The 72,089-nt window shown below is 37.2% G+C and overlaps 3 protein-coding genes and 1 non-coding gene across 8 annotated transcripts; 3 read left to right on the top strand and 1 right to left on the bottom strand.

Annotated features, from left to right (window-relative positions):
• Positions 1-13,827: 13,827 nt before the first annotated feature.
• LOC130460278 (small nucleolar RNA R71) lies at positions 13,828-13,934 on the top strand. Its single transcript, XR_008920200.1, has one exon. It is a non-coding gene; the product is annotated as a small nucleolar RNA R71 (small nucleolar RNA).
• Positions 13,935-20,747: 6,813 nt separating this feature from the next.
• LOC110794936 (uncharacterized) lies at positions 20,748-39,223 on the top strand. 5 transcript variants are annotated; one of them, XR_008932917.1, is made up of 8 exons: positions 20,750-21,232; positions 23,668-23,935; positions 24,039-24,135; positions 27,339-27,522; positions 27,668-27,749; positions 37,466-37,517; positions 37,603-38,094; positions 39,037-39,223. XR_008932917.1 is itself a non-coding variant. In XM_056843680.1 (8 exons), exons 1-7 carry the CDS (start codon positions 20,875-20,877, stop codon positions 37,672-37,674), a joined length of 1,113 nt encoding a protein of 370 aa, XP_056699658.1. In that variant the 5' UTR covers positions 20,750-20,874; the 3' UTR covers positions 37,675-37,688; positions 37,778-38,172. The 5 variants fall into 5 exon arrangements, 4 of the variants coding, with proteins under 4 accessions (XP_056699659.1, XP_056699658.1, XP_056699657.1 ...); XM_056843680.1 differs by lacking the exon at positions 39,037-39,223 and having other exon boundaries at positions 37,603-37,688; positions 37,778-38,172; XM_056843681.1 differs by lacking the exon at positions 39,037-39,223 and having other exon boundaries at positions 20,748-21,232; positions 27,668-27,837; positions 37,603-38,172.
• Positions 39,224-45,642: 6,419 nt separating this feature from the next.
• Positions 45,643-46,413, top strand: LOC110794939 (signaling peptide TAXIMIN 1). Its single transcript, XM_021999903.2, has 2 exons — positions 45,643-45,989; positions 46,099-46,413. Exons 1-2 carry the CDS (start codon positions 45,880-45,882, stop codon positions 46,220-46,222), a joined length of 234 nt encoding a protein of 77 aa, XP_021855595.1. The 5' UTR covers positions 45,643-45,879; the 3' UTR covers positions 46,223-46,413.
• A 1,983-nt stretch (positions 46,414-48,396) lies between these two features.
• LOC110794938 (seed biotin-containing protein SBP65) lies at positions 48,397-50,984 on the bottom strand. The gene is made up of 4 exons (XM_056827140.1): positions 50,587-50,984; positions 49,940-50,268; positions 48,909-49,587; positions 48,397-48,770 (listed from the first exon to the last, which is right to left on the bottom strand). Exons 1-4 carry the CDS (start codon positions 50,869-50,871, stop codon positions 48,471-48,473), a joined length of 1,593 nt encoding a protein of 530 aa, XP_056683118.1. The 5' UTR covers positions 50,872-50,984; the 3' UTR covers positions 48,397-48,470.
• Between the last annotated feature and the right edge of the window lie 21,105 nt (positions 50,985-72,089).

Here is a 72,089-nt window from a genome sequence, read left to right on the forward strand (position 1 = left end):
AAATAATGGAAGCTAGGATACACTAATGACCTACAAGTGGGAAATGAAGCATGGCAATGCTACATTAGTTGTAGGGTCATCTAGTTTGTTTTAAGTCCTTTCAAAGGCTGGAACTTAATGGCTATTTTGTTCCATAATCAGCATACCTAAATTTCTGCTTCAAACACAGAAAGACTCACATTCAGAAGAACAAAAACAATGCTTGTTTGTTTGTTTATTTGAATGAAATGGTCAATTACAGGTTGAGTCAATATGCTTGATTAAAACAAACAACTCTTTAAAGAACTTTACTAGGTTCAAATCAACCCCTTGATTTGAGTTCCACTAATCTTTGGCATTGTTGCTTAGACCATATCAACAAGTTAACATTCATAAGCTCTATTTTAATGGACTTTTGAAAGTTGATTGATTTCTAGATCATTTTAAGACAACCAGTCTTACTTGTTGAAAGTAACAAAGAATATGAACTATTGTTAGAACGCCTAGACGATAGAGTTCAAAGCTAAAGAAAGGTTTTATAACTTTATTATTTCACATGGATTTGAGTGAATATAGGTTTATTTACTCAAATGTGATATAAGTTGAATCTGTTTGGCTAGTTCAAAGATTCAGAAGTATAAAATCCACTCGGCAAGAAATCATAAAGATCTAGGTTAGATCATGTTGATGATTACTTGAGACCAAATATGATCATCAATGATTGTGTGTTGTAATTTCACAATCTAGCTCCATAAGATATGGCATATCTACGTTGGAGTGATCGAAGTCAATTAGTACTTGATTCGATCAATGATGGATCATAAAGACTTTTCCTATAATTTCTAAAACAAAATGCTCAACTACCACCAAACTAAACCAAATTCGTCAAAGCTATTGAAAAGTAATTTCAGGATATCTTTTCAATTATATATATCTAAAGAGTTGCTAAACTCAGTGGGAGCTTAGTGTTTGTTATTCAACAAACTAAGGCCCAAGTCTAGATATATGTTTCATTGTGATTTATTCAAATGAGACACAAGGGTATTGTTTCTACCACGAATTTTTGAGAACATAATGTTTGTTTGCTCGAAATAATGTCCTTTTGGAGATTCGTTTCCAAAATGACAAGTGGGAGAAAATAGACCTCGAAAGTCTTCGAGGCGAACAACAAACATAAACGGACATTCCGGAGGCTTTTCGAAGTGCTTCAGAAAATCCGAACTAATTCTTTAAGAACTTTAGAAGTGGTTTTAAAGAATAGACATCTCTTAGAAGACTTTACAAGTGCTTCAAGGAGAATAGAATATTCAAAGGACTCTCAAAGTGCCTGTTGATATTCTATTGTTTGATGTTCTATACCCAAGTAGGCATAGAATTCAAGTCACTGAAACTATGAGATTCTTCTATTAGATAGTGAAGAAACATAGAGATCAGGTCAATGAAACTATGAGATTCTTCTATTAAATAGTGAAGAAACCTACAACTTGCAGTCAAACTATTATCATATAGATTAATGAGTTTGTGACTTGTAAGAAAGCTATGACGAAACTCAGATTCCCTAAAATGGTTAGAGGCCATATATAGACTCAAAGTTGTTAAATGGTTAGAGGCCATAAAACATACTCAATGTTTTGATGACAAAATTGAAATTTTGTTGATTTGCAAGAATAGTTTCACACCTATTGGTTGCAAGTTTGTTTTAAGGATAAAAACCATCAAACATGGAATTGTGTTCACACACAAAGCTAGATTAGTTGCTAAAGGTTACAAGCAAATTCATGGTGTAAATTGTGTTGAAACCTCATGCATAATCGTAATGCTCAAGTCTATAATTCAAGCAATGATTGCATATTGGTACATATAGCAATTGGATGACAAAACGTATTCCTCAATCAAATGTTGGAATAAACTATGTACATGGTATATCATAGGATTTGTGGATCCAAAAAGAGAAAGCTAGCTTATAAAATCTAAGTACAGATTTAAGCAAGCAATTGGGAATTAGAACTGTATTTTAGTGAAGCTAATAAGTATTTTAGTTTCATAAAATATACATGATTCTTATAGATATATAAGAAGTTTAGTGGGAGTACATAAAACTTAATTGGTCCTATGTGTATCACACACATATCTCTCTATTGTGAAATAACATTCAAATGCTAATGACTTAGATTTGAAATTATTCATCAATGATGGACCATGGCGAAACTTAGTACATACTGGGTATTAAGATCTATTTACAAAGATCTTATGATATTGTTTTGGATTAAGTAATGGCATTTACTAAATCAAACACGAAAGACTCCTTTGGAGATATTCGACCCATGTGAATAAATCTAAGTAAAGGATGTTTGAACTATGTATAAGCATTTACTAAGTTAAACATCAAAGAGCCTAAATGAGATTCTTAACCTATATTATATGTCAAAGAATTTAGCTGGATTCAGTATCTGCTGAAATTGAATAAGCTAAAGTTACATGAATAGAATTCAATTAGGAATTATTCTGCAAAAGAATTTATCATGTATGATATAATATGAGGATCGCCAAAAACGTATCGTATGACTTTAGGCATGACGAACATATACCAATCTCTATTGATCTAAGTGAAGATCAACTAGATTGAGATCAAGAATACTTATGGTACTTGAAAAGGTACATAGGAATAGTTCTTGATTCAAGGAAATAAAGATACGCTAAATATTGATGCTACACGCATAAACACTGGCAAAGGATCAAGCAAGACCCTTTGGAGTTAACCATTGATAAAGACGAGCTATAGAGCATCGTGTTTTGAAATGGCAACATGGATTGGAGACCATGAGTTGTTGCGTGGGAAATTAAAATATTAATTTCTATGTTCTAAGATATAGTTGGAGAGTCTACCACATATCTATGAACTGCTTGGATAGGTAAATCCAAACAAAGCATCACTAGCAACCTATACAGTTGAAGTAAAAGTAATTATTGCCTAAGAAGCAATAAAACAGGGTTGTTTAAAGTTCTTCACTGAACTTGGGTAGATCACCTATCTGCTGGCTTGATGGTTCTTCATTGAAAAATGCGTGGAACCACTCTTGAAGCAAGAAAAACGTCTGCTAACTTAATGGTTCTTCATTGCAAAATGCGTAGAACCACTAATGTAGTAAGAAAGACTAGATCACATAATAAACAAACTCGAAAAGATCTTATCATCATATCTCGAAGAACATTCGATGAAAAGGATATTAAGATTGGCAAAGCATGATAACTAAACCTATGCAACAAGTGAGAAGCAACACTCACATTGTCGCACTGGAAATTAAGCATAGCTTTGAATTCCATGAATTGTTTTAGAAAATGGGTTTGAGGCCCATGGTTGTAAAACATTGGGGTTGAACATTTATCATATATGAAATGTATTTTCATATTCCATTTAATCTTGGTTTAGTATTAAATGATGAGTCCCTTCAAATTTGACGATATATTCAAGATAGACTGTCAGGACCAGTCCTGTGACTAAGAAATGTCTATCAAGTGAACTTGAATGTCAAAGGTTGAAAATGGTCCCTAATTGGAGTTTTCTATAAAATTGGACGCATAGAAAACGTTAGACGATTAGAGTGCAAGATGACTAGTAGTTCTGTTTCTTGAACTATGTGGACATGGCAATGTCATAATCATTTGCATAGATACTTACTTTGGGAAGACTAGTATCGGACAAGACCTATGAAACTTTACTGTAAGAGATGAAAGTCTGTCATAAGTAAATTTCATTAAATTATTAGACACTAAATCCTCAATACCTGAGTGATTTGAGATTACTTGTTTGAGAACTGGTTGCTTTGACGTTGACCAACCGTCGCACCGTAAAAGGAGGCTATAAAGGCAACGCTCAGGTAATCACCTATCAAACGGAGTCTAATCTCAAGATCGCAAGATTGGGATTGTCCTCCCATAAATCGGGATGAGATGCTTAAAAGTTGTACAAGGCCACTCGGAGAGCTAGAAACTGTGAAATGCATGGCCGTGCTCGGATGAATCATAGGCTATGATTATCTGTTTATTTGATCAGTTGAACTCTGAAACCGAGGAACACCTCTGGACATAATAAGGATGACAACTCTTACCTTATGTTCAAGAGCAAGCATCGAGCGACAAAGGAATTAGGAAATGCACACTTGTCCCTAAGGACAAGTGGGAGACTGAAGGAAATAATGCCCTTGGTCCAAGTATGCATTCTATGTTAAGTCTAATAAATGCGGTTCAGTATTAATTAACAAGTTAATAATTCAGTGAGATCAAGTGAGCTGAATGCCTAGCTAGAGGCCGCTTCAGTTCAAGTGGAATTAATGATATTAATCCACAGCTTACTCTTGACTGAACCCGTAGGGTCACACAAATAGTACGTAAACGGATCAAGTATTTAATGGCATTAAATACTCCATCTATGAATATTCGGAACCGACGGATCTTGGTTTCAGTGGGAGCTAAGATCGTCACAGGCAAGAAATGAATACTCCGGAAACGATGATATTGCCGGAAACGGAAATATGGATCGTATCGGAAATATGAATATTATCCAAGTCGTAGATGTTGCCGGAAACGGAAACATGGTACGTATCGGAAAATATTATTGGAAATGGAAATATTACCAGAATCGGAAATATTACCGGAAACGGAAATATTGTCAGAATCGGAAATATTGCCGGAATCGGAAAATAATTCCGGAAACGGAAATATTAAATATTTGTTCGAAACGGAAATTAATTCCGGAATCGGAAATATTAAATATTGTTCGTATCGGAAATAGATTCCGGAAATGGAAATTTAATCGGAAGCGTATCGTACGAATTAGCATCGGACGAGGCTTGCCGGACGAAGGCCCAGCACGAAGCCGGGGCCATCGCCCAGCAAGCATGCGCGCCACAAGCCCAGCCAAGGCAGCGGCCAGGCCTACCGCAAGGCAGGCCCAGCGCGCGCCAAGGGCCACGGCTGCGTGGGCCGTGCTGCGCGGGCTGCTGCTCGCACGCGCATGGGCAGCCCTTGTGGCTGCCGTGTGTGTGTGAGTTTGTGCTCATGCGTGATTCCTGAATCTACAAGAGTCAGTGTATGATTAAATTTCTATTCCTAATTGGATAAATTAATTAAATAGAATTCATGTAGGATTCTAATTCCAATTAATTCGCATCCTACTAGGATTACGATTCCTTTTCCATAACTCTATAAATAAAGGCCTAGGGGTCATAATTTATACAAAAGTTTCAAAGTATTCAAAAAGTGAGTTTTTTGAGAGAAAATTAAAACACACATCTTGCTCATAAAGTGCCGAAATTTTCTAGTACCTTAAGGGCGATTCTAGTTGGTCAATCTTGAGGCGGATCCGGACGTGCTGTGGACTATCTACGGAGGGACGACACTTGGAGTCCTAAAGACTTGTTCTTGTTCGGTTCGGGCGCAGCTAGGGAGGGCACGCAACAAAGAGTATGCATCTAAATTATGCTATATGATTATGTGTAAATAATATGTTGTCCTGGGTTAATGGTTGTTTCCGCATGATCTATGTAATGTCATATGTATCATAACCTAACAAAACCTGCTTTATTGAAAATCTACTCCCCAACAACGCAAATGCAATTGATGGATCATCATAGGGTCATTAAGGCAAAGGCCATGACCAGAAGACATGAAGAACGAAGTCAGCAAAAGCTGAGTACGAACAAGCTAGAATAACATTCTATCCTAACATGCTTCACTCGACAGATTAAAATAATCCACATGCAAAAGCCATATAATAAACGAATAGACAAACAAACATGGAGACAAGACTCGACACTTGACACGACTCTTGACTCACAAATTAATAAAAAGTAGCTTCGAACGGGTAAAGTATCCTCAAAAGGAAAAGAAAAAGGGGTGATGGGAGCCAACCATACACCAAAATAAGTCGGGCTACTACCGACAGTCGGGCCATACCGACAGGAAATCCAATGCACAACGGCATAAAAGAGAATGAAACAACGTCTTGTATCATTCTAGGAGTACAAGTTTCCAGCAAGACTCCCCCCATTGTTCATACTTAAGGTATATACGTTCCAAGAGTTTTGAAGCTCTTTTGGGTTACACTTTACGTTAATTAATATGTTATGTTCAAGGAGACTCAAGACTCTACACAAGACACAACATTCAAACAATTAAACAATTAAATGATTCAATAATGACACTTCATTTTTACTTCTTTAGGACTTGTGATCAAACATAGACTCAAGTGAAATTACTCCCATTGTTCCTTCTCAAAAACACTGTTTGAGATAACCCGACATTGCTTATTAACAAGCGGGGTGTGCCCTTAGCACGAATTGTCCTTAATTCAATTCACATAGACTCTTCAACATCTTCAACCCCTTGGTAGAATATATATTGCTCACTGGCAATATTCGACTGGCTCAATAATTATGCTAGACATCCTGTACTACAGCATAATAACAATAACAACTTGCATGCGCACTACTCATACATGCAAACCAACTTGAACAACATGCTTGACATAATTCAACGATTATAAAAGTCCATAACATGATAGTTCAATAGAATCTATAAAGCATAATTCACTTAATAACATGCTCGTTCACATAGATTCAATAATAATAATCACATGCTCGTTCTCAATATCAAACATGAATTCACAATAACATATTCATTCCCAATCATCAAACATGAATTCATAACAACATATAAGTTCACATGATTCGCATTCAATACACTTCACAAAGTCCTAAAGGGATGGGTGGTCACCCTAGTCTTGTACGTACCTTGAATACCAAAGTACGGGGGCCACTGTGCGAATCACGACTCACTAGAAATCAACTCCTATAAACAAAATAAGAGAACTAAATTATTATCCATATTTATTAAATTTCCAGCAACTATTTAAGATTCTAAAAGTCTTAGTTTAATTAGAAATTAATCATTAATCTTTAATTTAATAGTCTCAAATAGTCAACTCAAGCCCTAACATAAAAACATTGACTTTTTAGCTTTAAACCCATTAAAAACCAACTTTTTAAAGCTTATAAACAATCTGAAAATTTTAGTTGATTCCCATAATTTAAATTGTCATTAAATTATGTGAATCAATCACTTAATTAATTTGAAACCAAAACCCTAACAATAGTTTATTCCAAAAACATGTTTTGACTTCAATAACCAACACTTTATAAATTCATTAAATCTGAAATTTATAAATTCAATCATCAAAATCAATCTCTTCAATCAAAACACAATACTAACCCAATGCGGTGTTCAAAACCGTTCTAATTAATTTAAACAACGACCCAAATATTTAAACTAATCACAACAATTAAATCAATTTTAAACTGAAATTAATATTTTTGAAAATAAAATTTGATTATCCCAATTAACAACACACACACAACAATTAATTGTGTTGTGTGTGTGTGTGCGTCGAGCAAAAAATGCAACACCAACAACAACACATCAACGCAGCACGCACCGCAACACGCAGCGCGCGCAAAGGGGCGACGAGGTACGAGGGCTGTGGGGCAGGGCGAGGCACACGCGACACACACAGCAGCAGCAAGGGTGCTGCGCTGCGGGACGAGGCAACGAGAGAGGGCAGCAAGGGGCGCAAGGCCACACAGCACGCAGGCACTCGTGTGCTATGCTGTGGCTGCGAGGCAAGGCAAGGCTTGGCGGGGCTTGCGTGCACGGCTGGGCACGACGCGTGCCTTGGGCTGTAAGCAAAGGGATCAGACAGAGGTGAGGGTGAGGGTGCTGCAAGGAGAGAGAAAGAGAGGAGAGAGAGGGAGTGCTGAAATTTTTGTGAGGGTTTAATGAGAGGGTCTATTTATAGTTTTTCTCTCCCATGTGGGCTAGGTTATGGTAGTTTGAGTTGGGCTTATTTCCGGGCTCAATTCATTAAACTCCTTGCAACCTTTGTTGGGTTTGATCATGGAAAATCAACTGGCTTTAATTAAATTAAATTCGTTTTCGAAATACGACCCAACAAATCCCGATTAAATAAATTCATTGAATTTATTTAATAAAAATACGGTTGTCGAGATAATTAATATTTAAATTAATTGAAAATAAAAAGCATTTAATTCTCATTAAATAGAATTAATTTATAAAAATACTTAATAAATACGACGAAATGCTTTATAAATATAATAAAATATATTTATAATTATAGAAAAATACGAGGTATTACAAGATTGAGGAAGAAGATGAGTTTGTGTGAACTCGTAGAACTGCTGCTGTTCCGATAATGGGTCGAAGTTTTTCTCGAAAACCGGCCGGTTTTGACAAACCTGCCGGTTTTCGCGAAACGATTAAACTACTGCTTTGTTCGAAACCGGCGGGTTTTGCGAAACCTGCCCCCCAGATTTTCGCTGAAATTGTTCTTTGGATTACTCCATAATTCCGAAAACCGGTCGGCCAGGTTCTCACAAACCTGCCAGTTTTCGGATTTGCATTTAATTCCTGTTTCGTGCGAAACCGGCAGGTTTCTGGGAACCTGCCACCCCGGTTTTCGCTTCTTTTACTCTTCTTTTCCTTCAATATTTTCCTTGAGCGCTGATTTTTGCTTTTCATACGTAACCGGCAGGTTTGTAGGGAACTGGCCGGTTTCCCTAAATTTTTTCTTTTACGACCTTGGCTTCTTTTCAGCACCCAAAATTTTCTAAGGAATTAAATCAGCGTTAAGCTCGTAACCGGCAGGTTCCGAAGAACCGGCCGGTTTTCGCTGCCTTTAAAAACTCCCGTACTTCTCCAAATTGCTCATACTTGGTATTGAAATCTACACATTACTCAAACGACCAAGTGGTAAAATTCCACTCTCCTCACCTCTCTAAGGCTATAAAATCTAAACTAAGAACACATGAAAGCAATAATAAACAACATAAAAAGACATAAAGAAAAAAAACAAAGTAAAGTAAGCATTAAAATACGGGTTGCCTTCCGTAAAGCGCTGGTTTATTTTCAGGTCCCGCTCGACCTCATTACCTCAAATATGCAGTTCATGGGGCAGAAGGATTGAGGTGTTGAACCTCAACCACTCCTACAGTAGCCCCTTCATGGTACAACTTCAGACGTTGCCCATTCACTTTGAAGCGTTCACCATTGTTGTTTTCTACTTCAATTGACCCAAACTTGCTTACCATAGTCACGGTGAACGGCCCAGACCATCTAAACTTGAGTTTTCCAAGAAACAACTTAAGTCTAGAATTGAATAATAAAACCTTGTCGCCCACCGTGAACTCTCTATGCAAAATGCGACTATCGTGCCACCGCTTAGTCTTTTCTTTGTAGATTCGGGCACTATCATAAGCTTGTAACCGGAACTCATCTAACTCACTCAACTGAAGTAGTCGTTTCTCACCGGCTAACTTAGCATCCATGTTGAGTTGTTTGATTGCCCAATAAGCTTTATATTCCATTTCTACCGGTAAATGGCACGCCTTGCCATACACCAACCAATACGGGGAGGTACCAATAGGTGTCTTGAAGGCAGTTCTATATGCCCACAGAGTATCATCAAGCTTATCGCTCCAATCCTTCCTAGACTTTGCCACCACCTTCTCAAGTATAGATTTGATCTCCCGGTTGGAGACCTCAACTTGCCACTCGTCTGAGGGTGGTAGGCTAGTCCTGTGCGATGATAGACCCCATACTTGCGCAGGAGCGCATCCAGATGCTTCTCATGGAAGTGTGACCCTCCATCACTGATCAAAGCTCGCGGAACTCCAAATCTAGGGAAAATGACTTTCTTGAACAGAGAAATGACTGTCTTAGCATCATTAGTAGGTGAGGCAACGGCTTCCACCCACTTGGGCACATAATCTACAACAACAAGGATATACAGATTACCCTTAGACGATGGGAATGGTCCCATGTAGTCAATTCCCCACACATCAAAAACCTCGACCTCAAGAATCCCGTTCTGTGGCATCTCATACCTCCTCGAAATAATGTCGGCCCTCTGGCACACATCACAAGCCATAATGAAAGGTTGTGCACCTTTGAACATAGTAGGCCAGTAGAAACCGCGACAGCTTAGCATTGGTCTTTGACGGTCCATGGTGACCACCATAAGGTGAAGAATGACACCTATTGATAATACCCTGGACTTCCCATTCTGGAACACATCGCTTGTACAAACCTTCAGCAGTCTCACGAAACAAATAAGGGTCATCCCAAAAGTAGAACCGAACATCATGTAGGAACTTCTTCTTCTGTTGATATGTAAGATCGGTCGGAAGAATACCCCCTACAATGTAGTTTGCATAATCTGCGAACCATGGTGACTGACTGGCAAGTGCAAGCAAGTGATCATCTGGAAATGAATCATCGATCGGTGTAGACACTGTGCCATCATCGTACCTCAATCTAGACAAGTGGTCTGCAACCACATTCTCAACCCCTTTCTTGTCGCGAATCTCTAGATCGAACTCCTGTAGCAGTAGTATCCATCTAATAAGCCTGGGCTTGGCTTCTTTTTTTGAGAGCAGATACTTAAGAGCCGCATGGTCAGTATAGACTATCACCTTGGACCCAATCAGATAAGTGCGAAATTTGTCAAAGGCATAGACTATGGCTAGAAGCTCCTTCTCAGTAGTGGCATAATTAACCTGAGCTTCATCTAAGGTCTTACTTGCATAGTAGATGGCATGCAAGACCTTTTCCTTTCTCTGTCCCAAGACTGCTCCAACTGCGTAGTCACTTGCATCACACATTATCTCGAACGGAAGATCCCATTCGTGAGAACGAATGATAGGAGCCGAAATTAGTGTCTGTTTAATCCTGTCAAAAGCCTCAAGACAAGCATCAGTAAACACAAATGGGGAATCCTTGAGGAGGAGCTGGGTCAGTGGTTTAACAATTTTAGAAAAATCCTTGATAAAGCGGCGATAAAACCCCGCATGAACAAGAAAAATTCTAACACCCTTCACATTAACTAGAGGGGGCAATTTTTCAATCACTTGGACCTTAGCTCGATCAACCTGAATGCCCTTATCAGATATTAAATGCCCCAAGACTACCCCTTCAGTAACCATGAAATGACACTTTTCCCAATTCAGGACTAGATTACATTCTTCACACCTTTTCAACACTTTAGTCAAATTTATCAAACAAGAATCAAAAGAAGTACCATAGACACTAAAGTCATCCATAAAAACTTCCATGATAGACTCAATAAACTCAGAAAAGATGCTCATCATGCAACGTTGGAAAGTAGCAGGTGCATTACACAGACCAAAGGGCATCCTACGATATGCAAAGGTACCATAGGGACAGGTGAAAGTGGTATTTTCCTGGTCGTCTGGATGTATGGGAATTTGGAAAAAGCCAGAGTAACCATCCAGATAACAGAAAAACTTGTGACAGGCTAGCCTTTCTAACATTTGATCAATAAAGGGCAGGGGAAAATGGTCTTTTTTAGTAGCAACATTTAGACGCCTATAATCAATGAGCATGCGCCCACCTGTAACTACCCTAGTTGGGCTCATTCCTAACCACAGTCGTCCCCCCTTTCTTAGGCACTACCTGAACAGGACTCACCCACTTAGAATCAGACACAGCATAAACAATACCCGCATCAAGAAATTTCATAACTTCAGCTTTCACAACATCTTGCATGATGGGATTCAAACGACGATGGGGTTGAATGCATGGTTTTTGATTATCATCTAGATGTATCCTATGCATACAAAAGTCAGGGCTAATACCCTTTAAATCATCAATACTATACCCAATGGCATTTTTGTGCTTTTTCAACACAGTAAGAAGTTGGGACAACTGGTCTGCATCAAGTGCAGTATTGACGATTACAGGGCAAAGTTGTTCATCATCTAGGAACGCATATTTAAGATTAGCAGGAAGAGGCTTAAGTTCGGGTTTCTTTACCTCTTTAACAGGACAGACCGGCCGAACTAACCTTTTCAATTTGGTGCTCTCTAGTTCAGACCCCCCACCATCAAGAGCTAACTCTAGAGCATCCACTTCAGCACTCCAAGAACTTCTATCACCTGCAGAAGATTCACAACAAAGCACTGCCTCCAAAGGATCCCTTTCGAGAACTTGGGAGACGTTATCACGCATAATAAAATCAACTACATCAATTCGATAGCATTGTTCTTCCTCTAGCATGGGACTCTTTAAGGCACTATTCAGATTAAAAGTCACCTTATCATCCCCAACAGACAAGTCAATTTCCCACTTTTAACATCAATAATCGCCCCCGCCGTGTGAAGGAAGGGTCTACCTAAGATAATGGGAATTTGCGAGTCCTCTTGCATGTCTAGTACCACAAAGTCTACATGTATATAGAATTTACCTACTCTAACAAGGATGTCCTCTAAAACACCTAAGGGGTATTTAATAGAACGGTCGGCCATTTGCAGAGTGATATTGGTAACCTTAAGCTCACCCATATTCAGTTTAGTACAAACAGCCAATGACATAACAGATACACTAGCAACTAAATCACACAAAGCCTTATCAATAAACACGGTGCCAATGTTACATGGGATGGAAAAAGTCCCGGGGTCTTTAAGTTTAGGTGGAGACTTATTTTGCAAATAGGCACTACATGCTTCAGTAAAAGCTACAGTCTCTACCTCACAAAAAGCACGTTTCCTAGTCAAAATATCTTTCATAAATTTAGCATATGCAGGAACCTGTAAAATTAATTCAGTAAAAGGAACCGTTACCTGCAAGTTTTTGACCACTTCCAAGAATTTGCCAAACTGCTTGTCTAGCTTATTCTTGAGTTGCCGGTTTGGGAAGGGGAGTACAATAGGTGGCACTTGAATATCTGTCCCCTTCTTAACCTCAGTTGTAGCCTCGCTCTCACTGACTACCTTTTCAGCTTCCTTACCATCCATGACTATTTTTGGGATCTCCTCACTAACCATACCACTAGCAGACACCCCAGAATCAACCTCGACAGGCATAGAAGGACCATCATAACCGCTACCACTCCTCAATGTAATAGCATTAGCAGTTTCCCTATTTTCAGGCTGTGAAGGAAGTTGGCCGGAGGGCCTCCCTGCAAGAGTAGTAGCCATCTGTGCCAACTATGTATCAATGATCTTATTGTGAGTAGTAAGAGCATCGATTTTAGCATCCTTTTCACTTAGAGATTTCTGCATCTGTAACATCATATTTCTCATCTATACTAGCATAGGGTCAGACTGTATGGGTTGAGGTTGTGGTAGTGGAGGTGATGTGTGTTGTATAGGGAACCCATGTGGTCCACTAGACTGTTGGTTGTAGTTGTTCCGTGGTTGGTATAATTGTTGTGGTGGTGGTTGGTATGGTTGTTGTGGTGGTGGATGTTGGACTTGATGGGGGTTCTGGATATTATTGCTCCTGTAAGATAGTAGGGGATTGTTTCTACACCCCTCATTGTAAGAGTTGGAGAATGGGTTATTTTGTTTGTAGGCATGGAATGCATTACATTGTTCAATAGAGATCCTACATTCCTGTGCATAATGACCAGACATCACACAATTATCACAGACATTGGCAGTTTGAGCATTCATTGCAGCTACACTAACAGGTTGGGCAGTTTGAGCATTTGCTGCTTGCATATTATCAAACTTATAATGTAAAGCAGTCAATTGGGCAGTTAATTGTTCTATGGAATTCAAATCATGCTTACCACCCTTGTTAGATAGGCCTCTAGGATTCCCATACTGAGCATTATGAATGGCCATCTCCTCAATCACCTCCATAGCTCTAGGCACCTCAAGTTGCATTAATCTCCCACTCGCGGCTGAATTCAAAACAAGTCTAGACTCATTACCCAGGCCATTATAAAAATGATGAATCAAAAACCAGTCACTCAAACCATGGTGCGGGCACTCTCTCTGCAAATCCTTGAATCTCTCCCAAACCTCGAACAAACTCTCATCTTCTTGTTGAGTAATAGAAATTATCTGACCCCTCAGACGAGCTGTCTTCTCATGTGGGAAATATTTCACATAGAATGCAAGGGCCAGAGACTCCCAATTAGTGATTTTCATAGCTGCCCGATTCAACCCATTGATCCACAACTTTGCTTTCCCGCTCAGAGAGAACGGGAAAAGCATCTCCATAGTCTGCTCCGGAGTCAATCCCTTTTGCTTGATGGTAGAACAGTATTGGATGAAAGACTAAATGTGAAGATTCGGATCTTCACCTACTTCCCCACCGAACTGGTGCCTCTCAATCATGTTAATCAGTGTAGGCTCGATCTTGAAGGTCTCAGCCCCTGCAATAGAAGGCATGATTGCCTTGGGTAGCACAGACAGACTTGGCTTAGAATAGTCTGTAAGCCTTGGCGGTGGTGGTGGAAAAAGATCGCCAATATTATGATCAGAATCAGAGTAATTCCCACACTGTGCAATGAAAGTTCTTCGTCTACGAAAGGTTCTTTCGGGCTCAGGATCGAATGGAGTAAGATTACTAGTACCTACGGTCCTGGGCATAGACAAAGAAACTACAAAAAAGTGTGAGATCCGTTCTCAAGGAACGGGGGTTCCTTGAGAAGTAACAAACAATAATCTAGAATAAACAATCAATAACAGAAAATAAAACCGTTTCCCCGGCAACGGCGCCAAAATTTGACAGGCTAAAGTCGTATCACCTTATCAAAAATAAACCTAAGTCCACTAGCTAGGTAGCAAGGGAAGTCAGGATCGAATCCACAGGGAAACAATGTTCTTTCTACTACTAATCGTCTAATCCAGACTATTGGGAAACAAGAATTGGTTGGTTTGTATACTAAGACTACGCCAATAATTAAACAATTAAGAATTCAGATATTAAAGGATCTAGGGAATAGGTTCACCAACAAATAACAATCCAGGATGATAATCAATCGACAATAATCAATAAAGTAATTAATTAGACTAGCATGCTCTCTCGAATCGATACTAATCATAGACTTAGAATCAATTTGATCTCGCTACGTATTAATACTAATTCCACCTATTGACACAAGCCTAAACATCAAATTGCATCTCTCGAATCTTAACTTGATATTGCTAGACTATCACAATTAAACCTGCGCAAATCTAATCGCATAGTAGAATAAACCAATCAATAGGAATCAATTACAATACCAACAATCAACAATATTCAATCATCTCTTCATAATTATTCATGGATCCCCAAACCCTAGAAATTAGGTCACTCACACATATTACCAATAAACAAAACAAACATATTAATTGAAAGCATAATTGAAATTGAATAAAAGAATAAGAAACAAGATAATACCTAAACGAAGAACGAAAGAATGGCTGAAAGATTGAAGCTTTAATTAAAATAAAAGTCAAATCTTTGACAAAAATAATTTGAAGTTCTAATACTAGGATGATAATCCCAAAATCGAAGAAGAGTTACTACTAAACACTAGCTTAATATATATAGCCCCCTTTAAACCTACCGAGAAAAACTAAGTAAAGGAAAACGGACTGGGACCGAAAACCTGGCACCCCGGTTTCCAGAAACCGGCCGGTTTTTGGCCCAGTCAGGTACACCAAAGGCATCAGGTAGCGAAAACCGGGGCCACAGGGTTCCCAAAACCTGCCGGTTTCGCACCTAAAGGAACTTTTCTTCACTTCTCAAAACCTGTCGGTTTGCGAAAACCGAGGCCACAAGTTTTGAGAACATTTTGACGTATTTGCCTTGAGTTTGAAACTTGAGGCCTAGGCCCAACTCCTTTGGGTCAAGTTTGACGTTTGTGGCCCCTTTGAAGCCAGCTAGACCATCCCGCAATGCTTCGGGATCTGTGTAGTCATCCAGGAATGATAGGAAACGAGCCTCCAAAGACCAATTATCATCAAAAAGCAATCCTGCAACTAATAGACACTACACAACACACATTAGCACTAAAATAGGCTCCGAAGAGCTCAAATGAGATGAAAAGTGCATACGGGACGGGGGTGAAAACTATGTAAAATATGAGTGTATCACTAAGGAATGCACTTGTCACTTCATTCCAAGTCCTTAGTGAATTTGGCTTGACCTCCTTGTCAAGCCAATCACTTTCTCTCCCCAATAGAGAAAATCGGAATAGCTTCAACCTAACATATTCAGAAGTCACCCCATTGTGCTTAATAGTATTGCAATAATGTTCAAATTGTTTCAAGTGTTCATGCGGCGATTCACTACTTTTTCCACAAAACGGGTGACTTTGAACTAAGGTAATCAACGCGGGCCTTATCTCAAAGTTGTTGGCATTAGTGGTCGGGGCTTGTATGCCACAAGTTGCCTCAAAGGCTCCCGGTATGCCCAAGTTCTTAACCGGAAGAGCCATTCTATCAATGGTTGGACTTGATGGATCTTGATCCGGAACTTCACTCAAAGGATCAAACCGATTGTAGCTCGGTGAACGGGTTCGGATTCGTCTCAAGCTCCGCAAAGTCCTCTCTAACTCTAGGTCAAGAGGGTAGAGAGGCCTATGACGAGTTCGCCCCCGATCTTGCATACAAACTCAAACCAACCGTGAGCAATGAAAAAGAAAACTAAAGCAATAACGAAATATTTTTGGTATTTTTTATTAAACTAGACTCGATTAATACTAAACTCAAGAATAACAACCGTTCCCCGGCAACGGCGCCATTTTGATGAGGCTTTTTCCGTGTCGTAGAAAACGGAATCTACCTATCAAACAATATTTGTAAAATTCTTAAACCGGCACACTATATGAGTTATAGCGGTAAGTTCAAATTTGTCCCAAGAGAATGGTTCATTTTCGAGTTTATGGATCAAGCTAGTTTAGAAGACTAATTTCAAGAATTCGACACAACTAATGAAATCAAAAGAATTATGCAATCAATTATAAAGGATTTAGGGTATCGGGGGTCAAATCGGGTTTATCGGGGAAAAACAAGATGCTATGCAATCATGGCAGTGCAAGGACATGAAAATTAGGTAGCAACTAACGAATATGGTCCGGCACCCCTTTCGGTTAGCGAGCCTTGCCAAAACCAAGGCTAAGATACGCTTTCGCGTCACCCTAGAATTAGTATGGGAATGTAGATCGCCTAGGTACTTCAAATCCAACATAAATCCTCAATCTCTTGACAAATCCATGAAGGAAGCCCCAATTCTAAAGACTAGCCTAGCATTTGCAACTACCAAGCTATTCAAACATGGAATCCCAAAAATTGCATATCACACTTTAATTGCATCAACAATTCTACATAATACTTCTAAATTCCCCAATTAATCCCCAATTATCACCTCTAACCCTAACTAAAAATCTACTCACTACTCATTATACTAAGGAATGAAATCAAAGAATTGCATTTATTCATGGAATTGAAAACTAAATTGAAAAGCAAGCTAGCAATTGAAATTTAATAGATGAAGAGAATCAAAGGCAAAATCAATCAACAATCAACAAACAATCAAAAAATTCAAGAATTCAAAGCAAGCAATTAAGGAATCGATTAAAAGAAGTAAAAGAGATTAAGAGGAAAGGAGATTACAATGAAGCTTCAAAAATTCTGCAATTATATTCAAAATTGAATTCTACACCAAGGATTCTTGACTTTCTCTCTCTAAAATCAAAGCATAAAAGCTAAGAACTCACTTCTAAAATCTGAAAACTAACTATGAAAAACTAACTCCCAAAAAATAAAATAAGAAAATGTATTTATATGTTTCCCGAAATAGAATTTAAAAACTCGAAAAGAGCCCAGCCCGCGTCAATGTGCGGACGCATAGACCCAGGTGCGAACGAACCGGTGTGGGCGCACGGAAATCTTGTGCGAACGAGTAGAGCGACGAATCACTTCCTTCGTGTCGTGCGTACGCACAAAAAATTTGTGCCATCGCACACACCTGAGTTAGCCAATTTCTTTAAACTTTCTTCGTGTGGTAGCATGGCTTTTCTTTGTGTGCGCACAAGAATTTGGTGCGAGCGCACACAAATCCTGTGCGATCGCATGCGAAATGGAGGAGTTACTGGAACGTTTTTGCATTTTTGTGCGAACGCACTCAGCAGCAGCTCGATCGCACATCTCTGCTTGCTTTCAATATCTTCTCTTCTTCCTTGTGCGAGCACACACAAATCCTATGCGATCGCACATGGCTGCTTCATGTCCATTTCTACTCGGTTTTCCACCTTTCTTCAATATTTGCCTATAAAAGAGTGGAATAAGAACATATAAATGCCATAAAAACTACCTAAAATTGCCAAAAATCATAATAAATAACAAGAAAACCTAAGCTTAGAGCGACATAATGCCGCTCATCACACCTCCTAAACGATATTTGACCCACCTCATCATATCCCAATTCCCTCTTAATCCAATCACAAAACTCAAAATAGCATACTTCCTCAACATTTGTATGCAATGCCATCCCCGCCTTAGGATTATCACCCCTTTCATACGTTGTTTTATTATTATTCGTTACAAGCTGACCCCCGTGAAACAACCTAATTGTGACAGGCTCCATCATTTATACCAAGTGTAGTCTATGTTAAACCTGATGCACACACACAATAATGTAGGGGAATGCAGTTAAATACATATTAACATGTGCGGAACAATCCCCAAAGCCAGGAAACATGTATAAATCACAGATTAAGCAAACTTACATTCGAAGCGTGTTTTCCCTAGTTTATGATTCACGAACACGAACAAAGAACTCCAATAGTCATTCCTCTATTTGGTTCACTGACACGTTCAGATCCGTCTTGAGATTCGTAGCTTAGACAATGCTCAAGAGTGTTTTTCTTTTTGGGAAGAACAATTTAGAGCAGAGGCAAAAACTGAATGTACGTAATTTTAGAATTAGGCTAGGGTTGGAAAAACATAAGTGTGTGTTGTGACTTATAACCCTTAGGTTATAATGTGATCGGCCAAGGCAAAAGCCTCAACCGGCCACACACACTCACTCACCGAAGCCCACAGCAGCAGCCGAGCATCGCAGCCGTGGGCCTTGGGCCTCGCTGCTTTGCTCGCTGCATTGCTGCCCTTGCTGCGCGCACACGCCGAGCCTTGCGGGATGGCTGCTTGCTGCACGCGAGCTGCTGGCTCGTTGGGCCTTGCGCACATGCGCGCTTGGCTCGATGGGCCGGCAACTTCGTTGCGGCTCGTATTCGCGACCAACGCCTTACGGCTATTATTTATCGTATCGTACTTGACAAATCACCGTCGTACGATACGATTATTCGTTTCGCCTAGCTTACGAATATTCGCGATATGATATACGATTCCGATCCAACGTCATATCGTATATTATGTTTTTCCGAACTAATTCCCGAAAATCTATTAAATGAATTTCCGATTCATTTAATCTGGTGATCTGTTACATGTCATTGGTGTGACCTTATAGGTTCAGTCAAGAGTAAGCTATGAGCCTAATATAGATAGAACTCACTGATCGGAAGCATTGCTCCAGCTAGCTGTTCCGATCACTTGATCTTACTGAATTAATTGTTCGTAATTAATCTGAACCTTGGTATTAGACTAATGCACCTTGGGTGAAGGACACATTTCCTTCAAATAACACACTACTCAATAACTTGATTTTAATCCAAGCACAACCAAATTCAATCACAAATAATCCAACATTCATACACAAATTTCCAGTTTACTGTTTTAAGGTTCACACGCTAACACATTGGTTTCACAATCCGATTAAGCACTAATTATACAATAATCCTAATTAATTAATCATAAATCCCTAATTGTTTAATAAAAATAAAAAATTTAGGGTTTAAATATTGTTAATTACCTTGGTTTTTGTATGAGTCTGTAATTCCCAAACAACTCTGTCGTTTTCCTCTTCCTTTTCCTTGATGTTGATGCCTTCCGCTTTCCTTTATTCGGCGCCATTGAAGTACAAAAGAGCAAGACAAAACAGAGCCAAAAACGGAAAAAAACAGTGAGATGAGGTCATAAATTTTAACCAAAAATGGAAAAAAAAAAACATTCAATTTAAGTAGGTGAAGAAAGTGACGTTCGAAATTCATTACTTACAGCATTCAAATGATGGAAATTGATGGTTGGAGCTTCATTAATGGCGGTGCAGGAACTCCTTTGGTTTTCCAGTTTTTTTTTTTTTTTTTAGGTTATTAAGCAATTCCCTTTTATATGGGAGGAAAATGAGGGAAAAGGGTGTGAATAAGAATAAAGGAGAGCACGTGACCGACACAAGCCAAGTCAAACCGGAAAATCCGTGGTCAACGCCTGTAAACACCAAAAGGCTGTCTTTCGCATATTAATTTTACTTTAAGGTTTGATTTCACAATTTTTTTTTAAAGGTTGTTTCTCGCAAGAATATAGTTTTAAAAGATTGTTTTTGATAAATTTGCCAAATGATAAAAATAAAAAAAAAGTTGAAAATATACGTCTTAACTCTTAACATAAAAGGAAATAGGCAACTTGAAAAACACAAATTCTTATTTACAATGGGTGTACAATAAATATTGTACACCTGAGTAAAAGTTAACCCAAAATGCTTAAAAGTTAAGCATATATATGTAAAAGTTATCTATTTTTAAGTGATAAATTTTTTCATTTTAGTAAAACTTATGTCTTCAACATCACTAATAATGTATAAAATTAATAATTTAACCCTTTAAAATATTTATCTATCAATTTTTTTTACTAATATAAAAGTTAATCAAAACTAAGTTAAAGTTACAAAAAAAATGGTTAAAGTTATCTTGGTGTACAATAAATTTATTGTACACCCTGCGCGCAAGACCTTTTGCTTAAAAAAACGGGGGAAGTACAAATTGCGTTATGCAAGTGAAGGGCGGAACTCGGAAGGGAACTAAACAAAGCCGAATTTGTCCGTCTAGGGAAAAAAAAAAAAAAAAAGGTCTGTATGACCTCTTTCTCCAATGGCCTAACCGCCTAAAAGCGGCCTAAACGGAAGGGTAGAATGCTGAGCGCCATTAAAATCAAGTGCCCACACCATCTACTCCTCCCCAAATTCAAATACAAATCATTCACAACTTCATCCCTTCATAATGAATGGTCAGGTCTCCAACAATGGAGAGAGAGTTCAATAAACCAGAACCGGGTCTGGGGACCGACTGGCCCAGAACCTCCATTGAAGCCTGACCATGTCGAAATCCCAAGTGGGTCAGCTTCATCATTAGCTGAGCTTGGTGCTTTGGTTCTCTCCACAAGTGACCCCCTCGCTAAATCCCAGCTTTCCCACTTTGCTTACTCTAAATGGCGTTCGGAGAAGCTCCCAATTGGGGTTTTCGAGCCGCCTACCCGCCCCGCCCGCCCATGTAAGCCTCAGCTGGTACTTACTTCTATCCTTAATTGTATTTATTTCTTTACTTTATTTGTTGATTTTGTGAATGGTTATTTAATTTTTTTTATCCCGGGTAGTGTAATTGATGTTTGTTGATTCGGGTTGTAGGCAGCATTATGTTATTATAACTATTCATACGGTATTTGTATGTTTATATCAAGTACTTATTTGACACAGTTGACATGTTGATCATTGTTGTAGGATAGTTTTAATTACTTGTCATTCAATTATTGCGAGCTTTAGAATGAAAATTACACAAGGAAATGGTGGTGTCGATTAGGAAATGAAAGATTGCAACTTTTTACTCTATGCCTATGACTCTATGATCATAATGTGCCAGAGTTCTTCTATTTCTATGTGATTGTAAGTTGCAATAGTTTATTGTGGCTTTACTTCCATTAGATCATCTCCAACGCGGGCTTGAAAGGAGAAATATGTATTTCTTATAAAAAATGACTCACCATTTGAGGAAATATATTTTGGTATGCCATCTAAAATGCAAGAAAGAAACATTTCTAGAGGTAATTATACCATCATTGGCTTAGAAGGCAAACTGGGGAATCAGTCCATCTGCCAAAAGATGAGGCTAAATTGGCTTTAAGAAGCATTTCGGGTGCAATAATGCTACCAAAAACACGGAAAATAGGCCAGCAAGTGGTCTGGGAAGAAAAATCGGCCCACATGCGAAATAATTCATTCGTGCTAGTTCTGCTCTTTGGTTGGCGGCAATTAATAGTTATGAGTTTATCTGTATTATTGTAAGGAAAGTCCCATGCCAATATAGATGATTATGCTTGTTGACCATCAAATATCTCTTTTATAAGTAAATTTCTATTACCATCCATGGTATTGACTACATGCTCCTTTCCTTATTCTCATGTGTATTTCCTACCTCAATCTTTTACCACCCACCAAACAGTACTTTAGAGTAAATGCGTCACTGAAAGAAGCTTTGTGACAAAAAATAACTGTTGAAAAGATCTTCAAAAGTATGTTGCTGGTCTACTCTAGGTTCACAAGGTTCTAAAATCCAGCGGGCCAGCAGTAGTCGATGCTTTTTCAATTGTTGCATTCTTAATTTTCTCGTTTAAAAGCTGGTGCTTCATGAGCTTTACTGCGTTGATTATATGGTTATTTCAACAACTCCGGGATGTTTTTTTTAATTTGCTACTGGATAAAGAGCTCTGCTGAAAACTCGTTAGTCGTTATTCGTCACAGAGTCGATTTGTACAATGAAATATGTATGTTGTACTTCTGTTCTGAACGATGAGGAATATATATTTCCCTTTATCTGTTTTACCTATTTATTCCATTGTTTTTTCACCTCTCACTTGGTCTGAAAGTATTGGTCATGTTTTCCTATTCCCTGTAGTGTGCGGCGTGTGCTAGTAGGGGGGATGTTATTCACTGAAATTAAAGGGTCTCTTCTATTAGTCCCATTGAATATGGCGTTCTGTTACGCAAAGGTTGATCTATAACATATGTTTTTGCTTGCTGCTCAAAATGACATTTTGTAACTTGTGTTTTAAAATTACAGTAATATGTGTTATGTACTGTTATTTTACCGCATCAGCCTTTATTATCCGTTGTAAAGCTGGTAAACTTATTGATAAAATTCAATTTCCATCTAGAGAAGTTAACACTTATATTCAAAATCCTATAATTTTTTAGAATCACCTGTTATTTTTCCACTAAAAAAGGTATATTTCCAGGCATTCCAGCCATACTCTGAGTATCTGAAAAAGATGTTCAACTCTTGATTTACAATGGAAATTTTCCAACTTGTCAATTCACGCTCCGCCCTACAATGGTCGCAAAGTGTGACGTAGCAATGGTCGCAAAGTGTGACGTAGCAACCTGAAAGATGGTCTTTTTTATGACATTGTGATCAAAATTCAAAACCATGATCACTACTGCAGTACTGCCTCTCCACAATTTTTTAAGGTCTCTTTCACTTACAATTTATTTAAAAAAATCACCCTTCCTCTATGCCTCTCTTCATGTAGACCTGCCTCCCCGAAAACCGAGCCCATTGCATATTTGCATTCTTAGGACTCGTTTCGAAACAACAAGCTCATCGTTAATCAGAGTCAGGGCCAATAATGCATACTTAGGACTAAAGAGGCACATTTTGCATTTAGCACTACAACTACAGTCTTAGCAAAAATTTATGTTAGCAAAACGACTATATTTTAAGACATCCCAAAACATACGAAGTATGTGACTATTATTTCCTTACGAGGATGTAGTACTTTTGATAAATTTTGTAGCATGGTTGCTGCTCCTTGTTTTTTAAAAGTTCATTACTTATGAGCACCGGCCATTGCGTTTTAGTAGATTCAGTGAATGATGAATTGATGATCCGTACACCGTACCTAGTTTACCTCTAATGTCTAATCGTATATTTAGTCATATGCTCCTTTTACAAACTGAAGGTACCTCCGAAGGATATTCCAACGCCTAAGGACTCTGGCTTGCCTCTGAATGCGTATATGCTTCATAACCTAGCTCATGTAGAGCTAAACGCTATCGACTTGGCTTGGGATACTGTTGTCCGTTTTTCTCCTTACCAGGAGATCCTTGGAGAGGGGTTCTTTGCTGATTTTGCTCATGTTGCTGATGATGAAAGTCGACATTTTGCTTGGTGTTCACAGAGATTATCAGAGCTTGGCTTCCGGTAATTAATTGTCTTAAAGATTCATGCGCCTTTTCAAAATCATGGATGATGAGTGTCTCTTGTTTCCTACTGTATGATGATCTATTTGTTCTGCTATAAGCAGCTACGGGGACATGCCTGCTCATAATCTGCTATGGAGGGAGTGTTTGAAGTCACGTGACAATGTAGCTGCACGTTTGGCTGCAATCCCGCTTGTCCAGGTAACTTACTCTCTGGCACATGGTCTCACCCATCTAACATTAAGTTAGGTTGTCCATGGTCTATGGTGATTTGATAGTGATTTGTGCATAAATATTGGATGGGACCGGGTGATGCCTTGAAATTACAGTTGATAACATGGTTTTCAATTGTCCATTGAACTGGTTGATAGGCCTTATGATTGTTAAATGCCTTTTGTAGATTAAAATGCTAAAAGTGTCGGTCTTGGAATGGCTCACTTAATGCTTGATGTTTAAGCATCTTTAATTTTAGTGTTTTTTCAAAGCTTAAAAATGTATACTTATGAAACGGAAGTTATAAAATATATCACCCGCAGCAATAGGTAGTAGCACTTAAATAAAACTATAAAAGACACCTTAAATGTAAAAAAAGAAACACTAACATAATTGAAAAACTTTGAAATCAAACAAAAACCAGAAAAGACTAATAAAAGAAGATTTAGGTTATATTCTAGAATATTCACTTTATCCTCTTCTCCTTTCCCTTCTTTGCAGTTACTTTTTCTCCGAACCTCGCCCGTTGTGTCATTCTCTCTTTCACATTATCTCCTTCAATAACATGCTCTAAACGAATGCATGCCATGTCCTTTATTACTAATGGTGATTCCTCCAAAAGAGAGCTTTCAGGATTAACATCCCACTTTCATGATATCCCTTTCTTGTAGCTCTTTGTAAATCGAAGTATAAGTTGGAGATTGGAGTGAATGTAAACCTACCTATCTCCTCTTGTACTGGTTTTAGTTTAAAAAAGCACGCCTTAGTCAAGGCATGGGCCATATCACATCCCTCCGCCAAGGCGCAACACATTATAGAAGACTCCACAAGGCGAGCGTCTCAATGTGAGCGCCTTTGGTTAAATGAGTTAATAAATATATAAAAAAGACAAACTTTTTCCAAATTAACACTTACTCATTCTTTGTGATGCAAATTCGAGCAAAATCTCTCAGTTAGTTACATGAATTTACTCCATTTCAACCCCTAAATTGAAACCCTTAATTGTAAAAAACCTTAATTCTGAAATTGGGTAGCAATTATTGTTGGCCGCTCGCCGGTGCCAGTGATGATAGAGAATGTCGACGAGCAATCTTTAGTGGTTGTCGGCGTTAGATCTTCCAGTTTGGTGAAGCGTTTTCAAGTTCTTGTCCTCTTCGGTTGGTGTCCTTTGCCCTCTTCTTTTCTCCGATCTTTTCTTTCTCTCCTTTTCATGAACCACTTTTTTCATTTTTCTTTTTTACTTTTCAATTTTACATTTACTTAGAGCAACTCCAATGGTTAGCTACAAGGTGGTTTACCGAAATTTGCCACATGAAATTTCTAGCTACTATGCTTTTAAGCTACAAAGTTTCTCATTAGTTAGCCACAATACCTTGTAACTCCCTATAATATTTTATTTAATATACAATTTAATTTATTTAACTTTTCCACTATTTTTTTTTCCAGCTACCTGCTCAAAATAGCTACAATATCTTGATAGTAATTTCTGTACCAATGGTTGGCTACCCGCTTATGTATTTTAACTTTTTGCAAGCATGTCCTTTTTATGACCACTTGCTTTGCTCTTACTGATCCTAGCTTAGCTTCGCGTGCCTTTTCTCCATTCAATTTTTATTTCTTTTTGCCCTTTTAATTTATTTTGTTGTAAGTACGTACTAAGTAATCAAGTGGTCCTTCCCCTCTTTTAATAACGTTTTCTTTAAAGGTTTTAAAAGTACCATAGTTTTTTCCCCTAATAAAAAGTATAGTAGTTTTTTTATCCTCTTATTTGAACAAGTATTAGTAGAAAAAAGAGAAAAGAAAAGGTGTGCCTTGTATCCAAAAGATGCGCGCCTTCGCCCTGCACCTAGACTCCACCGTCCTTGTGTGCCTTTTAAAGCTAAGGTACCTGGTTAATCTATTCTTTTTCAGTGTCTACAAGGTCACAAGTACTCCGGTGAGCATCCTGATTATTCATCATGAGCACATGACATATTTTAATATTTACTTTCTTTCCAGGCGGTGGACCAAAAAAAAAAAAGAACAATGTATCAATTACCTAGTGTACCTTTCACTATTTCCAAATATTACTTACTATTATTAGGGTGAGTTTATCCTCAGACTTCTTTTCCAAATGACAGGTTTGGAAATCTGTAAATAGAAGCAATAATTCACAATGTGGGTTTAGTCGGTGAGACTCGTGAAAGATTGAGAAAAGGTGTTTTTGTTGTGGGATAATTGAATCAGACTATCGTGGGATGGTTTCAATACATTCTCTCGCTATACAAAGTAGCCTTTTCCCATTGATTGTTGATAATATGACACAAGGGGAGAGGTTGCAAGAAACAATAACAACAAAGAAAAAGTGAAAGGAGAAGAGGAGAAACAATTTAAGCTAAATCATACGGAGTATTTGTTTTAGCCTTTTCTGGTTTTTGTTTGATTTTAATTATGTCAGTGTTTCTTTTTTCACGTTTAAGTTATCTCTTATTTATGTGCTATTGATGTGGGTAATACATTTATCTTTGTACTCGGACCTATGTCGGCATGGGTATGCGTCCAAGTGTACGACTCAGCTGTTTTGTGAAACATTTGCATGATTCTGGTCCAAAATGAAGTGTCCAATGTCTATACGACTATACCCATGTCGAGTGTCGAGGATTTGACACGGGTACTTGAGGTAAAATGAAACTCTTGTATCTTGCATTGTTTTTCACCAGTTCAATGTTTGGATAAAGTCTGTATTTTCCTTTTCTGCGTAGTTTTAGGACTTTTTCCTCATAGCTGTGTCCTCTCTCCCATTCGCACAACTATTGAAATATTGGCCAAAGACTAAATTTTGGTTATAGTTCGTCTATGTTGGGTGCTCTGACTTTGGGGTATGCCACTGAAGGGGGAAACATTCTGGTCAACAGTTTCTTCTAGATTTGATTTCTAAGAGAACTTTTCTATGTGATACCCTGCAGGACTGAATTTTTATCTACATCATTTCTCTTTTGCTAGATGGTCATTTATATAACATATGAATATTATGATAATATTTATTTATGTAGTAAGCAAGAGGTTCAGCCATCTCCAGTTCTTGAGTTGATGAACTTTTTAAGTTATTCAAATTTTCATTTCACCTTGTTCCTGTGAATTATGTTTCGGATTTCTTACATATAGAACGACAGTCCTTATGTATTAAATTTTATTGCTCGTTATTCCATTAGGAGGCCAGGGGGCTGGATGCAGGACCACGACTTGTGAAGAAGTTGATTGGCTTTGGAGATAAACAGACTTCAAGAATAGTAGCTCGAATTGCTCATGAAGAAGTTGCGCATGTTGCTGTTGGAGTTTACTGGTTCTTCTCAGTTTGTCAAAAGCTGGGGCAAGTCCCTTGCTCCACTTTCAAAGGTATTGATATGCTTTAAAAAAAACTAACTGTAGGCTTGTACGCTACGGCAAGCAGTAAAGATCTCATCTTCAGTAGGAGTACACAGCTCCCCTCTTTTTTCTTTTTGGTATTGTTTTTGGCTGATAGTGCTGATTTGTGTTACAGACCTGTTAAAGGAGTATGATATAGAGGTAAAAGGCCCCTTCAATTATTCAGCTCGGGATGAGGCTGGCCTGCCCCGCCATTGGTTAGTTAAAGTACTTAATGTCAGTATTAGTAAATTGATTCTGCAGCAACGATCAAATACAACTGAAAAAGCTCTACATTTTTGCTTCGTAAGTGAAGTACACTTTTCTCTATGAAAATTTGAAATTACATATGCCTAAAGGATTAACCCTTCTCATCAATTCTTCGGCTCTAGATGAGGTTGGCAACTCCCGCCTTAGGTAGGTCCATTTATCGGTTCGAAAATTAGGTGACACGAATATGTGGCAATGATCGAATGCAACTGAAAACGTTTTTCTATTTTTCCTTCAAATGTGAATCACACCCACAATTTCTTTTAAACATTAAAATCAATAATGTTGTAATGGTTAGCTCTCCCCTATCAAACAGTCTCTAAGTGGCTAATCCTACTTCTGCCTTTCAGTCACCTATTACCTCGGACTTCTACTATAGTGAAGGGTATAAATATTAGGAAAACTTCACATGAATGATCTTAACTATGACCATTCTTCTCACAATAAATCCCTACTATGAGTTATTCGATTATAATCCTAATCACGGGTTATCTTCCCAAAATGAACCGGTGACCTACGTAAACATTTAACAGGTCACCAAGGCCACATGGCATTTGGTGATGGGCTCTTATGTTATTGGAAAATTTGGCAGAAACCACTTTATAAATAGGGAAGTTGTGAGAAATCACATAATTTTATTTTTGTAGAAAAACCTAGTTCATATGTTTTTTTTGTCAAAAAAGTTCCGGTGGTTGACTAAGTTTTTCGGCATTGACCACGTATGTGATCACTGACAAACCCTTTTTTCTTGATTTTTTCCCCATTTTCCTTCCACTTCTCCTTCTCTCTCCTTGTTGATCTTCATTTTTCCCCGGTTGATGGTCCAACCAGTTCAATTTCTTCAACATACCAATACCCCGACATTCATCACCCACAAAACCCATTTCTCGATGTTATAACTCACCTTTTCTCCCTCCCCAACAACAACAAATGGGGGCACCAACTTTGCTCTTGTTGATTCCTAAAAAGGGGTATTCAATCCTTTATTCTGAACTCTTCCCCTAACCCCCTTGTTATATCCATGACTTCTGTGCTCCACCAAATGGGGATTTCTAAGGGTGATGTGAGTTTGATAGATTCTCTTGCCCAATTCAATATAGGCCCTGTTTGACAATTAGTAGTTAGCGGATAGCTGTAGCAGATTGTATTGACTAATTTGACTAACAGTTTTGTATATGCTAGTTTGACTAACTGATTGTATTAAAAGTGTTAAGTAAAGGATTTTTTGCGAAAAAGGACCTTTTATAAACGTTTTTTTTTGCGAGAAATGACCTTTTATGACGAAATTGGTGAAATGGGACCTAAAACATAAATTTTTTTGTTGACTGGGACCTTTTACCGGTTTCTTGGAGTTGACCCAACATTCCGGCAACGACTTTGACACGTGGCAATCGGAGATGGCCACGTGTCCATTTAATGATTAAAAAAAAATCCCAAAAAAAAGAATTTTTTTTCTTTTTCTTTTTCTGTTCCCCTCTCTGAGATGCACTTCTCTACTTCCCTGTTCAAGTTGGCCTTCTCCTTTTCTTTATGGAGCTTAATCGATAAGATCAAGGCCTCGTGGCTTGAGCACTTCCTAGCATACCCAGGTGACGGGAATGGAAAGCCATCTTCCCCAACAATATCAATTACAACAACAACAATCAAATTAAACCCCTCTGTTTTTTTTCCCCAATTCCTCTCTAATCAACAAGGATTCCAATCGTAGAAACCCTAAAAATTAAATCGAAAGAAGACTGTAGATCCTTCTAATTGAGTTGAAGATCTGATGATAAAAGGATCTTTGGCGGGCTCCGATTAGATTGAAACCCTAGGGTTTGTTCGTCGGTCGCAGCGGCGTACAAAGAATTGAAGTGAGAGAAAGAGAAAGGCGCCTCCTCAAGGAATCTTATTATGAGAGGAGGAAAACAAATTTAAGAACCAGGGCTTTTTCAAAAAACTTCTAAGTAGTTTGATTATTGTTATTCCAGCAAATATGAGAGACCAATAGATGTGAGAGTTCGACAGAGGGAAGAGTCAAGCCAGCCGAGTTGAGGGTGGCGCCGAGTTGAATCGCCCAGGCGAGAGGGTCAATATTCTTCTCTTGAGCTGGTGAGTTCTAGGACAGTGTCCCAGAATGATGCTCCGTTTGTTGGCTGGGTTTCCGCCATTGTTGGACTCTCGAAGAAGATCCGTCGAGGTTTCTGGTGTGAGGAGAGAGAAAATGAGTAGGAGCTGGTTTTGATGGTTGTTTTAATTGAGAGGGGTCAAAAGAAAAATTGGGCAATTTTTTTTTTTAATCATTAAATGGACACGTGGCCTTCTCCGGTTGCCACGTGTCAAAGTCGTTGCCGGAATCTTGGGTCAACTCCAAGAAACCGGTAAAAGGTCCCAGTCAACAAAAAAATTTATGTTTTAGGTCCCATTTCACCAATTTCGTCATAAAAGGTCCTTTCTCGCAAAAAAACGTTTATAAAAGGTCCTTTTTCGCAAAAAATCCTTAAGTAAATAATGGATTGCAATAGCTGTTTGATTATATAAAATGACTAACAAGGACATTAAATATATTTTTTTTTGAGGGAACAAGGACATTAAATATTTTTCATGAGTAAAAATAAATTTGTTATTTGAATTTACAAAATTATGTAAATCATATACTTGTATATTATTTTCTTATTTGTTAAATGTTTTCTTGTTAATAAGATGTGAAAATACAGTGAAACTTACTCCCTCCGTCCCGGAATACTTTGAAACGGTTTGACGGGCACAGAGTTTAATGCAATGTAATTGACTTATTATTTAATTAGATGGTAGTTGATAGTGGGGTACTTTTTTTAATATAGATAATGGAAAATGTGTCAACTTTTTAAAAGGGTAGTGGGAAATGAATCGCGTTTTAATGTTTTTTTAGGGAGTAGGGATATAGGTGGGTCCATAGGTAAATATAATATTAATAAAAGTTTGCCATTTATAGAAACGATGCGAGTAATCCGAAACGGCTTTATAAAGAAAGCGGTGCGAGTATTCCGGGACGGATGGAGTAACAAATAAATAAAAATAAATCCTTAAGAGCCACATGCACAGTCCAGTCCCTATGAGCCACATACACCAATCTTTTGGAACAATTATTATTACTGTCACTATTATTACGAATGAACAATGCAAAAAGGAAACCTTAAAAGAACGATAACCACATTCCTTAAAGCCATATTCCTAGTCCAGTTCACTCTTCACTCTTCACACAAACATAAAACATCACGGCCCCTTTTATTGTTTTTTTTTTCTCATTTTCTTTAATATAATCCTCTTACTCTCTAGTTCCTCCATCTGCCATTGTCATCCTTGTCGTCCTCCATATGATCGATTATGAATTGAATCAACATGCAACATAGAGCTCAGGTAGATGAAGCAACATTACACTGGTTGCTATTTTACCCCCTTAGTTTATCTGATGATTAGAGTTATCAATTGAAATTGTAACTTTTTTTATTTAGTTTTTCCCATTCTTCGTGGAAATGGTCATTTTGTTAATTTCTTGGAGTAACCTGACAATGGGAAATTTGGTATCTTTTTTTGGGAAATTAATCTGGTATGTTAGTATGTATCTTTTTTAAGAGGAATCAATTTTGTATCTGTTTTAGGGAAATTAATCCGGTACGTATCTTTTTTAGAGGAATTAACTTCTTTTATTTTTTTAGGAAATTAACTGGTATTTCATTTAGGGAAATGGGAAATTGTTTCATTTGTGAAGTCAGCACTGGGCATATATGTAATTAGCAATAAATATTGAAACCTCTACTTACAAAATGCTGGTATGAGCAACGTCTCCAATTTAGCAGATTTGGGCGAATCAGCTAACCAAAAACGCTACTTACCAAACAGATGCATTAGCGGATTTCAATGATAAAATCCTGTAACTTGGCTGAATCCTCTAATTTTAGCTCAAACCTCTGAGTACCAAACGCAGCCATACTCCTCCTCTATCCCATAACCACCACAACAGCACTAGTGCAACACAACTTGCCTTCCATCACTCTGTCACCTTCAATCATTGTGAACCACCAGCTTCCCTTAAAACTTTCAATCGATGCCTTCTTCTACAAGGCGTTTCAGATCTTTCACTTTATTTTATACTAATCATCAATGGTCAACCCTTTGGTACACATATTCGTTCCATATTTGGAGTAAAAGGAAAAAAAATTGATGCCAGCTGAACTTTTTATTTCTTACTCTAAATATTTGTGAATTTGATACAAATTGAACTTATTGTTTCTTACTTGTACGATTAATGACTTAATGTCTAAAGCCTGCAAACTTCATTCAATAGTTCCATAGCTTGATATGTATTTCCTATTCAAATTCTGGATTTTATTAAGTTTTCTGTAAATGGAGTATAATTATTCAAATTGATTCTGAAAATTAAGTGGTGGTATTATGCGATGGTAATGGGATGGGGTGGGGTGGTGGTCCTAGGTGACTAGATGGCGAGGCAGGAAGGTGATGAAAGATGAGGGTGGTGAAGGCAAAGGTTGCAGAAGGGAGGTAGGAAGGTACGATAATGGCTGGGCTATTATTCAAATTGATTCTGAAAATTAATTGGTGGTTTTATACGATTGGTAATGGATGAATGGATGACAGGGTGGTGGTCCTAGGTGGCGATGATGGTGAGGCAGGAAGCTGATGAAAGATGGGGGGTATGGTGGAGGAAGAGGTTGCAGAGCAGAGGTTGGAAGGTAGGGTAATGTCTGGGCAACAAAAAGAGATTGGCGGGCTTGAACGGAGAAAAGATAAAGAGAGAGAGGAAGGTGAAAAATTAAATTTACCAATGAAACAAGTTACCAGTAACATTGGGTAAATTTTGGGAAGGGCTCCCTTATATTAGTTGAGAGTATTGTAGTATGAGAAGAATTGTCATGGTTGGGATTATTCATCCAAAAATTATGTGACAGACACATGGCATATCCTGTGAGGCACAAAAATGGTTCACACAAAAGTACCGTAATTTATATCATGAACCTGTGACTCTGTTATACAAGGTTAATATAGAAACCCTTCTAAGCTACTGGGTCATTGCAGAAGAAAACCTTCTTTTCAACAATAACTCTCATCTCTCACACTGAATTTAAAAGTTGCCAATTTTCCCAGTTCTCCTGGCTAAGCGTGCGAATACCAACTCCTTTTTTGTCGCAATTGCTTTTTGCAAAAGTACCACCAATGGTGGAAATTATCTCCGTTGCTTTGTGATGTGCCACTACCCCAAACTCCTCCACCCGTGAAGATGACGTACGTGAGGCGAAAGAAAAAGGACACTATTGGAATTCCACCATAAGGGTCAGCAATATTCCACTAAGAAATGCTGTGCAACAAGCTGTGAAATAATGTAGTGTGAGTGTTCATGTGTTAGAGGCAACCATTATAAATAAAGGGCTGATGTGTAATAGATGGCTATAAGAATATTTTTGATGTCTTCCCATTTTCTTCTTCCTCGGTTGTATCCACCATTGTTGATTTAATGACATCAACACACACTCTCTATCTTAGCCTTGTTATGTTTATCTCTTTTTCTGTTCACAGATTTGCAACTTAGCATTCTATAACAACTTGGTATAAGAGTGGTATCTGGTGATTTAATGGCACCGAGTAACGTGACTCAAAGAATAGAAACATTGGAGCAGCAATATCTGAGGAACCCTTACTCATTTAACATCCAGGAAAGGCTATATATGAAGATGATGGAGTAGATCCTCGGAATTCGACAAATTTCAGAAGCGTCCTTTCATTCATTGAAGGACATGGCTTCTCTGACCACCGAGATCGACGGGAACTTACACCTTTGTTGACAAGATCTCAACCATAGCCGATGAGCACCAACAACTTCGTAATAAGTTCCAGAATAACTCTAGTTCCACTGGGTTTTCAGGAATGTCGAGGATATTCGGTCTCCAAACTATGGTGGTGGCCATGGTAGAGACAACATGGTGGTGGTGGTAGTAGCGATCCACAAGAGGGCATCTCCAACTTCCTAAACCGCCAGTTACTCCCACCACTTCTACCGTGTCCACCACCATATCTTGGCTATTGGAACATCCTCGACATTCCTGAAAACCCACGAACTGGAGTTACTCCGAACTTATGGTTGAGATTTTATGGTCAAAGGTGGTAAGTTTCTCGTCGATTTTGGTGGTCATAGAAGCCATGTCATCCTTCAATGACTAAGGATGCTTCTGAAATTTGCCAGATTCTGCTCCATCATCTTCGTATAGAGCCCTTCCTGGATGTTAGAAACCTCTTGAGTATGGGTTTCTCGTAGCTAAGACATATATGCTCCAATGTTTCTGATTCTCTAAGCCACGCTAGTGGGTGCCATTAAATCACCCAAGGACTGATCTGATACCAAGTTGTTATAGAATGCTAAGTGCTTAGAAATAACAAGGTCAAAATAGAGAGTAGTTGTATATTGATGCTATTAAATCATCAATGGTGGATACAACTAAGGAAAAAGAAAGTAAGAATACAACAAAAATATTTTCATGGCCATTACACATCAGTCCTCTATTATTTATAATGGATGCCTCACCCTACATGCATTTCAACACTTGTTGCCAAGGCACTTCTTAGTGGAATATTGTTGACATCCTTACAGAGAAATTCCAACAGTGTCCTTTTTCTTTCTGGGTAGTCATGGCACATCGTGTATGTTGATGGTTAAGCATCCGAAATATGTCTACCCTTCTCATAATGTACATGCTCCAAGCCTTTTATAGCTTCCTTGTCCCTTGTCCCTTGTCCCTTGTTGCCAAGTTCCAAAAAAAAAAAGAAATCAAGTTTAACAATCTGAAAGTTTTATTGCAAACCACAAGTATACTCTTTGAAAGATTCCTTGCAACAGTCTAGAAGTATCTGTAACAAGCGGTTTTTACAACCCTTACAACTATGAGAGGGAGAAAAAGCTTGCCCAAGAAAGTCTGCATAGTGAAGAGAATATCTTTTGTAATGCATCGAGTATAGGGGAAGGGCACATTAGGAAGCGTCATTATAATTCATTTAGAGGTAGCCTGAGCAACAAGTAGCGGGGAGTTAGTTAGTCTCAGGGCTCTCTTTAACATTTTGGGCCCTGTTCTAATCTTTAAAATTGGGCCCTTAGTATAAGAAGTATAAGAAATAAGGCGTGAAAATTTTAGCCATTTGACACAAAAATTAGGCAATTTAATTTAGGTGAAAATTGAATTAATTCTTCTATTGAAAGTGAATCAAGGATAGAGGTATTAGAATCATTGAAAAAGGAAGGTGAAAGGTAACTTTGGATAAAACAAGAAAACTAAGGAGAAATTAGGAGATGAATGTGATTTGAAAAGAGATAAATTAAAGGAAGTCGGGGAGATTTGATGAAGAGCTTTGATTCCTAGGTTGAACTGTTTAAGTCGCTGAAGTGTTAAAGAGTTAAGGAGTAGTACAGAAGCAGTTTTGGGAAAAAAGATACGGGTCCTTTTTTGAATTTATAAAGATACGGGTTCTTTTTTAAATTTATACAACCGAGCTGTAAATATTGGGCCCTCCAAGTTTTGGGTCCCATGTTGAGGATCAGGATGCACAGGGCCTTAGTGCATCTATAACCACTCTCATCAGTGGGGAAAAAAAATCTCACCACTACCTCTCTACCACTTTCTTACTCCTCCACATCACTTTCCTGGTTTCCTCACAAACACATTTTTCTACAAAAAATTCATCCCACCAATGAACTAAAAAAAACTCCTCACCACTCTTACTTTTACTATTCGCTAAACCCCACCACACTTTCTATCTCCCACATACTCCATCCATTTTATATTTTATTCAATTATATTAATAACTTAAATGAATTCTAACAATTAATTAAGATAAATTATTTTATTTACGTTATTTTTATATATGTTTCGGTATTTATATATTTTTAATACTCTAAATTTAATTGAAAATTTATGTTACTGAAAATTTTCAGTAATTTTTCGAAAATATCACAAATTATAGTAACACTTAGTATGAAAAATGATTTTTGTGATTACAGAGAAAAATGATTTTTGAAAGTGTGTCAAAATTTAGCAAAATTGGTCTCTATTTATAGATCTTGAAATTTTATGACCGTTCGTATAACTTTTTTGTTTATAATAATTATTTTCAGCTAAAATTAGCCGTTAAACAAAAGAGCCGTTATAATTTGCACCGAATTTTGTGATTGGTTGATGAATCTGACTGGGACATGTGGCAAGCGCCCATTGGGCCTCACGCTGCGCCCAGTCAGATTTTGTTGAGAGCATGCTTTTTCCTTTTTTGGAATGTTGTGGTTCAATGGTAACATTTGGGGGGAATACCTATCATTTTCAATTGAAATATGGCAGTTGGTGGGGCCAAATTTCAATTCATCGACTCCTCATTGATGTGATCTGTGATCTTTTTGTTCCTCACGGATTTTTCTTTGTGAGCTACTCCCTCCATCCCATAATTATCTTCCTGTTTGACCAAAAATACGGATTTTAAGAAAGTGGAATATAGTACATGAAAAAGTGGAATAAAGTACAAATGATGATTGAGTTGTATGGAAAAGTGGAATAAAGTACATGTGAAAGAGAATATAGTACATGGGAAAAGTGGAATATAGTACATGGGTGGGGTTTTCAATTCAATTTTAATTAATATAGTACATAAGAAAGTGGGGACCTTAGTAGCCAAAATTAGAAACAGGAAGACAATTTTGGGACGCTCGTTTAGGAAAGCAGGAAGATAATTTTGGGACGGAAGCAGTAATATTTTCCCCACTGTTGGGAGTGCTCTACATAGCGGAGTTTAGGGAAAGAGAAGGCAGGATGAATATGATGACACTTATATTCTGTTTTATTTTAGCCTTTTTTAGTGGGAGTGTCCAGCCACTCGAAGGCCTGGGATTGTGTCTCACAGCACTAATACAATCAGTAATGTATTCTCCAAATTATCACTCATTCCCACAATCTGATTACCAGCTAAACCTGATGGTTTAGAGAACTCAAGAAACAACTATACGGGCTCTGCAAAAAAAACACATGAGTAGTCTGTAAGACACAAGTGTCTAATTTTATGTTGGAACACTTGGGGGGATAGTTAAATCCAGATATTCATATCATTACCAAGTTACTATTCATCTACGATACTCCTTACCACACAAGCGGAGATAACAAAGTAAGGGTCCTCTTGTCTTAATTCTTTCCTTGTTGTATTTAAACATCTTTATTGGCATAAGATCAATTGTTTATTTTGGTGTCGATGTGATAGAAGTGTAATCAATAGGCTTTGACACTTTGGCGTATTGAAAATTAAACTACAACCTGCATATCTCTTGTCTTTGTCATCTACTCCGTACAATTTGCTAAAGAAGAATTTGTATGCACCAATGGCAAGTGCTTAGTGTCAAGACTCAAGATTTAAGGGTATGAACAAAGGTGAAGACAGTTATCCCATTTGAATGTCCAAAGCAATGTAATTTCATTACTGAACATTTGATTTTACATGAAGTATATTAATAAGGGCCCAATTTTAAAGATTAGAACAGGGCCCCATAAATGTTTAAGAAGGTCTTTGTATTGCTGCACATAACATTACTTTGTTATTGTTATCCACTTATCCCCTTTTCTTTCCAGTTGATATGTAAACCGACTTTGATTCCTCTGATTTTCAGGTATGATGCATCATCATCGACTGACAATCAAAGCAAAGAGCAGCTATCTGAGGTACGTTGCCTGAGTTTCTGCTCTGAAATAACTTAGAATCTACTGTTTTGTGCTTAAATAATTCAGCAATCCACAATTCTGATAGGTATATGAAAGGCTTGCTCACATCATTGCAATGGAGAACGAAAATGCCAGTTCAAGCAGCCATCCTAGGTGATTGTAGAAGAAAAGGTTACAAGTTTTACGCTAACTTGTGAAGTGTGAACTGCCGTTCGTGTAATTTTATTGACAGCATATGACACCTAACTTTTAACAACCAGGTTGGGGCTTGCCGAAAATGCGTGCCAAGACTGCTCATAGTCTTACAAGGATTACAGGATGTTTTCTTGCAAAATGGTTCTGGTTGGATATAGGTATAGCTGACGTCCCTTAAAAGCGGGGGAATGAAAATAATTTATTGGGCTGTTCTTGGGTATGTAAATGTAATTTAGGGTGTGAGAAAAATGGGATCGGAAACAACCATTCAGTCTCCTGGTAGAAAAATATTATTCTCCGGTTCAGTCCAAAACTCTTTAAAAACCAGTTTTGGATTATACCAGTTTTCCTTGAAGAATATGAATACAAGCCACTTAAAAAGGTATTTCTCTCCTTTCATATATTGGAATATTAACATATTATATGAATTTTTATATTATTTTATTTATTTAGAAAAAGACGAACAATATGTTTTCTATACCTTTTTTTCTGTTTTGGTCAAAGAATGTTTGTTAATAAAACAAAGTTACATGAGTAAATCTTCGTATTCAATGAACATAGTTACTCGAGATTAAGCATCATCATGTTTAGCTTGTTTATGAACAATTTGATTGAATGTAACTATGTAAGAAATATAACTACGTGAAATATGGGAGGAGTTTATCTTCATTTCCTAAACCAAAGGGATGGTTCATTTGCTAAATCAACGATCGTAAATACATGAAGGGTTTAGGAAGGATTGTTTAGGATTTTTTATTTTTTATTTTTATACGGAGTATTATTTTAAGAGACATCATCTTAAGATAGGGTAGTTTCAAAAAAAAAAAAGTCTTAAGATAGGATATGGATGAAAAGAAATGGAGGATTAATCATAACACATAAAATATCATAATATAGGTCAAAATATATATTACTTGTCTTCTAGTATGTACTTTTTGACATGAGCTTAGTGAAACAAAAGTAAGAAAAAATAGAAAAAGTAAAAGTAACGTAGAAGCAGCTTTAGCAAGGTCATGAGCATGACAAACTTAGAGGTTGTTTTTTTGCATATCAGATATGTGTGGCAACACACATATCAACTAAAAGACAAATAGCTAAAAGACAAAATAGGAAGTACCATTCTGTAAAAAAAAATGGTACCATCTGTAAAAAAAAAAAAAAAAAAAAAAGTACCATTTTTTATTTAAAAAGTACCATTTAATTTCTTTTTTTGTCCTTTTTCCTATTTTGTCTTTTGCAATGATATGTATTTGCAAGCACATATCTGATATCCGAAAATGCTTCCTCTGACAAACTCTTATCACGTTTGACGTTGTTGAAACAGTTTGGTTGTCCAAATCATTTCTTGTACTTCGTCATCCAATAGAAGTTCAACGAGGCGCTTCAAGCTTGTAAGAAATGTGACACTCTAGTAACATTAAGATTGGGAAAAGACTACAAGTATACTAGGTGTACAAAGCATATTGTACACCATTAATAGTGTTTTGACACATCACTAATTTCACTCATAAATTAGAGGGAAAATGAGGAATGAAAACGGAGGAATGGTCGGGAGTTTATTTCGCCTAATTGCACCTAATGCACTGGGGCGGGAAAAATATCTGAACATTGACAGACGTTTTCAGAGGATCATTTTAGTAATGAAAATATCAAATATTGGATGTTTTTTTAGCCTATAAAATATGACTTTTTAGGAACTCGTTACCTTGGGTATGTCAGGTAATTAATTGTACGACCTCATTATCAAAAATGAGTTGGTTATTGGAACATAGAGTTGTTTTATTTTTTTAAATTATGAATTATAAATTTTTATGATTACACAAGGATTTATAGTATAACTTAACGATACCAGAAAATGTTTACCGAACTCCAAATAAATTTTTTATTTACCGTAATTCTAATCATGTAAAATAATAAATTAAATAACTTCGTATGTAGTACATAACTTCGAAGAGTTAGCTTTTAATTTCTAAGAGTGACTAGGATTACACGGGTTCATTATCTTTTTAAATCAAAACCAAACTCAAGTAAAATAGATGCGTAACTCCTAACATTTTCATAAACTCAAAGTTGTTTATTTATAGTACAAAATTACGACCCACCACCAATATTGGAAAAGGTTGCTAGAATACAAAGTCTTATAATATTATATACGATAATAAAGGATCATTTTAATTTTAAACAAATCATATTAAGTAGTCTAAGATTTGTTTTTCATGACTTACGTGCTAATACCCCTTGCTTCAATTGTCAATACTACGCTGCTATAACACATTAATATCTACACTAACTGCGCGCGCACACGTGTTCGATTTTTGTCAAGGCCAAAATTAACAAAACTTATTTAATTGTGACAAACGATTTTAAAGTATCATTTTAGTAACGAAAAGATAAAAGTACTTGATGTTTTTTTAACCTTTAAAATATGATATTTTTGGCAACTCGTTCTCTTTATAGGGACTATTGGGTAATTAATTGTCCGGCCTCATTATCAAAAATGAGTTGGTTGTTGTAAACATAAAATAGATTTTTTTTTCTTTTTAATTATGTATTATAGATTTTTATGACTATTCAAGGTTTTAGAGTAGAACTTAATAATACCAGAAAATGTTTATCGATCTCCAAATAAATTTTTTAGAAGTTCAAGCAGCGTTGCATTGACCATTATGGTAGGGAGGTATAATACATCCGCAATTGCAACATATATGTTTTATTCTATTCTTGTGTGTAGACTGGGTATGATTTTAGGGGGCGTTTGGTTGGATAAGGCGAAAGGGAAAGAGAATGAGAATGGGAATCAATGAGAATGAAATGAAAACCTTTTGTTTAAGAATGGTGTTTGGTTTCTATTAATAAATAATTAAAAATTAAAATTTGAAAAAATATATAAAAATATAAATAAAAAATAAAAAATGAAAAACAAAAATAATAATTAACAATAAAAATAAATAATTAGTAATTAATAATTAATAATAAACAATAATAATAATAAATAAATAAATAATAAATTATTTATTAATTATTATTTATTACTCCCACCGTTCCTAAACGTTCTTCCCATTTCTATTTCGGACGTTCCTAAATGTTCTTCCTAGTTTATATCCTCTTCTATTTACCAAAATACTTAAAGATTCTAACCAAATTCCAACCTAAATTTCCCAACCCAAATATTTAATTCATTTCCCTTCCCTATAAACCCACTTCCCCACCCCCTTTAAACCCAAACCTTTCACGGTCTCTCTCCTCATTTCTCACCTCACCTTTTTGAATTCTCTCTCTCTCTCTCTCTCTCTCTCTCTCTCTCTCTCTCTCTCTCTCTTCAAAAACTCTCTGTTTCTTCATAAACCCTAAAACTCTCCGCCTCTGTTCTTCGTTGTTTCTCTTAGATCTCTCAAATATGAGCTCATTTCGGATAAATTTTCTCACAAAATCTTAACAGAATCACATTCCGAGCAGATCCCCTCTATTTTTGTCCCCTAATTCGTCCCACATCGTCGTCGGTTGTTAATTTTTTCTCGATAAATTCGAGGGAAAAAAGGCGGAGATTTTTTAGGGTTTCTTGATTTTATTTATGGGTTCCTCTTCTTCTAAATCTCTTGGGTAATCTTTGATGGATACTTCTGGGAAACGCATTCCTGATCCTAACTGTGATTGAGGTTCGAATTGCAACTGCCCTAACAGCGAGCACTCGTATTCTGGCGAGTTTTTGTATAACCAGATGATGGCCTAAAAAGAGAATACGAGTACTTGAAATTATTTGAAAGCTTGGTTCGAAAAGGGGGATGTGGAGGCCGGTGAAGAGGTGGAGTCAAAATATGACGATCGGTTGCCCACACATGCAGATCTGCGTTTCTTTGGAGAAGACGAACAAGTTGAGGTATAGCGTCGCCTTTTTTTTTTTAATTTTCTGGGAATAAATTGGAAATTAGGGTTTTTGTTCATGTGCATGTCTAAATTTGGTTGATCTGATATTTTTTTGAATTTTTTATGGATTTTTGGATTTAATCTTATTTTTTTGGATTTTTTGGAATTTATTCGTGCATGAAATGATAAAATCTGACATTTTAAAAAGGTTTTTTCGATTTATTGTTCCTATGCATGTCTGTATTTTGTTGATCTGGAATTTTATGATTTTTTGCGGATTTTTTGGATTTAATCAGAATTTTTTGTGGAATTTATTGGGATTTATTCGTGCATGATCTGATTTAGTATAAAATTTATAAGGTGTTTTCGAGTTATTGTTCATGTGCATTTCTATATTTGTTTGATCTGATTTTTTTTTGATATTTTGGGGAATTTTTGGACTTAATCTGAATTATATGGATATTTTTGTGATTTATTGCGCTGCTGCACTTGCTCGGCCTAAGCCTGCTTGCTCTTCGCGGGCTTGCTTGGCGCTGGGCTTGGCGCTTGCGCTGGGCCTTGCGTCTCGCAAGCTCGTTCGTCGAGCATTCGCACGTCGCGCTTCCGATTCCAGAATTTATTTCCGATTCGAACAATATTTACGTTTCCGTTAATATTTCCGATTCCGACAATATTTTCCAATTCCGGTAATATTTTCGATTCCGGCAATATTTCCGATTCCGATAATATTTCCAATTCCAGTAATATTTCCGTTTCCGGCAATATTTCCGTTTCCGGCAATATTTCCATTTCCGATACGAACCATATTCCCGTTTCCGGAAATATCTTCGACTTGGATAATATTTATATTTCCGTTATTCTGCCTTTTGACGATTTCAGCTCCCACTGGAACCGAGATCCGTCGTTTTCGAATGTTCATAAATGGAGTACTTAATGAATAATATATTCACTTAAATACTTGATCCGTTCACATACTATTTGTGTGACCCTACGGGTTCAGTCAAGAGTAAGTTGTTGATTAATATTATTAATTCCACTTGAACTGAAGCGACCTCTAGCAAGGCATTCAGCTCACTTGATCTCACTGAATTTATTAACTTGTTAATTAATACTGAACCTCATTTATTAGACTTAGAATTGAATGCATACTTGGACCAAGGGAATTATTTCCTTCAGAAAGATTCCACCGCACCAGTTATTATCAACCTATACCGCAAATCTAGATGGGTGCTTGAAGTTCGAGGAGATTAGGTTGCTGAAGGAAGATTTCACGAGCAGCAACGCACAGGTGACAGATCTCCGTCTCCGATAATTGCACTTGTTTGCTTGAATGAGCAAGGCAAACCTCCATAAGCCATTTAATAATGTCGTCTAATACTGCTGGGTCAATTCCTCCCTGAACTATACTTCCTCCTTGCGTCGCCATTTTTAAAGAAAAGATGGATTTAGAGCTTTTGAGAAATTGATTGTGAAACTGAAACCATAGAAAATCGATCTGGGTCGTTTTGGTGAGTGATCGGAGCTGTGAATTGAATTGTAGAAATTGAATTGTAAGCAAATTGGCGGTCGGATTATTTTTTTGGGGTAAGCAATAAATTGAACTTTAGAATTGAGGGTTCAATTGGGGAGTGTAATGGTGGATGGATTATTTTTTTTGGTGGTCGGATAAATTTTTTGAGTGAGGAGTGAGAAATCAGCGCATACGTCGTCGGTTGTGGAGGTGGAAGTGACGCCTTTGGTTTGAGGTGCGATATTGAAATCACCGAATTTGGGGGATGCAATTGGGGAGTGTAATGGTGGTCGGATTATTTTTTTGGCGGAAGCATGGAGGAATGAGAAGGTGGTGGTGGTGGCAGGGTGCTAGAGGCAGCAATAGGGTGCCTTCCATGGAGAAAAGGGTTTGAGGAACAGGGAGTGAGAAAAGAAAAAAAATATGGGTCAATTAGAGGGTATGGGTAATGGGTGGGTTAATTAATAGATTAATGCGTTAATTAGGGGATTAATGGGTTAATTAGACATAATTGGTTGATTATGGTGATGATGACGTCATTATGGGTATTTGGTGTATTATGTCATTTGTGAGAGACATTTGGTGTATTTTTGAAAGACGAGGGGCATTTGGTGAATTTTGCCAAAATTCGGGGGTATTTCATGAAAAATCCGTTTTTTAATTAGGCACGTGACCCCACGCGTGGGTCAACGTCGGAAAAATTGAGTTGACCACCGAAAAAAGTCCAGGTCCCTATTCACAACAAAAAATCAAGTTTAGGTCCTACCTAACAACTTTTTGTTTGAAAGATCATTTGTCACAATTTTTTGACATTAAAAGACCCTTTCAGACAAAATTTCCCGTTTTTTATTAGTTCCTTTTGGAATCTTTCCTTTTTATTTAAACATATATTCTCTTTACACCCTTATAAATATCCAAATGGTCCATTTATTTACTCTAAAAAAACGTATATCCATATGAAACCTCTTAATTACGTCACTTTTTCACGTAGAATGGTTAGAATCTATTAAAATTCATATGACAAGATAAGATAAGATAAGATAAAATAAGGGCCAATAAGATAAGCTAAGATAAGTTCAAGATCAATAAGATAAGATAAGATAAGATAAGTTCAGGGCCAATAAGATAAGATAAGGTAAGGTAAATATTACACAAGGTAATCACAAACTTTTCATAAAGGCCGATCTACGATAATATATTGTGTGGCGGCCTAAAAGAGGAAGGTTATCCGCACCTGTTATGTTCTTTTAGTTACCCTTATTGATGTTATAATTTTTCTTTATTGTAGTTATAAGTTACCTTATTTTCAAGGCTATTAACTCAAATGGTAGAGCAATGTACAATATTGTACATGGTGTGGGGTGAAGCTCCACGTAGCCTACTACCTATATTACATTTGTGTATTTATGTATATTTTCATTTGTGGTGTTGTATTGGTCATAGTTATAACTTGTACAAGCATATCATTTTTGATTATGGTCACTACATTGTTTATTGTTAGGGTCGCGTTTTTCAATGGTTAGGGTCACATTTATCCTAGAGTAAGGTAACTTTAGTCCTCGAATAGGGCCACTTATATCTTTTATCTGGTTCACTTTTACATTTGGATGTACAGTAAAATACCGTAGATCGGGGGCACACAAAAGTTTTTGTAAGGTAATACCATAAGTTCCAATAAGATAAGATAACATAAGATAAGATAAGAGTCAATAAGATAAGATAAGATAAGGGTCAATAAGTTCAGATACGATAAGATAAGATAAGATAAAATAAGATAAGTTCAGGGCCAATAAGATAAGATAAGATAAGGTAAGTCAAATTCAGGTGAAGAGAACACTACCGTACTTATGTTGGATTATTTTAGATTCAACAAAAGGCTACTCTATCCGTCTCAAATTACTCGTTACACTTATCTTAATACAAAATTTTAGGTGATAGGTAGTTGTTTGATTATCAATTGTTATTTTTTTGGAAAAGTAGATAGGATAGGAGTTAGTGAGATATTTTTTAATTAAGTGAGAGAGGGAGTAGAGACCAAACTTTTGTTGGTGGATAATATACCATGGTCTTATTTAGAATTGTACTCCCTCTGTCCCTTAATACTTGCACCGCTTTCCTTTTCGGGCCGTCCCTTAATACTTGCACCGCTTCTATAAATGGAAATCTTTACTAATATTATATTATTTCTCATACTTACCTACTACCCCACCTACACCCCTATACTCTACAAAAAATCATTTAAAAATCAACACCCCTCACTCACCACTCCCCACCCTTACACATTTTCCACTAACTACATTAAAAAAATACCCACTATCAACAAACACCCATTAAATTAATAAGTCAATTCAAATGTCTTAAACTTCGCACCGGTCAAACTGGTGCGAGTATTAAGGGACGGATGGAGTAATAAGTAATGTAAGATAGATAAAAAAGTAAAGTGTAACGAGTAATGGGAGACAGAGTGATTAATAATATTCAAAGAACATGTATAATGGTATGCATTTCCTAATTTAAGTCGGTTGGAAATTATACGCATCTCTTACCGAATACTTTCCTTTAGTCAATCACGTCACCTAATAGAATAAGAAGTTCAATTACCCTTTTTCAGTGTTTATCATCATAAACGCAGCCACACCGTTATTATAATTATAATTTATAACCACATCACCCATTCATCTCCCAACAAACATACCAGCCCTACTCCATTCTCAGCAACAGAGACAGTCCAATCTTATTCAATTTCAAAGGATTGAAAAATCCTACCCTTAAAACCAACATTATCAATTCATCATGTGTTGTGGAGACGGTGATTGCAGGCCATTGGGCTTCCTATTGGGCCTTCCTTTCGCCTTCTTATGCCTCCTTATCTCAATTGTCGGCATCATCATCTGGATCGTCGGGTAATTTCATTGATTACACCACTAATTCTTGTCAGTTTTGATTAATTTTCAATTTGATTAATAATTGAATTATTTTGTATTTTGTATTTTGTATTTTATATTTGGACAGATTGACGTTGAGTTGCATATGCCCGTGCTGTTTGTGTGTGACCGTGTTAGTGGAATTGGCACTCGAATTGATCAAAGCACCTATTCATGTGATGGAGTGGTTCACTTCTAAGATCCCTTGTTAATTTATTTTTAATTGTATTTCTTGTAAATTTCAATAATTATATTTGTGAGGTTTTGTGTATTAGTTTTAAGATCCCTTGTTAAATTCTTGATCTATAGATGATTCTTTACTTTTATACTTGGTATTTGTTAATTGTTTGGGAATATAATCGGAATAACTAGTGTTGTGTTTTTATGATAGTCAATTTTCCGACGTTAGTTTTACTGGATTTTGTGAATTATTTTCCCTCCGTATAATACTATAGGTTTTAGTTAATTGTGTCATTTCAATTATCAACTAGCGGATGACGACTAAATCCGGACACAGTTGGTATGTGAATAACTCGTTAAGGAGGGGAGGTTAATTTCAACCGGTAGGTTATGCAACTCCTAATGGAAAATCGAATCTGGAACCGAGAGATTAGAGTGTGATTGGATAGGCAAACTATAGGCGTTAAAAATGTCAACAAGAGTTGTTGGGTGGGGTGGTTGGATTTTGAACATGTGAATTGATAAATATAGGTGAACGCAATTGTTAGAATGCACTTATTTTGGTCTAGTGAGTAGGCAGATTGGTTAAGAAGCTTCCGACACCAACATCTCCTTCTTGTAAGCTTGTTTGAATTCGATCATAATAGTTTAGGGTCAGAATAATTAATTTTGTAAAATGGACATCTTTTTGTGGCTTGGGTTGAATTATTTTGGCCAAACTGTAAACTTTGGAAAATCTTGGATTTGTCATCATAACGATGAGCAATTGACCACAGTGCACCAGCGCTGGTATATTTTGTTAGGCAAGAATCAAAACTCGTCGTGTTGGTCATTGACTATAGTGAAAATAGAGACTAAACATTATCCACAAAGTTGGATGTTGATACTATATTACTATGTGAGACTATGAGTTGTACAATTGATTGGAATCAATTTTGGTGGACTTGAATAGCCTCTTTTGACTTTTCATATGTAGACATTCTAGATAGTTTTGCATTTAACGGAATCAATGAAACAGAATGATCAAATAACATAATCATCAAAATATTTAAAATGTTTGAATAAGATGTATGGCCTTTAAGCGAGTGGATCTTTTGGATTTGGATTTGGATTTTGATTTAGATTTGGATATGAATATGAGAATTTATGTTGATCCTCATTGGTAAATCTGAAGCATTTTATTTTTATCCCACCACAAAGCCAGATACTTGTTCTATAGCTAGAGCAGCGGTCTCTTGTTCAGCAAAGACCTTGTGTACCTGCTACCACATAAAGGTAAATCTCCATCCATACCGACTCAAAACATTTCCTGGAAGTTTCTAAAAAGATGGGAGTTCCAGGACTAGCGAGTACCATATAGGTGTAGTTGGCAGATAACCTTGTAATTTCTAAACCCTTGATTAGTAGCAACAGTGAGTTGATATGTAGCAAGTACATAAATACTTTTAACGACTGTCTATTAGGAACGTAGGAGGTAATCCCACTTATGACCCTCCATCTCCTAGCAGTGGCTTCTTGTGCTTTTAGTGTAGTGCGATATTCTCGGATGGCTAAGCTATACAGAACTAACGATGAGGATTCTCAAGTAAAACAAAAGTCACAGATTTCAAAAGTAATCTTGTGTGCACAACTTATTTCATTTCGTCATTTTTTGCGCTACTCTTTTACTTTTGTAATTTGTTATCTGAATATAACTTAACTGTTGATTCTTTAATTCCAAATACACCATGGTATCCCATTGTACACAAAATATATCATGCCATTGAAAAGACGAAAAATCACATATTCCTTCCTTTCCGATGTCAACAGAAACAACTATGTATCCAGCGTCAGCGTCAACGGATTGTTAACCTTTCTTCGTATCAGGTACATCAGATACCTTCTTAAAAGAAAAAAGAAATTTCATTTGTTCCATTCCCATACTTAGCCTACCAAATCCTTTCAAGAGTATTCCCCAAACAACTTCACTAGACATAATTCAAACATATTCCTAACGTGTTTAAGATGCTCTCTGACAAACTTCTGCTGAGTTTATGTGGGTGCTAAGCAAGTAGCGTAAGAGAACTGAAAGATTGAAGAGGCACAAGCTTACAGAATAAACTAGTATCCCATATCCCATATTTACTTATTATTAACGGTACTACAAAACACTACATGCAGGATTCTGACTATCCTGAATTCCTGATAACCTGGTACAAAAGTGCAACATAAACACAAAAAACCAAAACCAAAACCGAGTTTCCTACAAAAGACACAACTGCATTACTAGTAGTATCTTATTCAGTACCCTTGTCTTTCTTGATGCTCTACCTTCTTTTCCTCAACTTCAGTCCCAGCAACAAGATTGGTAGTGTGCTGTGCAATCTCAACTATAGTTTCCCCTATTGCACCTAGCACCCCTTCCCCTTTCTCTTTGATTATCTCCGTGTCATCACCCTTGTTCGTCATTCCCTCCTTCCCTTGTTGGTACATGCCACCAGGTAAAGACTCCATTGCTCCCCTACCCATGTCCTTGACCTTCTCCACTCCTTTCTGGATTGTACCTGTAACTCCTTCCCCAGATGAAGGCTGATACTCGCCCTGCATATGCATTTTAACTATATAAGCATTTGCAATGTTTGTTTACACTTTAGACAAACAACCAAGTATGAGGTAATAAACGAGTGCTAACATAAAATGAATTCAAGTAGTACAAGTGTTAGGGAGCAAGACTGTTACCGCTTCGTAGTATGTGTGCTTCTCTTGTTTGTATTTTTCTGCCTCTGTCTTCTTTCTAGCAGTATAGTCTGCAATTTTTTCTCCAGTGTCAACGGCCATATCTTTAGCCATAACAACTGGCGTCTCAGCCAGTTCAGCTGCCTTTTGAGCAGCACTCGCCACCACATTCTTCGCCTTCCCAGCCAAGCCACCTGCCATCTTGGTAGCCTCTACTGCAGCCTCTGTAGTGTAATGGGCAGCTCCCCACCCAGCAACTACAGCCTGATCCTTGACTTCTTCTGCGACCTTTCCTGCATACCCAGCTGCAGTTTTACCAGTTTGCAATGCTACATCCTTTGCAGCAACGGCCTTCTCTCCCATGTAACCTGCCACAGTTTTTGTGGTGCTTACGGTAGTATCCTTAGCTTGGACGGCCTTCTCCCCAGTGTACTCCATAGACATCTGTCCTGCAGCCGCTACAGCTTCTTTGGCTTGCTGGGCTTTCTCAGCAGCTGTCTGAACAACTGGACGAGTGTTCTCTGATATGAACTGGGTTGTTACCCCAACTCCTGCACGGGCTTTTTCCTGAGCCTTGGAGCTCAGTTCTGATGTCTTAGCTGCTGCTGCCCCTAATCCATGTTTTGCGGCTTCTTTGGCTTCCCAAGCTGCATTTGCTGCTTCTTCCTTCGCTTTTCCATACCTATTTTTAGCATTACCAAAACCCAATTCACAGCTAAAAATTGACACCTCACAATTAATCATTGTGTAGCTTCAACCAAAATCAAACTACATAACAGAAAGAAAGAACCTGATGCTCTTACAAAGCTTATTCAAGGTAATTAATAGCATAGACTAGTTAGTAATCCAACAAACATTAAGACCACATAAAATGTAATTAATACTTTGAAATTTTAAATCAATTGTTAATCCTGTAATTGTTTTCCAAACAAAAGAAAGCCATAAAATTAGGATTTAGTATTGTCCATTTGTTACATATAGAAAGATAATTCATGCATAATTCAAAAGCAACTTTAAAAAAACTTGTAATATACCTTTCTTGAGCGGCTTGAACAGCCTCGAGAGAGTTCTGTTGAGCAGTCTGCCTATATTGGGAAACCTCCTCCAAAGAAGGCGTTTCATGCTTCTCTTGTTGTTGATCCTTATGTTGTTCTTCCAACTCAAACTTACCTACAGAAGTAGGCATTCGCTCTCCTCCTTGTCGAGCCTGCTTTGCTTCACCGTGTCTGTGGCTCGTTTCCCTTGCTGCTACACCATGGCTGCGTGCCTGCTCGTGTCCCTTGTTCTCTTGATTAGATGATCCTCTGTACTCCATCCCACTCCCAAATTCTAGTCCCCCAACCTTGTCAGTAAGGGATTCAAAGTGAGAATCCCCACCCTCTCTCATCTGTTGATGGGTCTGAGCCATCCTACCTCCACCGCCTCTGGTTTGACCACCCTGACCCTGGTGCATGTCTCGAACTTCTTTCATTTGTTGCTGTCCCAACCCACCTCCACCGCCTCCGGTATGGCTTTGGCCCTGGCCCACGCCAATGTGCATGTTCCCACCCTCTCTCATCTGTTGTTGATGTGTCTGCCCCGTCCCATCTCCACCGCTTCCGGTGTGTCCCTTACCCATACCAATGTCAGTGTTCCCACCTTCTCTCATCTGTTGCTGATGGGTCTGATGAGTCTGTGCCATCCTACTTCCACCGCCGCCTGTGCCCATACCAGTGTGCTGTTGAGCAGCTGCACCTCCACCGGTAGCGGCATGGCTAACACCAACGACCACCGTAGTGCTCCCACCCTTGCCAGCATTTCTCCTGTCAGCTTCAACAGCAGCAGCTGCAGCGACCGCAGAGTCAGTCGCCTTATGAGCAAGCTCCTCAAACTGCTCTGCTCGCTTGGGCACAATGTCCTTCTCAACATGTAGTTTTCTCTCTTGGGTTGTGTTCTCTCTTCTCTTCTGCTCTTGCTGTGAAGCCATTGTTCTTGTTTTTACTTACACTTAGCTTTCTGTATATTGTTTTAGCCTTTTGGTTTACAGAATTGAATCTTGTTATAGAAATCACACGCACAATATTATGTATATATACTTCGTAATAGGTGGAATTTGTATAAACTAATGAAAACTTAGCTCGGTTGATATTTGGTTTGGCGGTTTAAGAAAATGAAGATGATGAGCATCAAGAGAAGTAAGAAGACACGTGGTGAAATGAAGTTAAGGGAGGTGCTGACTAAGGAAGATAGACTGATAAACACGTGACAAATAACAGGAGTGGCAAGGTAAACTTAGACTAGTAGAGATGGTGGTGTGTTTTGTATGGCATTTTTAGGGTGTCAAATTGACACGATTGAGTTTATGCAGTGCGTCATGGTCTTACACATGTCATTCTTTTCCTGAGCGGATAGTCAAACTATGGGAGAGTGGGATAGCTTATCTTTTGGGTTATTTGCATGATCCCGTATAGGGATAGTAGAATTCCATACTTGTGTCCCATGATTTATATTTTATCTGTCTCTCATTTTTATTCATTGATGCTAGTTTATACTCGTGTCAATGGTTAAAAAATAATGAAAATAACTAATGAAAATGTTATCAAAAGGGAAAAGGTTTATATTCAGTACTTCCTTCATTTCCAAATAATAAGGATATATTAACTTTTCACATTATTCACAAATTTTAATTTGACTATTATTTGTAATATATGGGTAAGGAAATATATAATCGTAAGGAATTTTATTTGATTTCTCTCGATATGTACTTTTAAAATATCTACTTTTTATACTTTTTACGAATATAAAGTTAGAGATATTAATGTCCAAACATTTACACTGGCAAGCGTGAAAATGTTAACTGCCCTTATTATTTCGAAACGAAGGGAGTATATCTTAAAGATATTGCATACTTCTAAATTCAATTACTTTGTATTATAATTTAAATAATAATATATATTAAACTAATTCTACTCGTAATAATTAATAAGTGGATTATATTTTATGTTTCCCTTTTCACACTACAAGAAATTGTACTATTAGCGATGGGAAATCCCGTCGCGAAAGGCCAATAATCGTTGATTAACGACGGGATTTCCTACCCGTCATAAAAGGGGGCCGTCGTTAATAGAAATCCCGTCGTAAATTCGTCGTAAACCCGTCGTAAAAGACATTTGTGACGGTTATTCCTGTCATTGTTTGTTGTTAGCCCCGTCGCAAAAGGCTTTTGCGACGGGATTTTTGACCCGTCGTAATTAGGTTGTCGTTAAAGATACAAATTCTTGTAGTGTCAAATCTCTTGCAAATTATGTTCATTAATCTCCTTTCTTCATGTAAAAATGCTAGAGTAATTCGGGACGGGGGAGTATCAATTTTAATATTGATTAGTTTTTTTTATCTAGATCCTAAAATTAGGTCTAAGGTGATTACTTAATGCAATCATATAGTTAAGATGATCTAATCTAGTTACTTTATGATACTAGTCAATGGTATGTGCATTGCATGTTATATTTAAAAACATACTTCTTTTGTTATTATTTAGATACACAATTTTTTATCACGTTTTTCAATGTAATATTTTAATTATTAATATTTTTACTTATCAATAGATAAATATTATATTAGTAAAAAATGATATTATAAATAATGTAATGAGATGATTATAATAAGATTCCATATAATTATGCTTTTTTTTCTTAAGTAAAAATCTAATTTGAAAAGTCAAATTATGTCATCTTAAAAATCATAGAAAATATTATTTATGTCATGACTTTAAAACAACAAAATATTCTAAATAGGACATAATTATTTACATTAGATTAGTCTGATTGAAATTATTATTAAAATATCCGCATAGTCCTTGTCATTTTTTCCTGAAAAAGGAGGAAATGCCATTCAACTTACTTATATAAGTCTGATTGAAATATACTCGTGTTTTTTTTTTATTACAACTTAAAAAACTGAAATTCTAGAAGTGTACTTTATAATCCGTATCAATTTGTAAATTGTAAGTGATGTTCACCTTGAACAAACAAAAATGGAATTTAAGTGGTACGAATTGGTTTGTTTCTATTTGAAAGGAATCCCTACTACTCATCTATACGAAATTACTTGCATCATTTTGACTTTTGTACTATTTACACGTACAATTCACATTGACCCTATTTCATTTAGTAAATAAAAACAAATGTTAGTACATATATAAAGTACATTACACTTTCTATGTACTCCTTAGCCACATGTATTATGGATATATGCAATGGCATTGTGTGTCTAGAAGCATTAAAGTCCAACAAACCTATAATACCAATTTTTTTTAAAAAAACAAGTTGTAATTACTATGCTAAGGAACAGTGCCGGGGCTATAATTACGCCCTAACAATAGGGCCCTGTGCAATTTTTCAAAATGGGGCCCTCAATTCAATACTTTAATCAAAAAATCAATTTTTATAAAACAAAAAAACTTCCCTTATAAAAATTTGTCAAAATGATAAACATAAAAAAAAAACACACATTAATGAATCACTTAAAAAGAGATCAGATTGGATTTTTAGAGCAATCAAGTTTGTCTTTTTATTTGTGAAAATTGAAGAACTTTTTTTGTATATATAGGGAAATTAGGGTGAGAAATAACGGTTTAATAATCGATTTCATTGTAACGTTGAAGATTAATCTGTTGAAAACGAGATTTGATAACGATTTGAAAGAAGAAATTAAGTTGGAGATGAAAGGTATATATTGAAAGTTGGATGAGATTATGAGAATAGAGAAGAAGGGATGAATGTTTGTTTCCCAGTAATCGACTAATTGGGAATCCCAACTGATTGCATAGTAATCTCCGCGGAATTTAAAAAAAAAAAAAAATACTCAGTCAAAGGACACCTGTCAATGTCCGGAAATCAAGCAAAATGCAGTTTTATTGCCAAGGGGATTCAAACCCCATACCCTTTGTACATTATCATGTTACCTTAACCAATGCTCCATATTAGTTTTTATGTACATTTAGGAAACTGTTTACACTATATTTAAAATTAAAATTTGGGGGCCCTGTTCCGTCGCTCACCCCGCGCCGCCCCAGAACCGGCCCTGCTAAGGAAGGACAATTTTAGAAAGAAAAATTACACAAAAGGTAACCTTCGTTGGGGCTTTTTAATATAAAGTGGATGATATGATATGGCCTAAGAGAATCAAATAGAAAAAAATTAATCAAGTAAGAAAATGGTCCACGACTCCACGTTGTCTAAAACGTATGGTTGGTTGATAAATTTTATCTAGCATTGGCACAACTTCTAAAAAAAATTAACAAAGAAAGAGATGAATAATCCGCTAATTTTTGGCTGTAACACGGTACAACCAAGCTGGTTGTACCCCTTCCTAGAACGTTGTTGTGTAATGGGGTATAATCAACGATGGTTGTACCCACAACGATGACGTTTTTGCTCCTTTTCATCTCCTTCCTAACTTACCTTCTTTTTCTAGTTACTTCTTCTTTAAGATGCCTTTCATTACGTGAAATATTATGGTTTGTTTTCATTTTTTTCTTCCCTATTTTTTCTTTCATCGGTTTACACGGACTTTTAATTATGGAAGATTTTCAAACTCTACTTGAATCTAATACTGAAATTCTTAGTATATTGATGGTAGAATGTAAGTTTTGCGCAATAATTGTCATGTACTGAAATTCTTACGTTTTAATAATTTTTTGTTTGAGTTTTTATTTTGATGTTTTTGATTTGAATTGTTTTTTATCTAAAATATTGTGATTTTGATTTAATCGTGTAATACCCCGAAATTTTAAACTTTGATTTATTAACATAAAAATATTTATTAACTTAATTTCGTTTTAAAATATTTAGAAATAATTAAATTTCGTTATTTTAAACATTCTTACGATATATTAAACGATAAATTCATAAACAAAAATTATTATATTAATGACATTTTACAAAGAATTATTTCAAAAATCTGATTTTTAATTAAACATTTCTATTTATATCAATTCCTAAATATAGCAATGAAATTTAGAAATTTTGCCTAACTATGTAAAATGACCAAAATGCCCCTAAGAGCAAAATTGGCACCTTCCTTCTCTTTCCTTGTTCCTCACGTACAAGTAAAAGAGAAGGAATTCCTTCATTCCTCTCTTCCCTCAATTCAGTCTTTGTCCATTCCCCAAGGATTTTTCATTCTTCTTTAATCTACTTGTATACAAATCAGCAACAATTTCAACTGAATTTCAACCAAAAACCAAATCCAATGTCAATCTCACCTCCCTTGGTTTTCTTTGTTCGAACCACCATCACCAACAACCACCGCGACCACCGCCGCTGCCCGCCGCCACTACCACTAGTTCCCAACACCACCATAACCACCCAACCCCACTCCACCACCCAACACCACCGCATACCCCCCACGGTCTCTCCTCTGAAGGAAATGTGTCCTTCATCCAAGGTGCATTAAGTCTAATACCAAGGTTCAGATTAATTACGAATAATTAATTCAGTGAGATCAAGTGATCGGAACAGCTAGCTGGAGCAATGCTTCCGATCAGTGAGTTCTAATCTATATTAAGCTCACAGCTTACTCTTGGCTGAACCTATAAGGTCACACCAATGGCATGTAACAGATCACCGGATTAAAGGAATCGGAAATTCATTTAATATCTTTTCGGGAATTAGTTCGGAAAAACATAATATATGATACGACCTTGCATCGGAATCGTATATCGTATCACGCATATTTCGTAAGCTGGGCGAAACGAATAATCGTATCGTACGACGGTGATTCTCGTGTACGATACGATAAATAATAGCCGTAAGGCATTCGTCGCGAATACGAGTCGCAACGGAGCTGCCGGCCCGTCGAGCCAGCGAGCTCGCGTGCAGCAAGCAAGCCAGCCCGCGGCACAGTGTGCGCGCACAAGGGGCAGCAAGCAGCGAGCAAAGCAAGCAAAGGCCCGCGGCCCATTGCAGCTGCTCGGCTGCTGTGGGCTTCGGCCTACGGTGGGCTTGCGTGTGGGTGTGTGCACGGCAAGGGGCACTTATATAGCGCAGCCCCGCGCCGTACGCCAGCCCAGCGCCCACCGCTGCCTGCTGCATGCGCGAATCTTCAGCGCGCGCGGTCTCCCGTGCTGATTGCACGTCCTTTGCTGTTACGGTCTTCCGCACCAAGCATCAAACATCGCATCAGGCCATCCATCGAAATAAAACGGGTATACACCTGTGTCTCCAAGTACAAACTGATGATATTTCAAGAATACAAAGTCCATAAAATACAACGACTCAGGCGTTCAACTCCCAACGGACCCAAGCTCCGGGAAAGTAAGTCGAAATTTCAAAATTTTAAGCGCCAGTAAAAAGCTCTTATCCCCAGCAAAGCACATCCCCAACGGATCAACTCCGGGTTTTCAAATTCAAAAATTCAAGATTCAAAATTTTCGATGCCAAGCTCCGTCCTGAACCGAAGGTGGAAAAGTACAAGTACAAATCGGAGTCGTCACAACCGCACCGAGGTAGACTCTATCCTTTTTTCTAACGCCTGTTGTAGACACCTACTTTTGTCCCCATTCCCGAAAGGGGAGGTTCGATGATGAGAACATAAATCTCCACTTGGCAACGCATCACCTATAAAATAACGAATCTCAATCACCCTTTTCATTTCACCCGAAACCTGTTATTTATAGAAACCTGCTATTTATGGAAACATGCTAAAAATAGTAACTGCCATAGTGGGTAGTTGTTAAAAGTGGCAAGTCATAAAAGATAGAAACCTATCAGAATTAGGTGTTGCACTCCAACATAAATCCTAAATGAGATAGAAATTACAAGAGGAATCCTATTCCTAATATGATTCAAAAATAAGAGTTACGTATTAATTAAAATCCTAACGAACCTAGAGTTCGTAACGGGCCCAGACGCATTCCGTCACAAAGTTAATACGCACTAAAAGACTCGGATAAGTCTCAAACACTCCGGATTCTAAGAGTCCAAATCTGACAAAGAACTCGGCCCAAACATCATTTTCAACGCCCAGACCTGTGCGCTGAAATTTCCTGGATCCCATTTTCAACGCCCAGAGCTGGGCGCCGAAATCTTTAACGCCCAGCCCTGGGCGCTGAAATTACCTGGGACGTGTTCTTTCCTAATTCTTCGTGGATTAGAGCTCTACAATTCTATCTTTCCACGAACTCTTTTCTATAAATATAGCCCCAAGTTCGACGTGAAAGGAACACACACACAATTATTATTCTGAGTATTGACTCCAACCCCTAAGCCTAAGCCTCACGCTGCGAAATTGATCACGCGTTCTGTCGCAATCGATCCAAAAATCGAACAGAACGTATCCTGTCCCGTATCTTGAGATTCGTTAAATAAAAGGAGAAATAGCAAAGTCAAAGTGGTTAGTTTTCTGAGAACCGTGACGCACCTCTCAAGGGTGCGTCGTAATGTGTCCCTTTTCCATGATTTAATTGCTTTCCTCGCCCTTTTATGAACTGTTAAACTAATTAAATCTGATTGTTCTATCACGCCTAATAAAGATAATATTTTTGGGAAATTGGATTATCATGTTAGGTCCCTTAATACAATCTAAATCAGATGATCGCGCTCGATCTAGTATTATATGTTGCATATTGTTAAAATTAACTCAGATTAGTTTAATAGATAACGCATGTCCCTTCAATTATTTATGCTGAGCTAGTAAGGATATCCTGCCTCTGGAGTTATCGACGAGCGAGTACTCCTCTCGGTAGTTACAGTCCCCCGAACCCTCAATCTCTACCCTGCGGGTGTACGTTGAGAGATCCCCACACCAGGGATCACAAGGGAACCTACGGCCGTCGTGGTCAAACATAATTGCACTCCCTTTATGTCACGATAACCGGGTTTTGTCAGTTTTTCTCATTGTCGTTAAAAACTGAATGGCGACTCCTATATTACTAGTCAATTGGGTGTAAACTCACAGGAAATCCAATTACACTTGATTTGACAAAAAGAAGCGTCACACCCATGAGGGACGAGGTCACACATTAGCCTCGTGCTTTTTCGACCCCTCACAGTGGCGACTCCACTGGGGATAGTGAAGGAAATACTCGTGCTTGTAGGTAATCAAAATAGCCGAAGGGTGAAACGATCCTACCCCGCGTTTATTTCCCCATCAAGTTGGGACGACCTGAAAATCAGCATATTAATGTGAACGGGCAGAACCGCATAACGAATCTTGGCTCCCTCAGGGAGTTTGGACTAAGGATACCCATCGCCAACCGGGGGGTGCATACGCTTCGAATGTTGTCCACTCGACACTTTCGCTAGTAGTACACCCGTCCCAAACCCAATCGCTCGCCCATTAGGTCCCTCTCATTGGTGCATGCCCCCTTGGCTTACATCGTGATTGGCCTCTTGGGTGAAATTCGTCTGTTGAAGACACTACCTCGACCGGGGCATGTGTTGGATCTGCGATAGAAGCGGTACCAAGCCAGGCGCAAATGCTACCCATAGAAGCCTATCATAAAACTACATGACATGTTATTATTGCCTCATGATGTAATGTTAGTTATGTGTAGCGAAATATATGATTGTGTGACAAACCATGCTAGAAAACCAACGACCTTAAAAAATTGCCCAAACATTCATAAACCAATTGGCCAAAGAGTTATACCAAAATACGTGTTCCGCAAACCCGAACGATCGCCACAAAAATAAGTGATGCTCGGGATGGCCCGTAACGAATCCCACAAAACGCTGTAACGCGTAAAGGACGTTATTAGGCAAGCACGCAAAATCAAAGTCGCATAAACAAAAAATATACGCAAACAAGAAAACGAGCACCAGCCAGGGACGCATTTTCAACGCCCCTGGCTGGGCGCCAATATTTCTCACGCCCTACGTGAAGGAAATAATGCCCTTGGTCCAAGTATGCATTCAATGTTAAGTCTAATAAATGCGGTTCAGTATTAATTAACAAGTTAATAATTCAGTGAGATCAAGTGAGCTAAATGCCTAGCTAGAGGCCGCTTCAGTTCAAGTGGAATTAATGATATTAATCCACAGCTTACTCTTGACTGAACCCGTAGGGTCACACAAATAGTACGTAAACGGATCAAGTATTTAATGGCATTAAATACTCTATCTATGGATATTCGGAATCGACGGATCTTGGTTTCAGTGGGAGCTGAGATCGTCACAAGCAAGAAATGAATACTCCGGAAACGATGATATTGCCGGAAACGGAAATATGGATCGTATCGGAAATATAAATATTATCCAAGTCGTAGATGTTGCCGGAAACGGAAACATGGTACGTATCGGAAAATATTATCGGAAATGGAAATATTGCCGGAATCGAAAATATTGCCGGAAACAGAAATATTGTCAGAATCGGAAATATTATCGGAATCGGAAAATAATTCCGGAAACGGAAATATTAAATATTTGTTCGAAACGGAAATTAATTCCGGAATCGGAAATATTAAATATTGTTCGTATCGGAAATGAATTCCGGAATCGGGAATTTAATCGGAAGCGTATCGTACGAATTAGCATCGGACGAGGCCCGCTAGACGAAGGCCCAACACGAAGCCAGGCCATCGCCCAGCGAGCCACACGCACCAACGCACGCCTCGACCAGGCCCAGCGCAAGGCCAGGCCCAGCCAAGGGCGCGCGCGCGCGAGAGCACAGCAGCGTGGGCTGTGCGCCTGTCGTGGGCCGCAAGGCTTGCGCGGGTGCACGGCTTGTGCAACGCTTGTGCGGGAAATCCTAATCCTATTAGGATTTGTGCAAAGATTAAAATCCTAATCCTATTAGATTTGTTTTGTTATTTAGAGTCCTAATAAAGTTCTAACTAGCAAATCCACATCCTAGTAGGATTACAATTCCTTTTCCATACTCCTATAAATAGGTGCCTAGGGTCACAATTTATGGGCACGATTGAAGTATTCAAAGGGTAAGTTTTTGAAATAAAAATCAGCCATACACTTGCAAACACTAGCCGAAATTCCTAAGCACCTTAAGGGCGATTCTAGTTGGTCTAACTTGAGGCGGATCCGGACGTACTGTGGACTATCTACGGAGGGACGACATTTGGAGTCCTAAAGACTTGTTCGGTTCGGGCGCAGCTAGGGAAGGCACGCTACAACATGTATGCATCTATTCTATGCTAAATGATTATGTGTTAATAATATGCTTTCGTGGCTTTATGGTTTTTCCGCATGATTTATGAATTGTCATATGTATCATAACCCAACATTGGTATCACGAGCCTCTTATTATTTTCATAATCTAAATTGCATAAACATGGTTAAATATTACAAATTTGCAAGAATTAAAAGGGGTGATTAATTTTCGTAATTGTTAATTAATTGCAAATTGCGTTTATTTAATTATACGTACGCAGTTTTTCGGCAGTTTCTTCGTTACTCATCCAAATCGAGTGATTTTTGTGTCAATTCCGCATGTAAAAGGCAATCTAAAATTTTGACAAAAATAATCTTTTTCGGCCGAACCCAGAATTCTCAAATTCGAAGCCTAACTATGACTTTTCGGAGGTTTTAGTTTTTCGAACGCAAAATTTCGTAAATTTAAGATGTTAAATTAAATATTTGCGATTCTTGTTGTTAAATCTTGAATTTTTAATTGACCTACTGTATATGTTTAACAAGTTTGAATGCCTAGCCTTGTTAATTATGCAATCTAATTTGTACTTATGATTAATTTGTTGAAAATTGGAATAATGTAGAATTAATTTGATTTTCATAATTAGTTATAATTTAATTAGATACCTATGATTAAAAACCACCATAAAAATTTTAAATTTATGTTAAATTTTAAATTTTTATGACCTAGACTTGAATCCATGTTAATCGGAAATCAATAAATTAATAAATTTTCGATTTTTCGCCCTAAAATTATGAAATTAATACGATTTATTAATTTGTCATTAATTTTGAAAATAAAATTTTTAATTTTTATGCGATTTGCTCATATAACTTGCACGCACAAAGCAATGGACGCTACGTGTTACCCTTAAGGGGTGTTGTATAGTGCGGGCATGCGACGACGAGCAAGGGAGCTCGTCGCCCATGCGGTACGAATGCAGCGAGCAAGCGCATGGTGCACGAGCACAAGGCAGCAGCCCTGCCTTGTGTCGGGGGCTGTGTGCAATGGGCGCATGGGCAAGGGCGAAAGCAAGGCACGAGCAGTCGCGTGTGGGCAGCAAGCGAGCTGCGCCACAGCGCGCACTGCCTCGCAAACGCGTGCGACGAGCGCTGCGCCCAGCGATGGTGAGCAGCATGCGCGTGCGACGAGCGCTGCGCCCAGCGATGGTGAGCAGCGTGCTTGTTGCGACGAGCGCTGGCGCGCGCCTTGCGATGGTGAGCAGCAGCGATGCGACGCAGCGCATGGGCTGCGCGCACATGGCCAGCGATGGCTGTGTGCGTGTGGCCCATGGCTGTGCGTTGCGTGGGGTTGTTGCGTTACGATTATATCGTTTTAAAATTTTTAATTTGAAATTTTCAGTTTTCGTAATTTTAATTAATTTTATAATTAATAATTTAAATTGTTTTCTTGGATTTTAATTTTGAATATTATAATTATAATAAATTTTATTTATTCTAATTATTTTACTAAAATTAAAATCATGAATTAATTTAAATACGACTGAAAAATAAATTAAATAAGCGGATTCAATTATAAATTTATATGAGCTTTAAATTTTAATTAAATTTGTATGTTTCCGGTTAGACTAGAAATACATTTTTATCTTTAAAATTAGTAAAGCATATGAATTTATTGGTTTAAGTGAGAGCCCTTTTAGTCATAAACTCTTGATTAGGTCTACAAATCCTTAAGGTTAAAACAACTTGATTAGAATTAATAAGGACTGAATAATTTGTAGATTATTGGTGCCCTTGATTAATTGCTGCAAATATTTATGTGATGCATAACGTGTTTTACTAACCAGCTATGTGGGCCATTCATGATAATGAATGGGTGAATGGTATATATTGTATATGTACTGTTTTGCAGGTTATGAAGTGACTAGTATGGCCCAAATAGGATAGAAAATATGGTCTGCGTACCATTAATTTGAATGTAATTGGTCTAAAGTACCAAAATTGTTTTTCAATTCAAATATGGTCTGCGTACCATCAAATAGTTGTAATTAGTTTAATTATAGCTTATCCTATTTGAAGAAAATGGTGTCTCCCACGGAGATTTTCGAGACGGACTTTGAAGTTGAATCTTCAAGATGAAGTCGGGCCATACTAGATCACATTTATCTTATGCATGCTTTAAGTTATTTACTGCTTTAAATATGTCTTAATTATGCATGAGATTGTGGCTTGATTATGTTGCATGATTAAGGATTTTAGTTCACTTAAAATCTAACCAACATAGTAAGAGCCTTAAGTTCCAAACTAAAAAAATTGAGTTAAAAGGTGCCATGCCAAAATATACACTTGCTTGGATATCCTTTACATCAATCTAGTAATAGTTTTCGCTCAGCGAGGTGTTACTTATTGGTCCTAAAGGGGCAAGGTACACAAATAATTGTGAGTACATGTTAGTTTTGGTGAAACTCAACGATATAAGTAAGGAGTCCTTTTATGTCGTGGCAAAATCGATAGGTTTACCTAATAAGTTCTTAGACGTGCCTATCAACCAAGAATAGTTTCTAGACTATTAGCAAAAGGTTTTTTCTTACCTAAAATGTTTTAGGATTGAGTCGACAAACTGTGCTTAATTCTTCAATGGTTTTAGGATCTTGGAATCATTTTATTCACACCTGCCGGAACAATAAATTCGAATAAAATGCCAATAACTTGTTTGAATTGCATGGTTGCTTTAATTTTCAAGTTATTATTCATGATAAATGTTTAGACTTTGCATGCTTCAATGTATGTTTTAATTATTGTTTATAATTAAATATCTTGCACTGCAGTAAATCCTTTTAGAAGGGTAACAGTAAATTTCCTCGATTGGTAGTGAATCCAAGAACGATTCACGGAAAAGAGAGAAAGTGAGCAATTTAAAATGTACGTTTCTTATATCGACTTTTATGGTTGTTTTCGAATATCAAAATCGAATGGCGAACCGATTGGTGCTTGTGGATTCAAAAATACGATGTAGTTTTGAGATCATAAAGCATTGAGTTTAAACGCTCAGCTTTACCAATGGTTAACAACCTAATATCTTTGTCCATTTAATTCTCGAATGAGTCTATTCCCTAGACATTCGAATAGATCGATGCTTAGAGAACTTTAGAAGCTTCTGGTAAGATCATCTAGTTGAAACTTAATATTCAACATAAAATGGTAAGAACCTTGTTGGAGCGACATTGGACATGTCTAACAAAGTATAAAAGTCAACACTAAACAATTCAATTCTTAAGACTATAAGAAAGGGTACAAGAAATAGGAAAACAAGGAATAAATGAAAGGAATTTACGATTTCGTTTCTACCTATAAGTTTATGTTTAAAGAGAAGTGACCTAGCAATCAAACTTCCTTGGTACCATATACCGCTTGAGGTTCTTACTTCGGTAATAACTCAAACAATGGAAGCTAGGATACACTAATGACCTACAAGTGGGAAATGAAGCATGGCAATGCTACATTAGTTGTAGGGTCATCTGGTTTGTTTTAAGTCCTTTCAAGGCTGGAACTTAATGGCTATTTTGTTCCATAATCAGCATACCTAAATTTCTGCTTCAAACACAGAAAGACTCACATTCAGAAGAACGAAAACAATGCTTGTTTGTTTGTTTATTTGAATGAAATGGTCATTTACGGTTTGAGTCAATATGCTTGATTAAAACAAACAACTCTTTAAATAAAAACTTTACTAGGTTCAAATCAAACCCTTAATTTGAGTTCCATTAATCTTTGGCATTGTTGCTTAGACCATATCAACAAGTTAACATTCATAAGCTCTATTTTGATGGACTTTTTGAAAGTTGATTGATTTCTAGATCATTCAAGACAAGCTAGTCTTACTTGTTGAAAGTAACAAAAAATATGAACTATTGTTAGAACGCCTAGACAATAGAGTTCACAGCTAAAGAAAGATTTTATGGCTTTATTATTTCACATGGACTTGAGTGAATATAGGTTTATTTACTCAAATGTGATATAAGTTTGAATCTGTTTGGCTAGTTCAAAGATTCAGAAGTATAAAAATCCACATGGCAAGAAATCATAAAGATCTAGGATAGATCATGTTAATGATTACTTGAGACCAAAAATGATCATCAATGATTGTGTGTTGTAATTTCACGATCGAGCTCCATAAGATATGGCATATCTAAGTTGGATTGATCAAAGTCAATTAGTACTTGATTCGATCAATGATGGATCATAAAGACTTTTCCTATCATTTCTAAAACAAAATGCTCAACTACCACCAAACTAAACCAAATTCGTCAAAGCTATTGAAAAGTAATTTCAAAATATCTTTTCATAATATATCTAAAGAGTTCCTAAACTCAGTGGGAGCTTAGTGTTTGTTATTCAACAAACTAAGGCCCCAAGTATAGATATATGTTTCATTGTGATTTATTCAAATGAGACACAAGGGTATTGTTTCTACCACGAATTTTTGAGAACATAATGTTTGTTTGCTCGAAATGATGTCCTTTTGGAGATTCGTTTCCAAAATGACAAGTGGGAGAAAATAGACCTCGAAAGTCTTCGAGGCGAACAACAAACATAGACGGACATTCCGGAGGCTTTTCGAAGTTCTTTAGAAAATCCGAACACGTATTCTTTAAGGACTTTAGAAGTGGCTTTTAAAGAATAGACATCTCTTAGAAGACTTTACAAAGTGCTTCAAGGAGAACAAAATATTCAAAGGACTTTCAAGTGGCTATTGATATTCTATTGTTTGATGTTCTATACCCAAGTAGGCATAGAGTTCAAATCACTGAAACTATGAGATTCTTCTATTAGATAGTGAAGAAACATGGAGTTCAGGTCACTGAAACTATGCAATTCTTCTATTAGATAGTAAAGAAACCTACAACTTGCAGTCAAACTATTATCATGTAGATTAATAAGTTTGTGACCTGTAAGAAAGCTATGACGAAACCCAGATTCCCTAAAATGGTTAGAGGCCATATATAGACTCAATGTTTTAAATGGTTAGAGGCCATAAAACATACTCAATGTTTTTTATGACAAAATTGAATTTTGTTGATTTGCAAGAATAAGTTAACACCTATTGGTTGCAAATTGGTTTTAAGGATAAAAACTATCAAACATGGAATTGTGTTCACACACAAAGCTAGATTAGTTGCTAAAGGTTACAAGCAAATTCACGGCGTGGATTGTGTTGAAACCTCATGCTTAATCGTAATGCTTAAGTCTATAATTCAAGCAATAATTGCATATTGGTACATATGGCAATTGGATGACAAAACGTATTCCTCAATCAAATGTTGGAAGAAAACTATGGACATGGCATGTCATAGGATTTGTGGATCCAAATAAATGCTTGAAAAGGAATGCTAACTTATGAAATCTAAGTACAGATTTAAGCAAGCAATTGGGAATTGGAACTGTATTTTAGTGAAGCTAATAAACATTTTAGTTTCATAAAATGTACATGATTCTTATAGATATATAAGAAGTTTAGTGGGAGTACATAAAACTTAATTGGTCCTATGTGTATTACACACATATCTCTCTATTGTAAAATAGCATTCAAATGCTAATGACTTAGGTTTGAAATTATTCATCAATGATGGACCAAGGCGAAACTTAGTACATACTAGGTATTAAGATCTATTTACAAAGATCTTATATTAATGTTTTGGATTAAGTAATGGCATTTACTAAATCAAAAACGAAAGACTCCATTGGAGATATTCGACCCATGTGAATAAATCTAAGTAAAGAATGTTTTAACTATGTATAAGCATTTACTAAGTTAAACATCAAAGGATCTAAGTAAGATTCTTAACCTATATTATATGTCAAAGAATTTAGCTAGATTTAGTATCTACGGAAACTAGATGAGCTAAAGTTACATGAATAGAATTCAATTGGGAATTACTCTGCAAAAGAATTTATCATGTATGATATAATATGAGGGTCTCCAAAAACGTATCGTATGACTTTAGGCATGACGAACATATACCAATCTCTATTGATCTAAGTGAAAGATCAACTAGACTGAGATCAAGAATACTTATGGTACTTGAAAAGGTACATAGGAATAGTTCTTGATTCAAGGAAATAAAGATATGCTAAATATTGATGCTACACGCATAAACACTGGCAAAGGAACAAGCAAGACCCTTTGGAGTTAACCATTGATAAGGACGAGCTATAGAGCATCGTGTTTTGAAATGGCAACATGGATTGGAGACCATGAGTTGTTGCGTGGGATATTAAAATATTAATTTCTATGTTCTAAGATACAGCTGGAAAGTATTCCACATATCTGTGAACTGCTTGGATAAGTAATTCCAAACAAAGCATCACTAGCAACCTAAACAGTTGAAGTAAAAGTACTTATTGCCTAAGAAGCAATAAAACAGAGTTGTTTATATTAATGAGTTCTTCATTGAACTTGGGAAGATCACATGTTTGCTGACTTGATGGTTCTTCATTGAAAAATGCGTAGAACCACTATCGAAGTAAGAAAGACTAGATCACAAAATAAACATACTCAAAAGATCTTATCATCTATCTCGAAGAACATTCGATGAAAATGATATTAAGATTGGCAAAGCATGATAACTAAACCTATGCAACAAGTGAGAAACAACACTCACATTGTGGCACTGAAAATCAAGCATAGCTTTGAATTCCATGAACTGTTTTAAAGATGGGTTTGAGGCCCATGGTTGTAAAACATTGGGGTTGAACATTTATCATATATGAAATGTATTTTCATATTACATTTAATCTTGGTTTAGTATTAAATGATGAGTCCCTTCAAATTTGACGATATATATTCAAGATAGACTGTCAGGACCAGTCCTGTGACTAAGAAATGTCTATCAAGTGAACTTGAATGTCAAAGGTTGAAAATGGTCCCTGGTCGGAGTTTTCTATAAAATTGGACGCATAGAAAACGTTAGACGACTAGAATGCAAGATGACTAGTAGTTCTGTTTCTTGAACTATGTGGACATGGCAATGTCATAATCATTTGCATAGATACTTACTTTGGGAAGACTAGTATCGGACAGACCTATGAAACTTTACTGTAAGAGATGAAAATCTGTCATAAGTAAATTTCATTAAAATTATTAGACACTAAATCCTCAATACTGTACGTATCGGAAAATATTATCGGAAATGGAAATATTGCCGGAATCGGAAATATTGCCGGAAACGGAAATATTGTCAGAATCGGAAATATTATCGGAATCGGAAAATAATTCCGGAAACGGAAATATTAAATATTTGTTCGAAACGGAAATTAATTCCGGAATCGGAAATATTAAATATTGTTCGTATCGGAAATAAATTCCGGAATCGGGAATTTAATCGGAAGCGCGTCGTACGAATTAGCATCGGACGAGACTTGCTAGACGAAGGCCCAGCACGAAGCCAGGCCTACGCTCAGCAAGCCCAAGCGCCCAAAAACACGCTGCCAAGCCACGCCCGGTCCAGCAAGGCCAGGCCCAGCAATGGCCTTGGCGCGCGCGCGGGGCTGCGACGAGTGGGCTGGCGCTGTGCGTGGGCCTCAAGGCCTGCGCGCGGTGCTAGCGTATCACTCGAAGTGTGTTACTCGAATCCTAAGGTTACCGGGATTTGTCATATGATTAAATCTAATCCTAAAAGATTTAGTTTGTTTAATTAGAGTCCTAGTAGGATTATAATTAAATAAATTAGTATCCTAATAGGATTCCAAATCCTTTTCCATAACTCTATAAATAGGTGCCTAGGGTCACATATTTACATAGAGCATTCAAGTATTCAAAGTGATTTTTGAGAGCAAAAATTCAGTCATACAATTGCCTAATAAGTGCCGAAAATTCTAAGTACCTTAAGGGCGATCCTAGTTGGTCAAGCTTAAGGCGGATCCGGACGTGCTGTGGACTATCTACGGAGGGACGACACTTGGAGTCCTAAAGACTTGTTCTTGTTCGGTTCGGGCGCAGCTAGGGAAGGCACGCAACAAAGAGTATGCATCTAAACTATGCTAAATGATTATGTGTAAATAATATGCTTTCTTGGCTTTATGGTTTTTCCGCATGATTTATGAATTGTCATATGTATCATAACCTAACACCTTAACCTCCAAGCAAACACAAAACTCCAAGCCTAGTACTATTCGTACAAAGGTACAACACTACAAGACGAAACAAGGACGGAGCCCGCGTCCTTGCTTTGGCGGCATTCACGCCACGTCACCAGCGCCCAGCGCTGCCTCGGCGTGCTGCGCTGGCGTGTGCTGGCGTCTTGCACCCATTCCTCCTATAAATACCCCTCATTTTCAGCATCAAAAGGGGGACGAAAAATAGAATACAACGTCGTAATACTGACATTACGCCTCAAAATACAAATAAAAAATGCTTCAAAACACATACAAAATCTCTAATTCAAAAGCAATTGGGAGCTCTTGCCTAAACCTAAATAGGTAAATCCGAATCCCATTCTAATCAACCATGTTGTTTTGATTTCAAAATGATTAGCAAGTTGGCATTTTTATTATTAAAAATTCCACTTGCAACAATCATACATGTTTTTCAAAAATCAAAACTTTTCAAAATACAAAAATGCAAACTTTCAAGATTCAAGGATGTTCAAAGTTGTTTACAATCACTTCTTTGAACTAGAATCACTTTCAAGCATGGAGTAATCAAAGATGACACCTTTTAATCCTTAAACGTTTAGCCTTTTGAGATTCAAAACTCCATTTTTGAATATACAAGTTCAAGTTTTCAAATTTCAAGATCCCACCATGTTTAGGGTTGTTTATGACTACTTCTCTAAACTAGGATCCTTTCAAGTTTAAGCATTTTCAAGTTCAATATTTCAATATTCAAGTTTTCAAGTTCAAGTTCAATATGCAAGTCTAGGATATTTGGGTTGAGCAACCTCTCCCAAGTTGAGATTTTTGGCTTTGAATTCGTGTCGGGCGCACTTATTTTTAAGGAACCGCTTGGCGTTCGAATCTCATGTGCCCAAGTACAAGTTTCAATTATGCACCTTTCAATATTGCAATTTCAATATCGCACCTTTCAATACCGCAATTTCAATACCGCAATTTCAATACCGCAATTTCAATACCGCAATTTCAATACCGCACTTTCAATATCGCACTTTCAATTCCGCAATTTCAATTCCGCACTTTCAATTCCGCACCTTTACTTGCCTAGTCCATTTCTAGGCAATGTGGAACTACTCCCTAGTCCATCTCTAGGGGGTCTTGTATTTACTAATTCCGCACTTTATTTAGTATTGTGATGTTGCTTTATTTGCTTTATTGCTTTCATCACCGCACATGCTAAATACAACAAAATACAAGGTTACATCACGCTTAACAAAGATAATTTCTTGGACAAACCGGCCTTAGGTTCCTTTAAATCAATCTTTAAAGCAAAGTGACCACCATACAATTAGAGATTCTATTTGCTCTAAATTCAAACCCACATAGTCTAATCTAGGGTATATTTTCGAAAAAATGTTGTGCCAACGTACTTGAATATTTCTAAAGCTCGCGGAATAAGCATTTCATTCCCATGCCGGGATCTCACCCATCTGTTTCGAGGATTCAAAGCCTTCTCCAAAATAGAGTCAATTGCGGTCTTTCCAAACGAGACTTTAAACAATGTTTGGTGGCGACTCCTTCGAGGTACAAAAATACAATGGTTTTCTAAAGAACCGCCCCTCTTGTAGAGCGGAAAACAAAAGAAAGAAAAAAAAAACCCTACACCTGGCTTTGGGGATCTTCCGCCCATGTTATATGTATTTAACTGTATTCTCCTACAGTGGTATTATGAGCCTTATGTATTAAAGCATTTTTAACATGATTATATGTTTTTGTATGATGTCGATTTTTTCGGATATTTTGTTGAACTTTACGAAATATTGTGGATTATTGGATGAATCGTATAATATGTTCTGAATTCAAAAAGTTTCGAAATTTCGATTTTTCTGAACCTAATCTGATTGAAAATGATTTTCTAAGATCAACTCATGAGAACATAATTGCAAAAACAGGCCTCGAAGTATGAGTTATTGGGCGTTTTTCAAATTCGGAAAGCTTTTCAATAAATTGGTCTACCTAAACTACTCGGAATTGATTGAAACTTTTCCCTACTGTTGTTGGGTATATTTTAAAATTATGGTAAAAATTTCGGCCATAAATGTTAAGTATAAACCCTAATTTCACTTTCCCCAAATTTGTAATTTTAAGATCGCTAATTGATTTTTAAAATAATTTAGATATGGAAATTTGGTTAATTGGGAAAGGGAATATAGTTTCATACAAAGTGGAAGTATTTAAAAATTATTGGATTAAAATTTTGATTACATTCGTTAATTTTAATCAACACTTAAACCAAATTGGTAAAAATCTGAAATTTAAATGTTTAGAACGATTTAAAATTTTAGATTCGATTATCAAAATGTTCAAATTTTTGTTGACATTGTTCGTTCGTTAAAATTTGAATAATGTTAGCCTAGATTTAATAAATTTTTCAAAATTGGATTGTTATAAAAATTAATTAAATAGTAAAGTTATTTTTCGAAAATAAAAATTGTTAATTTTGTGAAAAATAACTAAATGCAAATATGTTTCGTGAAATTAAATTTTTTTTTTTTATTAGTTGGTTCGTACGGCACGAACCAAAGGCACGAACTAAAGGGTGTGCGGTGCATGTGGCTCGTCGTAGCCCATGCGCGCTGCCTCCCAGCAGCAACGCGGGCAGCAGCAAGCGAGATGCGTGCCGCGCGCGCTGGCCGAGTGAGCGAGAAAGGCACGCAGGCCTTGGCTTGCGAGCTGAGAGCAACCAAAGGGCAAGGATGCCTTGCCTTGCGCGCAGCGACGAGCATCGTGCCATGAAGCAGCGAGAGCTGCGGCAGTGGGTGCGATGGGCTTGCGGGCATGGGCGACGAGCTCGTGGCCTCGTAGGCCACACAGCACATGGTAGTGTTGGGCTGGGCGCAAGCCTAGCCCGCATTGCACAATTTTGGCATTTTTCGTTTCGTTGGGCTTTAAATTTAATATTTGCATTAAAAATGGCTAACGGGATTATTAATTAATTATTTTATTTAACTTGGGTCGGGCCGTGAGTTTAATTTAATATTTAAATATTTAATTATCCGGAATTAGTATTGGTCTGATGTAGTTCCTTCAGGTAAGAGAGCAGGATACGTATCTGCTACGGAATCTAAGGAGACAATATAACCTATCCAATAAAATAACGGTTAGCCAATACTGCAGAATGCCATAATTAAAATATAAATCACCATTATATAATTAACTAACCTTCAAAAGTGCCTCAGCTTTGCTCATCTCACGGCTAACATATTTGGAGTAATTAGCAGCACCAGATGTCTACAAACATGCCGAACATGATACAATATCCAAGCCTGCAATCAACCAAATGACAACATGATTAATAAACTTCCTACTTATACCAACATTAAGGAACCTCCACAAAAAGTAACCAACAAAGATATGTGCCCAACTACTGCCCAAGTGTTCAGCCTGACAATTTTTCGAAACAACTGATTTTGGTCTAAACGGAAAAATAAAAGTGCCCCATACATTCGCTAGACTGCCGAGCATCAAATCAAGAACCAAAGGAGAAACTAAAGTTCATGACAAATAGAAATTACACCACAACAAATGATTGTCTATTCCCGATGTTAATTTAATTTAAAAAACGCCTAAAATCACACAAAAAATAATTACAAACATCTTCCTCATTCTACCAAAATTTTGTTTCTAATTTCGCTCACTTGACTATAGTTATACAACCCAAGTTAATGCTACATTATGATTCATGATGGTGTAAAGAAGAGCAAGAAGCCATGGAACATTGACAGGCACAAAGCTTAACTAAACAATGCAAAATCATAACTAAATGTAACAATGCATTAGCTGAACAAAGTACACAATTGCGCATAGTGTCTGATTATTGATTTAATCAGACTATTTGTTTGTGTTTCTAACCGTGCAGCGGTGATGGTTATGAATTACATGGACAAAAGTATAATAGCGGAAAGGGAAGAAACTAAAGAAATCAACC

The sequence above is a fragment of the Spinacia oleracea genome, chromosome 4 (assembly GCF_020520425.1).
Source record: "Spinacia oleracea cultivar Varoflay chromosome 4, BTI_SOV_V1, whole genome shotgun sequence".
Taxonomy (NCBI): domain Eukaryota; kingdom Viridiplantae; phylum Streptophyta; class Magnoliopsida; order Caryophyllales; family Amaranthaceae; genus Spinacia; species Spinacia oleracea.

Excerpts from the sequence above, each read along its gene's own strand:
- LOC110794939 (XM_021999903.2), top strand. The coding sequence starts at position 45,880 with ATGTGTTGTGGAGACGGTGATTGCAGGCCATTGGGCTTCCTATTGGGC. Across the intron at positions 45,990-46,098 it reads ATCATCATCTGGATCGTCGG|ATTGACGTTGAGTTGCATAT; the intron begins GTAATTTCATTG and ends ATATTTGGACAG.
- LOC110794936 (XM_056843679.1), top strand. The coding sequence starts at position 20,875 with ATGCTGAGCGCCATTAAAATCAAGTGCCCACACCATCTACTCCTCCCC. Across the intron at positions 27,523-27,667 it reads CCCTTGCTCCACTTTCAAAG|ACCTGTTAAAGGAGTATGAT; the intron begins GTATTGATATGC and ends TTTGTGTTACAG. Across the intron at positions 27,750-37,465 it reads GCTGGCCTGCCCCGCCATTG|GTATGATGCATCATCATCGA; the intron begins GTTAGTTAAAGT and ends TCTGATTTTCAG.
- LOC110794938 (XM_056827140.1), bottom strand. The coding sequence starts at position 50,871 with ATGGCTTCACAGCAAGAGCAGAAGAGAAGAGAGAACACAACCCAAGAG. Across the intron at positions 50,269-50,586 it reads CAGGCGGCGGTGGAAGTAGG|TTTGAATCCCTTACTGACAA; the intron begins ATGGCACAGACT and ends GGGGATTCTCAC. Across the intron at positions 48,771-48,908 it reads AGCACACATACTACGAAGCG|GGCGAGTATCAGCCTTCATC; the intron begins GTAACAGTCTTG and ends ATGCATATGCAG.